The sequence below is a fragment of the Podarcis tiliguerta genome (genome assembly GCF_965153285.1).
Source record: "Podarcis tiliguerta genome assembly, chromosome: 3".
NCBI classification, from domain to species: Eukaryota; Metazoa; Chordata; class Lepidosauria; order Squamata; family Lacertidae; genus Podarcis; species Podarcis tiliguerta.
The window spans coordinates 13,186,145-13,258,233 of NC_139536.1; the positions used below are offsets into that span (position 1 = coordinate 13,186,145).

At 43.6% G+C, this 72,089-nt stretch overlaps 1 long non-coding RNA gene across 1 annotated transcript; it reads left to right on the plus strand.

The window, feature by feature from the left end:
• Positions 1 to 24,544: 24,544 nt before the first annotated feature.
• Positions 24,545 to 25,082, plus strand: LOC310673787. Its single transcript, XR_014509237.1, has 2 exons — positions 24,545 to 24,657; positions 24,941 to 25,082. It is a non-coding gene; the product is annotated as an uncharacterized lncRNA (long non-coding RNA).
• Positions 25,083 to 72,089: the final 47,007 nt, after the last annotated feature.

The following is a 72,089-nucleotide window of genomic DNA, read 5'->3' on the forward strand; positions in this document are numbered from 1 at the left end:
CTGCCCATACAAAAATTAGCATGCCAAGGAGAAATCTTGGATGAAACCATATCCTAGCATGCTAGATTTCAAAAAGCAGGGATTTTAAAATATATATATTAATAATAATAAACCTATGGTGCCCTGACTCCGAGGCTATAACTGTACTAGTCTTGAAGTTGTGTGTGTGTTTAATTGTTAATGTTTCTTATTGTTAAATGGCTTTGGGATTATAGAATTGTGGAGTTGGAAGGGACTGTTAGGATCCTCTAGTTCAACCCCCTGCAATGCTGGAATATGCAGTTGTCCTATACAAGGATCAAACCTGCAACCTTGGCATTATCAGTACCACAGTCTAACCAACTGAGTTATCTCGGCTGACAGAGGGACACAGGTGGTGCTGTGATCAAAACCACAGAGCCTCGTGGGCTTGCTGATTGTAAGGTCGGAAGTTTTAATCCCCGCGATGGGGTGAGCTCCCGTTGCTCTGTCCCAGTTCCTGCCAACCTAGCAGTTCGAAAGCACACCAGTGCAAGTAGATAAATAGGTACCACTGTGGCGGGAAGGTAAACGGCGTTTCTGTGCACTCTGGTTTCTGTCACAGTTTAGTCATACTGGCCACATGACCCAGAAAGCTGTTTGCAGACACCGACTCCCTTGGCCTGAAAGCGGGCATAAGAGTCGCACTCCATAGTCAAATTTGACTGGACTTAACCATACAGGAAGGGATGCGGGTGGCGCTGTGGGTTAAACCACAGAGCCTAGGACTTGCCGATCAGAAGGTCGGCGGTTTGAATCCCCGCAATGGGGTGAGCTCCCGTTGCTCGGTCCCTGCTCCTGCCAACCTAGCAGTTCGAAAGCACGTCAAAGTGCAAGTAGATAAATAGGTACCGCTCCGACGGGAAGGTAAACGGCGTTTCCGTGTGCTGCTCTGCTTCGCCAGAAGTGGCTTAGTCATGCTGGCCACATGACCTGGAAGCTGTACGCTGGCTCCCTCGGCCAATAAAGCGAGATGAGCACCGCAACCCCAGAGTCGGCCACGACTGGACCTAATGGTCAGGGGTCCCTTTACCTTTTAACCATCCAAGAGTCCTTTACCTTTTTCCTTCGCCCAGGTACCTTACCTTCGCCTAACACCTTAATAATAAATGAATAAATATAGCCTAAAGCAGAATAGTCGATTCTGTAGAATGCAGAAAATGAACTCGTTTTTAAAAGACTTTTTCAACTCTTAAAAGGGGGAGGAAGGAGAAAGCAAACAACTGTCTTTGAACTTTTGAATTCATAGTGTTTAAATGCACTCAGCACAGGTAAAGTAGCACAAATGCACACAAACACCCACAGCGACCTCAACGCTCCTTTCTTCAATGCTTGGGAAAGCAAGCCTCTGGCACTGCTGTGAACTGATAATTTTTACCTATGTATTCACATGTGCTGGCTCTATTCAGGATTAAATAATGCATAACTCAGAAATGTATTATTTACATCAGGGAACTTGAATTGACTAATAGAACCTGACATGATGTTCTGTATCAGATAATACATTTGTCAAAAAATCATTTTTTTATATATAATTAGAGCTGAGCCAGAAACAGTGATGTGATGTTTCATGCACATCCCACCATCCCCATGAAATAAACCACGCCGAAGAGAGGCTGAAAACAAGGGGTTGGGGAAAATGTTGGCAGTTTCTGTTAGGATATTTCCGTTCCACCTTAAAAGGGAGCAGGATGTTTGTGTCACAGCCTGCGTATTTCCTGTTTCACAGGATGTTTCTGTTGTGTCTTTGTTTTTGTCTCTCTCTGCCGGAACACTGAAGCAGGCAGTCATGTTTTTCTTTGTTCTGATCAACGCAGAAATAAACTTGTAAATAATGCTCTCCTGAGTGCATTATCTGCTGATAGAGCGTGCACGGCTCTGGAATGTGGTAAGCTATTTCTGGAGCTCGTGTCGCTAATTGCTGATACTGCGTGTCTACGGGAGATCGATGGACGTCCGGAGACGACGTGGAGTCATGATGGACTTTGTCTCCCTGGCAGTATCCCAACAGTTTCATCCTTGACACCCATTCTGAGTGATGGCAGTCATTCCTTCCCTCAGTCTGAATGGACTTCGTTCAATTTAACACTCCTTTTTTTATTTAACACCTTGAATAAAGTTACGTGTCATGTTTTGATATTGTATTTTACATTTTTTTTGTAACATTCTGAAAAGCGCAAATGAAATGGGTTGCATCCAAGGCTGCACAAAGGAAGGGGTTTTGGTTTTTTGCAAGCTACCTGGTTGGTGAAATCTGGCTTGCAGCCTAAGTCATTCTGTTGTGTTTTTGCTTTTTTCTTCTCTCGCCAAAGCCTAGTAGAAGCCATTCAAATGGTTCAGAGCCCATTCTGCCATATGAGGGTCATATAAATTTAAGAACAATTGGGTTAATGCTTGCATCCAGCTGTCTCTGCCTACTCTCTGGATTACTGTACACTATCTCATTGTTGCCTAAATGTGTGGACAGAACAGAGTGCTGCTTCCACTCTGCCCCTTGTATGAGGTTGCTTGTTTGTTTCAAACCCCCTGCTGCCATCAATGGTGTAGCCTGTGTGGGGAGGAGGGTCACACAGGGGCAGTTGCCCTGGTCGCAAAATTGTTAGGCACAAAATTTCAACACCTGGTGCTGCCTCAATACAGCTGTGTACTTCCATGCCTGGGCTCCTGAAAAATACTCAGAGTCTCTGCTGTGGCCTCATCCACCGGCAACTGCTGATAGGCTTGGGCCAAGTCCAGCTTGCCAAAATTTTATGACCCAGCCGGGGTGGCAAGGACATGGCTGACCACTGGCACTGGGTATGCATGGGTCGTGAGGGCCTTGTTTATGGTACATTTGTAGTATACATTATTTACACAATGGGCCCCGTGAGATTGGCTAATTCCGGGCTGCTCCTGTAGGCCAATCAGGTTGCAGATTCACCTCCCCAGAAGCCTGATTGGCTGCTCCTGCAGGCCAATCAGGTCGCTGATTCACTTCATCTAAGAGCCTGATTGGCTGCTCCTGCAGGCCAATCAGGTCGCTGATTCACTTCCACCTGGCGCTGGATTGGGTGGCTCCTGCGGACCAATCAGACGGCTGCATTCTGGATCCTATTGTTCTAGGATTCAGCTCAGGACATAGCAACTCCATTGAAAATGGCTTCTCCATGAGAACCAGGAAGTGACCTCTCTAGTCCAGACAAAGGAGCAACACTTCTTTTCTTACCTCCCTGCTGGGTGACACAGACCCCGTTAGGCAGTTGAATGCACATGCATACTGCATCCATTTCCCCCCTCCCACCCCTTCTTCATGTGGCCCCAGCCTCTGGCAACCCATGCTACGCCACTGGCTGCCAGAAAATTCAGGAAGGGCACATAACTTTCTCAACAATGGCAATTCAGGTGGTGGGAGTGTATGCATGCGTGTATTTGTGTAGAGTAGATAATGATTTGGCATCTATTTGATAACCCCACACAACGCCACACAAACTTACTGTAAATGTTTAACTGGCAGATCTACCCACCCTCCTACTTTTGGAGCTACTGTGGAATCTCCTCTCTGCGCTCTCATTTGCCTCTACTGCCTACCAACACCTGTAACTCAATCCAGCTTTGCTGACCCGTGTATTTAAGGGGCCGTGCTGATCAAAAAGAGGGCTTATTTGTCACTTTTGAACTACGCTGCTTCAGTCTATTTATCTTAACTCGATTGTTCCTTTTTCACTCCCCTCTTCCCACATAAGATGCTTTTTTGATTTACTGTGCAATCCCTAATTTACTGTGTTTGACTGGCCGCCGGTAATTTCACTGTAAGCTTTCTGGGTATGATATACTGGGAGAGGAGACTGCCTTACAATTTAGTGAGGTTTTGCTCCTCATAAATATCCCAAACAAACAGATAGACAAACCAATAAAGAAGATGTGAGGTTAACCTAACTCGGTAAATAGATTCACAAACACAAAACATCTTGTATTAAATCCTGAGAACTGGGCACTTAATGCATATCATGCAAATAGGAAATGTTTTTTTGGGGGGGTTTTTTAAACTACAAAGCAACCAACATTTTGTTTATGCCTTTTTTAAAAAAAAAAAAGCAATTGGAATTTGTTACATTTTGGAGGAGTGGGAAGACATTTAGAAAACCCACAAACCCCTAGATATGTCTTTTTATGGCATTTGCATCAAAGCGGTTCCAATCTTTCTGAATGGATGGCTGGATGAATCAATACATTCTGGGTCAAGCTAGCCTGTTAACTGATCAGAAATAATTTATGGGATGGATTTTCTGTTGGCCTCTTGCTTCAGCTGCAACAAGTCTGGGAGAGAGACATCATTTACTCTCTTTTGTTGGACATTTGGAATAAAACATCCCTGCGAGAAACAGAGGAAGTGGCAATAGACCATGGGCCCATCAAACTCAGTAATGTATCCACTGACTGGGAGTGGACCTCCAGGATTTCTGGTTACCCAGGGCTTTCTGCATGCAAAGCAGATGATTTTCCACTGAGCTGCAGCCCTTCTCATGTACCAATGTAGACCATTGATTCATCTAGCTCAGTTGTGTTCAAACTGGCTAGCAGATTGTGTCCTCCTCCCAGAGAGCATGTGTTGTGGTGAGATCATCAGGACTGACCTCACTGCTTGTGTGGGTGGGAGCGATTGGATAGCCACAACAACCCACTTGCTATTCCCTCGGTTGCTGGGCTATTTCTGGCCATTGGGCCATTGGGCTTGTTCATTGTACATTGGCTCCCAGTACGTTTCCGAGTACAATTCAAAGTGTTGGTGTTGACCTTTAAAGCCCTAAACGGCCTCGGCCCAGTATACCTGAAGGAGCGTCTCTGCCCCCATCATTCTGCCTGGATGCTGAGGTCCAGCGCTGAGGGCCTTCTGTTGGTTCCCTCATTGTGAGAAGCAAAGTTACAGGGAACCAGGCAGAGGGTCTTCTCGGTAGTGGCACCCGCCCTGTGGAATGCCCTCCCTTCAGATGTCAAAGAGATAAACAACTACCTGACATTTAGAAGACATCTGAAGGCAGCCCTGTTCAGGGAAGTTTTTAATGTGTGATATATTAATGTATTTTTAATCTTTGTTGTAAGTCACCCAGAACATGCCAGTCGGGCATGTGTCTCTGCCAGGGTCCTACTCGAGTGTAGGCTGAACTCCTGACAAAGACATGTAATGATGGCACCATGTGAGCTGCTCTGGGGAGCCACCACAGAAAAGGCCTCATCTCATGTTGTCACCCTCCGAACCTCTTGGAGAGGGAAGGACACATTGAGAAGGGCCTCAGATGACAAGCACAGGGTCTGAGTTGGTTTATATGGGGAGAGGCAATCCTTAAGGTACTGAGGTACTGAGCTGTGTGAGGCTCTATAAGTCAACACCAGCACTTTGGATTGGGCCCAGAAACTAACTGGCAGCTGGCGCAGTCCGTATGAAAGAGCTTCCTACCAAACCTACTGTTTCAGTTTTCTCAGTGCCCCTGTTGCACTGATGCCCCTGAGACATTTGGAGTAATTCAAATGGCAGATAGATCCACAGGTTTGACAGAATTTGGAATGCTGTGCCAGATGTTTCATTTAATGCCCCCCTCAATAGTCCAGGTTAGGTATTTGTGGTGGGGTCCTCTCAGCTGCCCAAGGATTCCATTCACTGGTTCTGACCCCACAGCTAGCTGGAAACGCTTTTCAGACCCTTGTGCTTTTGCCTCCATGCAAGTATTTGGAAAACTTGTTTTGAATGAAGATGAAGCAGCCGACAGATGTCACTGGCATTTATTTTTGGTATCCCCCTAGCCAGAAGATGAAAAGCAACAGCTGCAAACTAGAAAAGTGCTAAGCCTCTGTAACACCAGCCAACAATATTTCACCTTTTTAGATATATCACAGGTGAAAGGGCAAAAAAAAATAAAAATCTGTTTTCACCTGCAGCTTCAGAGACATCAGGGGATACTGAAGGCAATGCCACTTCTTTCAATTAGGTGTGATTTATTTCACCTTGCAGAATAAATTCAGGGATCTTTCTATGTGTAGAACCTATACAGACCTGATCCATATGTTACAAATTCAGTGAGACTGTCACCTCCCCAAAACAAACACATACAGGTCCACAAAACAAAACCTGTCACCAAGGTTGTCTTTTACATTAGTCCTAACTTGCTCTTCATCGATGCGAATAAGCTCCTGTGAAGTGAGACTGAGATGATCCCATTGTCTCCCTCTGTTCCACTGCACCTGCTCACTTCTCTCTGCTGTCTTGTCCTTGGGGCTGGCCCTGCTATTAGGCAGAGTGAGGCAAGCACCTCACACGGCTGATGCGGTACTTTCTTCTATCTGCCTTGAACCTCCCAACATTCATGGAGGTTCATGATTCCTAGTGAAAGAGGGAGAAGTCCCTTTCTCTATGCCATCCATCATTTTATACACCTCTATCTTGTCACCTCTTGCATGCCCCTTTCTCTAAACTCAAAAGCCCCCAACGCTGCAACTTTTCTTTATAGGGGAGTCACTCCACTCCTTGATAATTTCAGTTGTCCTCTTCCCAACTACCATATCCTTTTGGTGACACCCCCAGGCCACATATGCTTTCTCCAGACTATATGTGGCCTCAGCCCAGTATACCTGAAGGAGCGTCTCCACCCCCATTGTTCTGCCCGGATACTGAGATCCAGCGCCCCGGCCTTCTGTTGGTTCCCTCACTGCGAGAAGCGAAGCTACAGGGAACCAGGCAGAGGGCCTTCTCGGTGGTGGCACCCGCCCTGTGGAATGCCCTCCCATCAGTTGTCAAAGAAATAAACAACTATCTGACGTTTAGAAGACATCTGAAGGGAGCCCTGTTTAGGGAAGTTTTTAATGACTGATGTTTTAATGTATTTTTAATCTTTTGTTGGAAGCTGCCCAGAGTGGCCAGATTGGCAAAACCTATTGGTGTTTTGCAACTTTCTGACTAGTTGCAGGACCTTAGCCAGACCTAGCAGAGTAAATGCAGAATCCATGGAAGCAATTGGTGACTTGGCTGCAGACAGGATAGACGAAGCAGGAACCAGGAACCTGTAGTTAGGTGTTTATTATATGCAGTGGACTATTTAAAGGAATAGAACACGGATCTTTTGCTAGCTCTCTCTGATACGACTCACAACTCCTATACTGACACAGAACTCTAAACCTCCTGAACTCTGAACTAACACATTCCAGTTAGTAGGCCATTAATTATCACTCCCTTGAGAGAGCTTGATCAATCAGGGAGCAGTCTCCATGTCTCTGTTATCACCAGGCAGACTTACTCCTTCAGATTGCCTTCTGGCTGGCTGCCAAACCTTAAGTGACTCTGTGTGAGTAGCTGTACGTACACAGTTTCCCAACAGGGCAGGGTATAAAATTGTTGTTGCTGCTGTTGTTGCTGCTGCTGCTGTTATTACAAAATGGCCCTGCTCTGCAAATCAAATCAAATTTTATTAAACGGTCACAGACCAGATTAACTCGTACAGCTAGTGAGCGAAACATAACACCAGAAAAAAAAAAACAAAAAAACAAAAACAAAGGACAATTTCAATGCAGATGCCCTGCTCTGCAATCTTCAAGTGATTTCCCCAGGCTAGAATGTCTTCTTGAACTGCGACAGGCCCTCTTTCTTGCGTGAAGTGGAGGGAGAAACCTTTGACTTTGGTGTGTGCTTACTTCACCAATGTGGTTAGTGTCGCATTCATCATCACAGCCACTTTTTGACTCTTGTCCCACTCTCCGTTGACATGTGGCCCCTGGGAGGTCACTCAGATGTATATGTGGTCCCCAGGCTGTTAAAAAAAGGTATCCCCATGCATTTTAAGCCTCTGTTTTCTGAGTCACGCATTCCCCCCCCCCATACACACATCTTCCTCTGCCTTTTTTCCCCTCCCCTGGCAGCTGGCTTCGCTTGCCTGTCTCACTGCACTCCAGGGATGTCCTTGGGCTTCTCAGGAATGGGTTCAGCCAGGTAAGAAAGCAGGAACATTATTTATTTGACAGAAAAAGAGAGCGACTCCAGAATATTCTGGCCTATCTCATCCGTCTCACACCAACAAATTACCCATCATTGTAACAGGAAAAGGGTGGTGGTGGAAAGGATGCAAAGATTCCTGGGGGAGTACAGGAATATATACAGAATATAGCAAGGCTTAAACCCCCTGGACAGGATACTCAATAAGTGATAGCTAGGCCCATCCACAATATCAGGCGTAGAATCAGCTCTACTGCAATGCAAATACTGCGGTTTTGTGTGTTTCCTCTTACAACTTTTGTACTTGTCCGGGAGGAATGATCAAGCAGACATACTGATGTAGAATAGACTGTCCCTATTTTCACCTGAGGAATGTTGGAAGGGATGCTGTCAGCTTCTTCCCCCTGCACCTCAGTTTTGCCCTTGCAGACCTCAGCAAGGAGGTGAATTGGGACAAAGCTAGAATTAGATGGTTTCGCTGGTCATTGGCTGTTGCTCCACTTACTGTTGTCTTCTCGGTCCTCTACCCTACCTGTCTGAATGAGCACCAGCTGCCACTGATTGCAACTGATGGCTAAATACAGAGAATCGTATAATTGTACAGTTGGAAGGGACCACGAGGGTCATCTAGTCCAACCCCCTGCAATGCAGGAAGCATTCACCCAACATAAAACTCGGAGGTTAAGACTCTCATGCTCTACCAACTGAGCTAAGATGATCACAGCTCTTTTCTATTCAGGCACAGTGAATTTAACTGACCACTAAGGACAACCAAGACTCCAACCATTGCCTTTCTCTATTCCCTCAATGAATGAGAATCCCTGCTGCAGGCCTGTGTTGGGAGCACTGTCAGAGGAATGTGTATATTACACAATATATGATATGTTAGCCTACCCACCTGGTTCCAACCTTAGTATCTTTTTGTTGCCAGCTTAAAACTTTACTCTCAGGCATTTGATGGCATGTGATGTGCTGCTTTTACTGAGCATTGGTTTTTATTCATTTGCGTGTTCAGACCCAGCCCCCCCCCCCCCCAAATAAATTCACACACTTCAAATTTTAGTTTTGCTTTTTGGCAGATTTTAGGCCACAACTTTATTGATTACAGAAAGTGAATGGTTGCATAGGCTCTGGTTCGACTAGCTCCCTGGCATGCAGGTAGCTCTGACCCAGGGTTCCAGCATAGGTCAGCCAAGGGTGAACACAAGGATAAGCGGAAAGCCGGGCACGGGCTAACTCTGCCACCCAGTTGTCCCCCTGGACTCTGGCACGGGCACAACCCCCTCTCAGGGGTTGACCAAACCATTGAGTCCCTGGATTCCTTTAACAGAATACCTTTCACATAGGGATGGTGAGATCGTTCTCCCATCCCTATCACCTGAACCAGAGCCTATCCACAACCTTACAAGTTGTGACGATTTGCTACGCAGCAGGCGAAACCCAAAATGGCAACAGCCAATCCACCAAGTGGGGAAATTCCTGCCGTGCCCCTGTCCCAATGACAGACGACACACGACGGCATAGCAAGGTCAAGTGCAAAGCCCTAAAAATAGGGAGAGGTGGGCAGGTGTTCTGAATGCACACGCTGAAAGAGGAAGCTCTGGGTCACGTGCATGGGTATAAATAGGTTCCTCGATCCCTTTGGACTCTGCTCCATTGGCCCAATTGAACCTAGCATTGAGGGACCTCCAATCAAGTGTTGTGGCTGACCAATCGTACCCACCCACAACACAGGAGGTCGGTTTCCAGGTCTCACCGCAATACGTCTTTAAGGGAGGACCCGATTTGTTAACTGTATATTTTGCCTACCTTGATCTTGTTATTTTTTGTTAATTTTTACATACTTTTACTGTTATAGGCATTCATTACTGCTTTGTTGCTTTGTACAATCTATATATTTTTATATTTCCGTAAGTTACCTTGTGTCATTTTTGAGAAAGGCGGCCCAGGCTGCAATCCTAAATCCCTTACTCAAGAATAAGCCCCATTGCATTCAATAGGACTTGCTTCCAAGTAGGTATGGCTAGGCATGTGCTGTAAGATGTTTAATAAACAATAATAGATGATACGTTAAGTTACCAACACCTGAATCCAGTTGTCAAGGCTCAGCAGAGAACCCATCAAAAAGCTGTTAACACAAACTGTGTGAGTTGCCGGGGGTTTCATAGCTCTGTGATGGCCATGAAATTCTTGCCTTTCCCCCCTTCTCAGTGACCAGGTATGCAGCTGAAAGTGCCTGAGCCATTCGTATAACAAGACTCCTTTCGCACCAAGCTATTTGACACTCTGTTATGAAGAGGTAAGCACAAGAAGGAGACGGCTGGAAGCTATGTGCCACCTTTTTTCACACACAACTTCCCACCTCCGAATACAACAAAAGGTGGCAGACACAGAAGAACACCTGAGTACCATAATTTGCCGTCTTTGGTTATTCTTTTTTCGGAGCTGACAATATTTTGATCTGAGAAAAACTATTACGGTTGGTGACAAATTGTCGGGGCTTTGTCAGGGCACACCAGTCGACATCCATGGACCTGCCCCTCATGTTTTTTCCGCAGCCTGGAGTACCATATAGTAAAGGTAAAGGTAAAGGGACCCCTGACCATTAGGTCCAGTCGTGGCCGACTCTGGGGTTGTGGCGCTCATCTCACTTTATTGGCTGAGGGAGCCAGCATACAGCTTCCGCATCATGTGGCCAGCATGACTAAGCTGCTTCTGGCAAACCAGAGCAGCACACGGAAATGCCGTTTACCTTCCTACCGGAGCGGTACCTATTTATTTACTTGCACTTTGACATGCTTTCAAACTGCTAGGTTGGCAGGAGCAGGGACCAAGCAACGGGAACTCACCCCGTCGTGGGGATTTGAACCGCTGACCTTCTGATCGGCAAGTCCTAGGCTCTGTGGTTTAACCCACAGCGCCACCCACATACCTGAAACATATTCAGTTGTAGTACTTTGTGCCATGTGGTTTGGATGGCCAAATATGAGAATGAGGAGAAGCCAGATACTTGCCTGCCCAGAAGAATCCCACTCAATGGAGACATTGGATTCCTTCCCTTTCTTCTTCCACTTAATCAAATATCTGAAGGGCTGTCCCATGGATGATGGAGCAAACTTGTTTTCTCCTGCTCTGGGAGGTAGGACTCAAACCAATGGCTTCAAGTTGCAGGAAAAGAGATTCCGACTAGACATATGAGAAAAAATTCTGATAGTGAGAGCTGTTTGACAGTGGAACAATCTCCCCTGGGAGGTTGTGGACTCTCCCAGCTCAGAGGCTTTTAAGCTGAGGTTGGATGGCCATCTGTCATGGATGCTTTAGCCGAGATTCCTGCAATGCTAGGGGTTGGACTAGATGACCCTTGTGGTCCCTTCCAAGTCTAAGATTCTATGATTCTAAGTCCTCCAAATATAGGTAATTGATATTATGGATCATCTCTCTGAAGATTTTGCAGCCTGTGGACTTACCAACCCTGAAGAGTTGATGTTTTCACTTCTTCTTTTTTTTTCTTTTTATGCTGTTATTGTTTGGTTTTATGTTTTTATATTCTTTTTTTTGTTAATATTCTTTATTTATTGAAAATATGAATGTCTATACAAACATTATGTACTATGTCTTAACAGGTAGAAAAAAGAAAATTATATAAAATAGAAAATTTATGAAGAAAGTAACAAAGATAAGAAACAAAGAAATAAAAAAAGGACAAAGTTATTTACATAGTAAAAGTACTTATCAACATGATCCTTCCCATCCTTCTCATTATACTGTTTGATATAATTTGATATAATTCTTTTTACACAGGTTAACATTCTTTTTTACACAGGTATGTTTTTATATTGTTCTGAACCACAGTGATATATTTTTATAAGACAGCTGTATAGAAATCTTGAATAAATAAATAAATAAATAAATAAATAAATAAAGATTGATTGATTAATTGATTGATTGACTTTAGAGACTGCGAAAGGACCCATGGCAAACTGACTCCGCTCAGCCCACGCAAATTCATATTCCCGGCGAGGTTTCCATTCATTCTCAGGAAGTAAATATTTGTTGTTTCCCTCAGAAGCGCATGTTGCAATGATCTCTGCAGAGAAACATCACTAAGCTTCAAATTGCTCTGCTCAAATTCCCAGCTGGCCGCTTAAAACGCAGATAAGACTTAATGGTTGAGATTTAAGCAATGGAAGATATTTTTAATGCTTTTGTACATAATGACATCTCAAGAGTCTTGCCTAATGCCTAGGGAGGAGCAGATTCTTCCCACACCCCATTCATGCCTTTATTTATCTATTTATTTCCCTATGGTTTGTTCTGCCTTGTCTTCCATGCCTCCTGAGTCCTGCCTCAGCTAGAAGAACATCTAAATTGAGGCATGCTCAGTTTGCCACAGCTTTTGTAATTCACACGTATCAACAGCTTTCCCTCCTCTGCCATGGACACACACCTTTTGCTATCAATGAACATGTGCGCATTGATAGCTTTCATTCACTGCACTAGATTTTGATTTTGCATTACTTGGTTGCAGGGGTGCCAACCAGAATAAAATATTAGGGGAACCCAGGTAAGCCCTGACCTGCATATTTGATCATGTGATGTAGCATTTGATCATGTGATGTAGCATCCTATTTGAATGGAAATGCCCATTAACTTTTGGGGGCCCTGGGCTCCTCAAATATTTTATTGTGGGGGAGGCAAAGGGACCTCAGTCCCTAGAAGTTGGGTCCTATGCTTGGTTGTTACTGTGGGAACACTTCAGGAAATAAACTGGTGAAAGAAAACCAGTGTTGATGTGTTCATAGGGGTGGTGGTGATCTCTCTTTCCACAAATATATCTCAAGGTGATGTACAAAATGTAACAAGCAAACAAATAAAAGCAGTTAAGAACAGTAAAAGAGAAAGAACACACAAGATTTTTTTAAAAAATAAATAAATAAATACAAAATGGATTTCCACAGGAGAGACCCAGGACAGGTTATTTGAACATAAATGTATTCGATTGATTCTGGAAAACACAGATACAGTGGTACCTCAGGTTACATACACTTCAGGTTACATACGCTTCAGGTTACAGACTCCGCTAACCCAGAAATACTACCTCAGGTTAAGAACTTTGCTTCAGGATGAGAACAGAAATCGTGCAGTGGCGGTGAGGCAGCAGTGGGAGGCCCCATTAGCTAAAGTGGTGTCTCAGGTTAAGAACAGTTTCAGATTAAGAACGGACCTCCGGAACGAATTAAGTACATAACCAGAGGTACCACTGTACTAGGTTCCTATAGCTCAGCAGGAATACTGTTCCACAAAACAGGGTCATTGAATGCTTTGCTCTGAGTGAAGTGGGCTCCTAATAACTTTGGAAATTACAGGAGAAGCTCTCCTGTAGACCCCAGTGACCTACTGAGTTTATAAGGTAGTATTTCACGTACAGGGGTATATAGCTGTATAGGGGCTTACACATTAAAAACTTCCCGTAGTTCTAGTTGCAGGTAGGTAGCCGTGTTGGTCTGCCATAGTTGAAACAAAATAAAAAAATAAAATCCTTCCAGTAGCACCTTAGAGACCAACTAAGTTTGTTATTGGTATGAGATTTCGTGTGCTATCTGAAGAAATGTGCATGCACACGAAAGCTCATACCAATAGCAAACTTAGTTGGTCTCTAAGGCAGCATTTCGCAACCTTGGGCCTCCAGCTGTTTTTGGACTACAACTCCCATAATCCTCAGCTAGCAAGACCAGTGGTCAGGGATGATGGGAATTGTAGTTCGAAAACAGCTGGAGGCCCAAGGTTGGGAAACACTGCTCTAAGGTGCTACTGGAAGGAATTTTTTTATTAAAAACTTTGACATTGGGCCAGTAGCAGATTGGCAGCCCATGCAAATCAAGTGAGCAAGGTGTTATATGGTGGTTGCACTTTTCCCCCTCAAACAACCTGCACTAGTGGCCAGAAACCTTTCGGGAAAAGTGTATTTCCAAGGTCTGATGGCTCATAAGAGCTGATAGGCTCTCTAAACACTCATGCTCATTGGCTACATTCAAATGAAGGAAAGCTACTGCATATCAACTTAAGCAAATTATGCTTCCTTTTCTTGGTTATTTGGCTATAACTTGATAGAATGCAGATAATTGAACAAACTTTGTTGCATTACATTCTTCATTATATTTCCATTGATATATAATTTTATGGTATTACTCCAAAAAATAGTGGTGTTATGAGCCATCAAACCTCAGAAATACACTTTACCCTAAAGGTTTCCACTATTTTGGCCGCTAGTGTAGTTGCCATGTGTTCTGCACTAGTTGCATCCTCTAGAACAACCTCAAGGGTAGGCCCACATGGAGCACACAACATACCCTCAAACATTTCTCCGGCGAAAATAGGGACATCTTATTCCATTATAACAATAACAATAATATTTCTACCCCACCCATCTGACTGGGTTGCTCCAGCCACCCTGGGTGGCTTCCAACATATATAAAAACATAATTAAACATTAAACATTTTAACATTCCCCTATACAGGGCTGCCTTCAGATGTCTTCTAAAGGTTGTACAGTTACTTATTTTTTTGGCTTTAGGGTCACATAACTCCACACTCTTCAACATTTCTCCCATGAAAATAGGGACGTTCTACCACAGCTTCCAATATTTCTCCAATGAAAATAGGGATGTCTAAAATAGGAAAAGTGGGACATTCCAGGATTGAATCAGAAACCAGGATGGCTTCTGTAAATCTGGGACTGTCCCTGGAAAATAGGGACACTTGGAGGGTCTGGTCTCAGCTTTCGTAGCTGGAGTCAGCCAGGGCCCTGTCAGGAGTTCAGCCTACACTCAAGTAGGACCCTGGCAGAGACACATGCCTGACTGGCATGTTCTTTCCCTCCTGGTCGATCGTTCGGGAGCTTCAAAAGCTTTCTTCAGCCCAAACATCACAGCGACCGATCCCAACAGACACCGGCACACTTAGGGATCCGCAGAGTTTGTGCAACTTGCGTAACAGACCTCAGCAACTCAGCATTTTGGCTAATCTACTTTATTTGCATATAAACACACACGGAGCACTGCAACATGGTTCCCTCTCTCTCTAGCATCAGACAGCAAAAGAAGAAAAAAACAAAGGACAATAATCCCACTTCACGGAACACAGTAACACAAACATCCTGTCTCTGTCACTTCCCACTTTGTGGAGTCCAAACATACACCGTCATGGGTTAGAAAAAAATCTCATGACTGCAACCATGGAGCAGGAATTCTAACAGGCCCCACTCTCCCATGACAGGTGGAAAAAGGCAAACCAAGCAGGAAGCAGGTCTTCTAAGTCTCACAGCCAAGATGGCTTCTGGCCTCTTCAGCAGCCTTGGTCTTTGTAGCTGGAATCGGTCAGGGCCCCACCCATTCCCTGGAAAATAGGGATACTTGGAGGGTTTGACAAAGAAGAAGAAGAAGAAGAAGAAGAAGAAGAAGAAGAAGAAGAAGAAAAAGAAGAAGAGTTTGGATTTGATATCCCGCCTTTCACTCCCCTTCAGGAGTCTCAAAGCGGCTAACATTCTCCTTTCCCTTCCTCCCCCACAACAAACACTCTGTGAGGTGAGTGGGGCTGAGAGACTTCAAGGAAGTGTGACTGGCCCAAGGTCACCCAGCAGCTGCATGTGGAGGAGCGGGGAATCGAACCCGGTTCCCCAGATTACGAGACTACCGCTCTTAACCACTACACCACACTGGCTCCGGTATCCAGACTTGAGGTTACCAATGCATAGACAGTTGAGGTCAAGCCAGGAATGGTCATAGCTGTCTTACCAGCAAAGGTGGCACTCCAAGCCACAAAGGACATCTGTGCCTGCAGCAGCACCCCCAAAACACTCACCTGTTCCCACACGGAAGAGTCTTTCAGCCATATCATTAGCCGTGCTCTTTTGCCATTTCACCTCCCTCAATTCTTTCCTGACACATGAGCTATCCTGGGCATCTTCTCCAGGAATGTTCAACGCTTTATAAGGTGCCAGGAAAAAAATGAACCTTTTTATTTCCTGCGGTTTTGTAACCCTGACCCAGCAGCTGTTCTCTAACAGATGACAATGTAAATTTAGCAAGCTTCCTTATAAATAAATATCTCTGGAGTGTTTCTACCGGATTTAATTGTATGCATCCTACTTCTGTCCACAAAATTAAAACATTAATAACAGTCACTGATTGTTTAGCCACATGAACTCTGTGGCGTGTGTGTGCGCGTTTTAAATTAGGCAGTTCATTAAGCCAAGTTATCTGCATATTCAGCTACAGACTTGCTGCTCTATGAAACAGACTTTTGATTCATGTGTTATATAGTGATGTGCTCACCCTAGTATGCCTAAGACTTGTGTGTCAGCACTTCAATTATAAAGCCAGCTTTTATTGGCTTATAGCTCAGCTGTAAAATCTTGCTATCGGCTCCAGATATGACAGGCAATGTCTCTGTTCTCTAATTCATTATTTCCTGCCAAAATCCAAAGATTAAGCCCTAATCCGATGGGCCCACTCTGTACCAATTAGGGCCACTTCACGACATTGCTCTCACTTCAAGGGTGCACACAAATGTCACATGCCATGTGTGCATTGAAACACACATTGGTGAAAATAATGCACAAAAGCAGACCATAATAGGGGAAATTGCTTGAAAAGGGTATCCCTTCCAACTCTACAATTCTATGATTCTAGTTGACAGTGGAACAGTCTCCCTTGGGAGGTTGAGGACTCTCCTTCCTTGGAGGTTTTCAAGCAGAGGTTGGATGGCCATCTGTCAGGGATGCTGAGATTCTTGCATTGCAGAGGGGTGGACTAGATGACCCTTGGGGTCCCTTCCAACTCAGCGTGGTGTAGTGGTTAAATACACCAGAGCCAGCGTGGTGTAGTGGTTAAGAGCAGTGGACTCATAATCTGGTGAACTGGGTTCGCTTCCCCGCTCCTCCACATGCAGCTGCTGGGTGACCTTGGGCCAGTCACACTTCTCTGAAGTCTCTCAGCCTCACTCACCTCACAGAGTGTTTGTTGTGGGGGAGGAAGCGAAAGGAGGATGTTAGCCGCTTTGAGACTCCTTCGGGTAGTGATAAAGCGGGATATCAATTCCAAACTCCTCCTCTTAATATTTTATGATTCTGTATTACTCAAAACTGCATACAAAAACGTTACTAGAGGAAATTCATACTAAAATGCTGAATTTCCATGGGAATTTTTTTTTAAGAAGATCACAAATTGCTGTGGAAATGTGGAGAACATTACTTAGGATTTGAAGTATAAGAAACTTAGAGAACTGAACTTAAAAGATTCACCCAAGAACTAGCACTGTTCTGGTGCCTTGCCATCAAATGGCAAAATTGAGGAAATTATTTAGACATCTTTCAACAAAGGTGCCTTCCTTTTATTGGGTGATAAGAAAAATAAAAATCTCACACTTCTAAAATGTATCTTAAACACATATTCTGTATTTTTTCAGCTCAGTTTGCCTTTGATTGCATCACAAATTGGTTCTTTAAATGCTTTAGATGCAGCTGTGATTATACAATGCAGGGCAGCTATCTTAAATCCCATCTGTCCCCCCCCAAAAAAAATGTCATTCCATTCCTCAAAAGCTCGTAATTTTGACTGATTGCCACTTGCTGCAGAGTTTGGGCATGGTTTTTCTTTTAAAAATCATTTGATCAGTTAGCATTAAATCTAAATGTAACATCACATTAATTTCTTTACCTCCCCACCCCTCCTGGATCTCAATATTCTCCACACACATTTATCATTAATTGTGTGAAGGTGATAGCTGTTCCTAGAGCCACACATTTTGGGATGATGACATCCTTTCTTTTACAGGCAACCATCATGCAAGCGATGGAACACTGTTTGCAAGTGGCTGATACAACGTGGCGCTTGCACAAGCTATTTGAGACATCTCCAGTGCTTTCCACACCTTGCTGCAATGGCGCCAGCCAAAGGCATTTTGCCGTTCAAGGCAAAGGACAAGATGGTGCCCGTGTGCTGATGTCTGCACAAATTGTGGCTGAAACTCAATTCCACACTGGTGAGAGCACAGTTAGGAGACCCCATTCCCACCCCCCAACAGAACTACAATTCACAGAATTTCCTGGGTAGAAGGGTTTATTGTTAAACTGCTCTGGAAATGGTAGGTCTGTGTGAGTAACAGAGGTCGCCTAGAAATGCTTTGTTGTTGTTTAGTCGTTTAGTCGTGTCTGACTCTTCGTGACTCCATGGACCAGAGCACGTGTCCGACTCTTCGTGACTCCATGGACCAGAGCATGCCAAGCACTCCTGTTTTCTACTGCCTCCCACAGTTTGGTCAAACTCATGCTGGTAGCTTCGAGAACACTGTCCAACCATCTTGTCCTCTGTCGTCCCCTTCTCCGTGTGCCCTCCATCTTTCCAAACATCAGGGTCTTATCCAGGAAGTCTTCTCATGAGGTGGCCAAAGTATTGGAGCCTCAGCTTCACGATCTGTCCTTCCAGTGAGCACTCAGGGCTGCTTTCCTCCAGAATGGATAGGTTTGATCTTCTTGCAGTCCATGGGACTCTCAAGAGTCTCCTCCAGCACCATAATTCAAAAGCATCAATTCTTCGGTGATCAGCCTTCTTTATGGTCCAGCTCTCACTTCCATACATCACTACTGGGAAAACCATAGCTTTAACTATATGGACCTTTGTCGGCTAATCATCACTCTTAATAAGCTTTCGTTTCCCAGGATTCTTTGGGGCAATCTGTGACTTATAAAAATGGTCTCTAATATAGGTGGCTGTTAAGGTCTTAGATCTATCAAAAAACACACACCAACAACAACAAACCCTGTGAACACAGCCTTTGTCCCATGTGTTCATATTTACCGAACCTGTCACGGTTTTTATACACCTCTGTCATATTCATGATGTCTTTCTATTTAAATATGTTTTTGCTGGTAGCCTTGCCAGCCATCCTAGCTGTCACCCTTCTTTTCACCTCTCGTCTTTCCTCAGGTCACGCTGACTTTTGGTTTCATGATGTGTCAAAAGAGCTATTTGCACATGCTGGGCTAGCTGTCAGTCACCCCCATGAAGCTGTGAACTATGTAAAGAATGTTATTGTGCACTAAGCAGCCTGGCAGGGCATGGGCCAGCTTTCCCATTAAAGAGAAATAAAGGGAGCTGCTTAGTAAGAATGGAAATTTTATATATATATTCCCATTGGTCTTGTTAAAAAAATTAATTGTGACATCTTTTCCACTGTTGGCTTCGGAACACCACTATGCAATACAGGTCCCTCTAGGATTCCTCTTGCAAATATATTCTTATGCCTGTGGCTGGCAATTCCATCCTTTTAAGCTTTGGCAGAATTCCATCCCAGGTACATATATAGAAAATATCTACCTTTAGTCCAACTTACACATGGTTTTGCTTTAATAACCAGCTGCACAAATATAATATGGGCTTGCCAGTAGTACATGTGAAAAGGTTCTAGGGGTCTTGGTGGACCACAAGCTTAACATAAGTCAACAGTATGATGCGGCAGCAAAAATATATATGCTAATGCTATTCTAGCTGCATCAACAGAAGTGTAATGTCCAGATCAAGGGAAGTCAAAGTACAGTGGTACCTCAGGTTAAGAACTTAATTCATTCTGGAGGTACGTTCTTAACCTGAAACTGTTCTTAACCTGAGGTACCACTTTAGCTAATGGGGCCTCCTGCTGCCACCACACTGCACGATTTCTGTTCTCATCCTGAAGCAAAGTTCTCAACCCAAGGTACTATACTGGGTCTGTAACCTGAAGCGTCTGTAACCTGAGGTACCACTGTACTGCTCTATTCTGCCTTGGTCAGACCACATCTGGAGTACTGTGCCCTGTTCTGGGCCCCACAATCTAAGCAGGATATTGACAAGCTAGAACATGTGCAGAGGAAGGCAACCAAGATGATCAGGAGTCTGGAAGCCAAGCCTTGTAAGGAATGGTTGAGGGAGCTGAGTATGCTTAGCCTGGAAAAGAGGAGACTGAGAGGAAATACGATAGCCATCTGCAAATATTTCAAGGGCTGACACATGGAAGAGGGAGCAAGGTTGTTTTCTCCTGCTTTGGAGGCTAGGACCTGAACCAATGGATTCAAGTTACAAGAAAGGAGGTTCCAACTAAACATCAGGGAGAGCTTTCTGACAGTAAGAGCTGTTTGACTGTGGAACAGACTCCACCGGGAGGTTACGGACTCTCCTTCCTTGGAGGTTTTTTAAGCAGAGGTTGGATGGCCATCTGTCATGGATGCTTTAGCTAAGATTTCTGCATTGAAGGGGGTTAGACTATATGACTCTCGGGGTCCCTTTCAACTCTACAATTCTATCATTCAAGGCTTGTCATCACCTTCATCATTACTATTAGCATTTATATCCCACTTTCTCCTCAAAGAGCTGAAGGTGGCATACAGTACATCATTCTCCCCTCATTATTATTATTTTTAAATAATAATTTCCATTTGTTTTCAATTACACTCCAACAATAGCCTTATTATAACAATGCCAAAGTAAGATAAAGGTAAAGGGGACCCCTGACCATTAGGTCGTCATGACCGACTCTGGGGTTGCGCTGCTCATCTCGCTTTATTGGCCGAGGGAGCCGGTGTACAGCTTCCGGGTCATGTGGCCAGCATAACTAAGCCGCTCCTGGCAAACCAGAGCAGCACACGGAAATGCCGTTTACCTTCCCGCCGGAGCGGTACCTATTTATCTACTTGCACTTTGATGTGCTTTTGAACTGCTAGGTTGGCAGGAGCTGGGACTGAGCAACGGGAGCTCACCCCGTTGCGGGGATTTGAACCACCGACCTTCTGATCAGCAAGTCCTAGGCTCTGTGGTTTAACCCACAGTGCCACCCGCGTCCCTATTTAAGTACCCAAAGTAAGATGCATGGGGTATAAATAGTAAAATTATCATTATGGAATTGGACGTCCCTATTTTCAATGGAGAAATGTTGGAGGCTATGTAAGATCAGAGACAAAAACTGTGATATGAAAAGTTACCTAAATCAGAGCTGTTCTTGGAACTCTCTACTTAAAAAGAGGGGAGGGGGAGGAATCTAAGGGAACCAAAAAGGAAGGAAGGAAAGAAGGAAGAAAAGAAAGAAAGAAAGAAAGAAAGAAAGAAAGAAAGAAAGAAATTGAAAAAGACTAGCAAAAATATATTTATAAGGGAGTGAGGCATTCTGCACATTCAGATTTGGTATTCAAACATGTGCTTCTGAGATCATGGATGTTGCCTTTGCTGACATCCCTGAATATCAATCTGTGTTGCTGAGGGGAATGCGAATGATGTCCAGTGTAGCATAAGAACAGGTCCTAGAACAGCTTCTTCTCTCAGATGCTCAGATTTGGCACCAGCCCAAGACCACAGTTCTGCTAACACAGCCGGAACATTAATATTCACACCATGTTCAATGCCTCTCAGCTAGAATGTGGTTTTTTTTTTTGTTTTTGAGTCTCTAGAATGCCAGAGAACGAAGGAGGCCTGGGAGGCTTCCAAGACGGTGCTATTTCCTCTTCTGAAATAAGTGGAATCTCTCTTACTCGCTCGTGGATTAATGGTGACCTCTGCAGATGACTGTGTAATGACGGTAAATGCCCACCGAGAAAGGTACACCTGGAGGAATAATTAGAGGCACCATCGCTGCGGAAGGACTTATGCAAGTATCTGCAATGAGCAGGGGCTATATTGGGAGCTATACTGTTTGTGCACACTTTTCGTGTTGCGTTTATTCATTTCTGCACCTAAAAAAAGGGGGGGGGGGATAAAATATGAATAACTGGCATTTGAATCCAGGCAGATTTTGACTCTACACTGGCAAAGCATAACGAGAGGCAAAAGGTCACTTGGGGGTCTTCCTTATCCCATCTCTAAAGCTATGTGCAATCGATGGATAGGGGTGGTGGACACAAGTTGGTTCACACATACAGATGCCTCGCTTGATTTTTCAGTGTGTTGACCTCAGTAAATGGATGATGATTACAATGAGCACACATCAAAGGAAGACAGGCTGTGCCCATGCCTATGTTCCCATATTAGGACTTCTGCCCGTATAGCCGTGTGCGTGGGATATTTACATGGTAGGGACATGGGAGGCGCTGTGGTCTAAACCACTGAGCCTCTTGGGCTTGCTGATTGGAAGGCCGGCGGTTCGAATCCCTGTGACAGGGTGAACTCTGCCCCAGTTCCGGCCAAACTAGCAGTTTGAAAGCATGCCCGTGCAAGTAGATAAATAGGGACCGCTATTGCAGGAAGGCAAACGGCATTTCCGTGCGCTCTAGCACTCATCACAGTCCTCCGTGTGCCAGTAGCGGTTTAGTCCTGCTGGCCACGTGACCCAGAAAACTGTCTGTGGACAAAGGCTGGCTCCCTCGGCCTGAGAGCGAGATGAGCGCCGCAACCCTATAGTCGCCTTTGACTGGACTTTATCCAGGGGTCCTTTCACGGTCTATTTTTGTCTTCCAAAGCAACTACTCTCTTCTGAACTTAAAAATGGAAAGCGTAATACTGGTGGTCAACAAAAGAGGTTCAAAGACTCTCTCAAGGCAAATCTTAAAAAATGTAGTACAAACACTGACAACTGGGAAACACTGGCCTGCGAGCACTCCAATTGGAGAACAGCCTTTACCAAAGGTGTCATGGGCTTTGAAGACACTCGAACTCAGGACTCAAGGGAGAAATGTGCTAAGAGGAAGGCACGTTTGGCAAATCCACACCATGATCAACTCCTGCCTGGAAACCAATGTCCCCACTGTGGAAGGACGTGTGGATCCAGAATTGGCCTCCACAGTCACTTACGGACTCACTGTTAAAACCGTGTTTATGGAAGACAATCTTACTCAGCTATGAGTGATTGCCAAAGAAGAAGGTGATATTTTCATGAATATTGACCCTCTCTCCTCCCGAGTAAATGCCTGAAGAGGAACCACGTGGGCAGGATTTGTTGGAAAATCAAGTGATGGACATGCATTGAACCAGCTCCTCATTTTCTTTCTAAGTCCTAATGACTCTGAGATGATACCTTTTGTTAAAAAAATATCAGTTCAGTTCATTATGTACATGTTAAGATTTGCAGCTCACTCCAGCCTTAATGTTCAAAACGGGTAATATATCACACATTCTCCTTATCTGATTCCTCTTCAGAGATCCCTGGTAACTTATGCCACAATTACTCATGTTTTTTACTGATGAGAAAAGGCTGGTAAAGAGTAGCTGTAAGTAAGGTGGATTTTTTTAAAAAAAATAAAATTTGGGGGAAATTCTTTGAAACTTTCATGAGGAGAGCACTATTGTAGTGAAAGGGGCAGTTTTTTCCTTTTACTTATGTCTTACTGTCACCAACCACGCTTGCGCAGGGGCAGGGTGCGTTTGAAGCCCAACATTTTCCCCAGATTACCCTGACTGTAATATTGTTCCCTGGCATTATGTGGCACGGCTGGCCCTACCATTAGGCAAAGGGAAACAACTGCCTCAGGTTGCAGAAGCTCCTAGCTATTGGAAAACAGATCCCCGTGGCCTCTCCTGGCCCCTCGTAAACTAACTTCAGGTACAGTGGAGCATGCTATTCCATTGCCAGTGTTGATGTCATATCCAACTACAAGTCAGTGTCAGCACATGGAATGGGAAGGAGCTCCATCTTGTCCTTTGCCTTGGGCAGCAATCTGGCTCACATTGTTTCCTTTCAGGGGCATGGTGGACACTGGAGAGAGGTTCCACTGCTACCTCCTGCAACAGTGGTGCTAAAAATATGTTTTAAGGGACACCACTGCCGCCATAATGGCAAACCTCCCATGAACCTTTTGCACCCTTTCTCTCCTTCCCCTCAAATTGCCCCTGGTTTCACAGGCCCCAAATTTCATGCACACACACAAAAATCTCCATAGGATGGCAATGGGATAGAGTCTAAGATACTATTACAACAGAAAAAAGTAAATCACATTATTCCTGAGCAGAGGAAGCCTGCCAGTTTATTTTGAGAGCCAAGCCCTTTTTATATATGAACTACCCTGAGACCTCTGGGTATAGGGCATGGGTAGGCAAACTAAGGCCCGGGGGCCAGATCTGGCCCAATCGCCTTCTCAGTCCGGCCTGCAGACGGTCCAGGAATCAGCGTGTTTTCACATGAGTAGAATGTGCCCTTTTATTTAAAATGCATCTCTGGGTTATTTGTGGGACCTGCCTGGTGTTTTTACATGAGTAGAATGTGTGCTTTTATTTAAAATGCATCTCTGGGTTATTTGTAGGGCATAGGAATTTGTTCATTATTTTTTTCAAAATATAGTCTGGCCTCCCACAAGGTCTGAGGGACAGTGGACCAGCCCCCTGCTGAAAAAGTCTGCTGACCCTGGTATAGGGCATTTTAAATTTTTAATAATAATAATAATAATAATAATAATAATAATAATAATAGTGTGACCCATTCGTACAACGAACACATTGAGGAAGCGGGCTGTACACCCCCTGCAAGACTTCACAATGTATGTGCAATGCTGCCTGTTAAGTATATGCAACTTAACAGACAGAGGACTGTTCTCTATGTGTTCTGGAACTCTGGGAAATCAGAGTTCCAGAATACACAGAGAAACATCCTCTGCAGCAGAATAATGAGTGTATACACAAGATGAAGAGAGTCTGCCATTGTGATGGTGGCTCCCTAAGTGTGTGGATAAGGTATGAAAAAGCCTGGGGCAGGGTTTTGCAACTCCTCTAAGTCCGAAAGCCATATTCCCTTCTGGATGTGAGGCAGCACCAGTGTGGGGCGTGCCTGGAGGATAAAGGGTGTGGCCTAGGGAGAGTTCTGGTGGGCTGATAGAGCAGAGGGTTACTCATCGCTACAATTTGCTAAGAAGCAAGACCATTCTCTGCAGCCTTCATTAACATTCAGATCTGTGCAGACCAATTAGAGGGTTATGATCTAAACATTGATTATTCCCTCCTTTCTTTTTCTCACCAGCAATTCCAACAATGGATATGTGTCACCGGATGAACACCACCTAATGATATGATTTGTCACATAATGATCTGTGATTGATGTTATAGGGATATCCTGCCCGCCACCTCGAATAAATAAATCTGACATTAGGCTCTTAGCGTAAGTCATGGATTTGCTTTCTTCATTTATTTTAAGAAATATTGAGTTGTGTTATATATAGAGGGGGGGGGGAGAGAGAAACTAACCAAAACAAATACTCTTAAAGTACGCAGATTTGAAAATTAATTTTGGATATATATAAAAGATGGAGATGGAATACCCCCTCAACTGTCCTGATTAAATTGGGACATCCCATTTTGGGTGGGGGGCGCTCTCACATGAGAGCATGGTGCCCCAAAACGCAAGAGATCGCAGCACCCAAAAAGGTGCAATGGATCTTGTACCTCCTAAATGTTGTCAGAAGATTCTGGAGGCAACAAGTGTCAAAATTCATTGAAGATGCATATTCTGAGAGAAAAAACCTCTAGAAATCTGCAGTTTTTAGAGAAGATATGATACAGTGGTACCTTAGTTCTCAAATTTAATCCATTCCAGAAGTCTGTTCCAAAACCAAAGTGTTCCAAAACCAAGGCACACTTTCCCATAGAAAGCAATGCAAAATGGATTCATCCATTCCAGACTTTTAAAAACAACCCCTAAAACAGCAATATAACATGAATTTTACTATCTAGCGAGACCATTGGTCCATAAAATGAAAGCAATAAACAATGTACTACGGTCACACAATCAATCAATTTGTAGCTCAACTGGGTTCCACACAGTTACAAAAACAAAACAAAAAGAGCCGCAAAAACAAAAACGCAAAATAAATAGCAAAAACAGACAGACCTCGGTGTAACACTCAAAACGGAAGCATGGCACTCAAAACGGAGCACGCTCAGCTTCCGAAAAAAGTTCGCAAACCAGAACACTTCTGTGTTTGCAGTGTTTGAGTTCCAAGTTGTTTGAGAACCAAGTTGTTTGAGAACCAAAGTACCACTGTATATCAAAAAAATGCACATTTTAACATGCATATAAATGTGAACTGTCACACACATAGCAGTCACGGCAGACTAATGTGGAACTGATGCAGAACAGACATTATGGGTAATTGCTCAAATACATGACACATACTGTATATAGATTGACTCACCCACCCCTGCTCTAAGCACTGCTATTGGGCCACCAAACCACAGTTTCTATTTTCTGTCAGCCAATGTCATCGCAGGAATTGAACTTCTACAGAGAACCACCCTCTCCCTAGTCTCCTGGCTAATGGCCGATCTATCTAAAGCTTCCTAAAGGGGTTTTCACAAGGTGTTCAATGGTTTTGCAACAGCCTTGGAGGTCAATGAGTAGCTCTCCGCACAAACGTCTGCTTGTTTATCAGGTGATACATTTTGTTGGTTATTGATTTGACTCAGCTGCTTTTTATCACCCGGCAGAAATGCTGCACTGACATCAATAAGAGAAGAAGATGGGGGGGGGGGGATGAAAAAAAAATAAACACACATTATTGACTTCTACAGAAACAGGGTTTAGCCTTTGCATTAGCACTGCAGCATTTGATAATTGTGAATGAAGACGTCTCACTTTTGTGTGTCTGGATAACAGGAACGGAATTCTTCTGACCTGATGCCCTGAAACTACCAAAGAGAGCAAAATTCATTGCTTGTGAAAGTGGGTTGCTCCAGAACATTAAGACAAAAATTAGGCTGCACCAAAATGCTGTGATTACTCCTGCTGTAAAGAGGAATAGCCAGAACTGGTCAATGAAAGATAACAGCTCCCATTGTTGTTGCTGTTCCATCAAAGGATAATTAGGCAACGTACCAGAAACAATGAGAAGGAGACACCCTGCCCACAACCTGGAAATCTAATGAATGAATAGCTTTACAAATCTCAGGATGCACCTGTAGGACTATTTGTGGCAAAGCAGAAGATTGCAGCAATAACAGAGTCTCTTCTATTTCCAGTGTGGTGTAGTGGTTAAGAGCGGTAGTCTCGTAATCTGGGGAATCGGGTTCGCTTCTCCACTCCTCCACATGCAGCTGCTGAGTGACCTTGGGCTAATCACACTTCCTTGAAGTCTCTCGGCCTCACTCACCTCACAGAGTGTTTGTTGTGGGGGAGGAAGGGAAAGGAGAATGTTAGCCGCTTTGAGACTCCTTCGGGTAGTGATAAAGTGGGATATCAAATCCAAACTACTACTACTACTACTACTACTACTCCTCCTCCTCCTCCTCCTCCTCTTCTTCTTCTTCTTCTTCTTCTTCTTCTTCTTCTTTTTCCTCTTCCTCTTCCTGCTGTCTTTGCCCTCAGTCCTCTGAACCAGTTTGAGTTATGCTGAGATGAGTACAGTGGTACCTCGGGTTACATATGCTTCAGGTTACATATGCTTCAGGTTACTGAAATACTACCTCGGGTTAAGAACTTTGTTTCAGGATGAGAACAGAAATCGTGCTCTGGCGACACGGCAGCAGCAAGAGGCCCCATTAGCTAAAGTGGTGGTTCAGGTTAAGAACAGTTTCAGGTTAAGAACGGACCTCCAGAAAGAATTAAGTTCATAACCAGAGGTACCACTGTAGTATGATAAGGCACCACTTTACACTGAAGCATCACCCTCCATTGGCACCTCTTCAGCTCAGCACATGTTGCAACTCAATGCCTTGACAGCCATCAAGGAGGTCTTTTTGCCAGAGTCTGTGATGAGCACCCCTGTGGTTGGAAAGAATCAACCAAATACCAAGCTATGCCTCTGCTCAAATGAAAGCAGGGAGCACTTGGGCAGCTCAAACAGGGGAATTGAAGAAAGACATGGAGGAGAAGGCTAATAATAATAATAATTTATATGCCACCCACCTGACTAGGTTACCCCAGGCACTCTGGGCGACTCCCAACAAAATATAGTAAAAACACAATACAACATCATACACTAAAACTTCTCTGAACAGGGATGCCTTCAGATGTCTTTTAAAAGTCAGGTAGTTGTTTATTCCCCCGACATCTGATGGGAGGGCATTCCACAGGGCAGGCGCCACTACTGAGAAGGCCCTCTGCCTGGTTCCCTGTAACTTCACTTCTCACAGTGAGGGAACCACTAGAAGGCCCTCAGAGCTGGACCTCAGTGTCTGGGCAGAACGATGGGGGTGGAGATGCTCCTTCAGGCATACAGGGCCGGAGCTGTTTAGGGCTTTAAAGGTCAGCTGGGGGCCACTGTAGTTCTTTTACGACTGGTGATCTATGGTCCCAGTGGTTGCTTCCAGTCACCAGTCTAGCTGCCACATTCTGGATTAGCTGTAGGTTCCAAGTCACCTGCAAAGGTAACCCCACATAGAGCGCATTGCTGTAGTCCAAGTGGGAGATTACTAGAGCATGCACCACCCTGGTGAGACAGTCCACAGGCAGGTAGGGTCTTAGCCTGCGTACCAGGTGGAGCTGGTAGACAGCTGCCCTGGACACAGAATTAACCTGTGAGTCCAAAATGGACAGCTGTGAGTCCAAAATGACTCCCAGGCTGCGCACCTGGTCCTTCAGGGGCACAGTTACCCCATTCAGGACCAGGGAATCTCCCCCACCCGCCCGCCCCCTATCCCCCAAAAGCAGCACTTCTGTCTTGTCAGGATTCAACCTCAATCTGTTAGCCACCATCCATCCTCCAACCATCTCCAGGCACTCACACAGGACCTTCACCGCCTTTGCTGGTTCTGATTTAAAGGAGAGGTAGAGCTGGGTGTCATCTGTATACTGATGAACACCCAGCCCAAACCCCCTGATGATCTCTCCCAGCGGCTTCATATAGATATTAAAAAGCATGGGGGAGAGGACGGAACCCTGAGGCACCCCACAAGTGAGAGCCCAGGGGTCTGAACACTCATCCCCCAACACCACTTTCTGGACACAGCCCAGGAGAAAGGAGCGGAACCACCGTATAACAGTGCCTCCGGCTCCCAGCCCCTCTAGACAGTCCAGAAGGATGTTATGGTCGATGGTGTCAAAGGCCGCTGAGAGATCCAGCAGAACTAGGAAACAGCTCTCAACTTTGTCCCTAGCTCGCCGGAGATACAGAACTGACCTCGTAGCCATATGCCATGACCAGGATCTGAGGCAGCAGGCTTCTGAAGCCCAGTCCCATAAGCAGCTGGTTGGCCACTGCAGAAAACAGGATGCTGGACTACAGATGGGCCTTTGGTCTCATCCAGCAGGGATTTCTCTATGTTCTTATGACAGCAAACAGATCAGATCAGATGTCTTTTCACATGGGTTGTCTGCGTGATTTGATCCAGCGCAGGATCTCAAGTGGCGAGCGACATTCAGGATGAGGGAGGAGTGGGAGAAAAAATCAAAACATAAATAAACTAAAGTCCTTGCTTTTAATCAAAGCAGCAGGAAGAATCATTGTAGGTTTCAATCTACCACCTCATCGTGGTTAAAAGCTCCCCTCCTTTTTTTTTTTTCCTTTTACCCTCCGCTCCCAGTTGTACAGTGTTTCAATTTCTCACCAATCTGCTTTCCAAAAACCTTTGACACAAAAGTTCAATTTAGATTCCATGCACAGAAAACAAGCTGTTGCAAGAAATCTCCCCAGGTGGGCAAAGCTGAATAAGGACTTTCTCGCCATCCTCTGATGCCCCCCCCCAATACACCCACAGACCTAAAGGTTTTTTTCCCCTTCTTCATCTGAATGCCAGGCTGTCTTGAAAGATTCTTACTTAAACTGCATCCCAGTGAGTTCCACAGGACCTGCGTAAAAGTAAAATCACTTAGGCTGCAGCCTAAAGATTTTGTTTTATTCTCACTGTAAAAGTCTGAGCCTTATTTTTTAATAAATAATAATAATAATAATAATAATAATAAGGCACATTAACTGGGTTGAATGGTTTTCCCAGTAGTGATGTATGGAAGTGAGAGCTGGACCATAAAGAAGGCTGATCGCTGAAGAATTGATGCTTTTGAATTATGGTGCTGGAGAACACTCTTGAGAGTCCCATGGACTGCAAGAAGATCAAACCTATCCATTACTAAGGAAATCAGCCCTGAGTGCTCACTGGAAGGACAGATCCTGAAGCTGAGACTCCAATACTTTGGCCAACTCATGAGAAGAGAAGACTCCCTGGAAAAGACCCTGATGTTGGGAAAGATGGAGGGCACAAGGAGAAGGGGACGACAGAGGACGAGATGGTTGGACGGTGTTCTCGAAGCTACCAGCATGAGTTTGACCAAACTGCGGGAGGCAGTGGAAGACAGGAGTGCCTGGCGTGCTCTGGTCCATGGGGTCACAAAGAGTCAGACACGACTAAACAACAACAAGGAGTTGAATTACCAGTTGCACTCAGAAGTATAAAACTGCAATCTTCAGTCACCTGGTCTAAATCAGGTGTGGAGAACTCCTTTGACCCAGGAGCTGAATGTTCACGTGCCCTCAGATGCCACATGCCAACCTTTTCATTGAAACTGCTGGTAAAATGGAGTGTTCCCCCTGCAAAGTGCTTCATGCTCTCAGAGCAAAACATGCTCCCACTGTCCATCAGATGATATCTGATGGGAGTGTGCTTTGAGACAGCAAAGGAGCCTTCAGAACTCAAGCTCCCAGTTGTTACTCTGTAACCCTGTGAGAACCTGCCTCACACCTGATATTACAGATGGCATCAGGTATAGGGCAGGTGAGCATGGCTTGTGAGGAACGGCCTTGCAAGCCAAATTGGAACTCCCAATGGGCCAAATTGGCCCACAGGCCAAAGGTTCCTCATCCTGGTAATGAATGGGTCTTGATAATATGGCACATTTTGCAATGCTGTCCTTGCCATACTGTCCTTGCTCTGTCTTCCCAAAGGTACATCACACAAAAGCATGTATTTTGGGGTGCCAGACAAGTTCTTAGTCCTTAAAAACAGCTTTTTCAGGGTGAGATCTCAGTCAAAAATCACGTGAGAACAAAGCACCCAAAATGGCTGCGTTTGGTCTTGCTGGATATCTCATTTTTTCCCCAGGGCAGTGAATAGATATGGCTGATTTGACCTGACTCATCTAAGGCCTTCAACATATGTCCAGTTTGGCTTGGCCCTCAGTGCACAGCCCTACTAAATAGAAGAGAAGTAGAAAGCACCTTAGTATTTGTCACACTGCTTTCTTGGAAACTAAATCAGCATCAGCCCAAGTGGCCTGGCTTCACTCGCCTGGAGAGCACCCATCAGCTGGTCTGCATCAACATTTCCCTTTGTGTTGGCAGATGCAGGTTGAAACACTGTGTGAATCTTCTGCATTTCCAAAGAGTTACAGTCCTGGAGGGACTTTTAATTGTGCCATTATTCACTTTGAGTATGCTCTCAGTTGTAGCTTTTTATCCCTGGTATCATATATTGTTTAGTGAGTCAGATGTTTTGTTGCTCGGAGATTGTGTGCTTGCTTGCTTCCATTTGGCTCACCAGCCACATTCCATAACCATAGGTAATTAGAACAGTGAAGGATAACCCAATGTTACACACACATGGATCCCTTTAAGCGTAATAGTGCTATCCTAACTGATCTAGTTGAGATTCCTGCATTGCACAGGGGTTTGATTAGATCTCCCAATTCTACAGTTCTATTATTCTATAACCATGTCTACTTAAAATATACTCAGAGTCAAGGGTGGATTTCATGCTCTTTATTCAGCTCATAGTGGTGAGGAGGAATGGAAGTTCCCCCAGAATGTCTGCTTTATATACATTATTTACACAATGGGCCCCACGTGATTGGCTAATTCCAGGATTCACCTGTAGGCCAATCAGCTCCTCACACACAATAATACAACAACCAGACTTAACATGGACACTGGCACAAGAGCCTGCCATAAAACTAGATGCCAACTTTGCTGCCACATACACCCGGACAACATCATTATTGGCCCCCACAACTTCAAACATACCATCTTTGGCCTATTTAACTGTTCATCTTCCAACATTATATATGCTATCAAATGTCAACAGTGCCCTTCCTCTTTCTATATTGGACAAACAGGACAAACTTTACACCAAAGGATAAATGGGCATAAATCTGACATCAGGAATCATAAAACAGAGAAACCAATAGGAGAACACTTCAATCTCCCAGGACATTCTATACAAGATCTTAAAGTAGCTGTCCTATTGCAAAAGAATTTGAGAAATACATTTGAAAGAGAAGTTGCTGAATTGCAGCTCATTACCAAACTAAAAACTATGGAGAGACCTGGTCTGAATAGAGACATTGGATTCATGTCTATACATACTAAAGCTGATTTTGGTCATCCATCCCTTTATAAATTCCTTGCCCTTCCCTGTTGAACCAACTGCCATAACAGTCATCAACAGTTATAAGGTTGAAGCGACCTCTGCTTCAGAGTGTATTACACACGAAAGCTCATACCTAGAAAGCTTATATTTAGTTGATCTTAAAGGTGCCACTGGAATTATTAAAAAAGGTTTTTTTCATCTTTCATCCTGTTATTTATTATGACTACGACAGATCAACTCTCCAATCCTCACTTTCCAAACAATACAGCAATGGGGGAGGGGGAGGCATCCTTCAAAATTCAAATTACTTTTTTTTTAATGAGAAGATCAGTCATTTCACATTTGAGTTCAGAAATCATACGCATGAAGAGATGCTCACACAATTTCCAGGGATCACTTGAAGTTCCCCAGCCTCATAGCCCTGGGGCTTCTCCAACATCCACAATTTTTTTTAATTGTTTGTTGATTATTTGTACTTATAGCCTGCCCTTTACTTTCAGGGTGGCTTACAAAAAAACGTCACTGATAAACAAGTACAGATTGCCAAAATCATAAAATATAACCACAAATTAGGTAATAAATATCAAAGTCCACAAGACAGCAGGGCAGTAGTGCAAGAGGAGAGAAGATACTCACTCAGTCAGAGGCATGGGGTAAAGGTTGCATCCTGAACAATTGTCAAAGAGCATGATGGCAAAAGATGCACCTTGTAGGGAAGTCATTCCACAAACGGGGCCATCCCCTATAAGGCCATGTCACATGCCCTCTTGGTACTTCCTCCACTGGGATGGGGGGTAGCAGCCATTGGGAGGACATTTTCTCCGACGGTTTCGAAGCTGTGGAACTCCCTCTTCACAGAGGTAAGTCATAGAATAGAAGTCATAGAATCATAGAGTTGGAAGAGACCACAAGGGCCATCGAGTCCAACCCCCTGCCAAGCAGGAACCACCATCAGATGTGCCTTCATTATACAGCTTTGGGGGAATGTTGAAGATTCACCACTCTACCCTGGCTTTTCACACTAGTGGTGCAACTGTTTAAGGCCCACCTAATGGCTGCAGGTTGTTTCGAACTGTTTTTAATGCTGTGTTTCAATGTTGTAACCCACCCTGGGAACTTGAGATTGAAGGGCGGGTATTAAATAGATAAATAATGCCACCAGTCCTTGAACCACAGACCACAGTCGTAGATGCTGTCAGGAGCAATGCCTAAGGGTCGAATTAAATGTAGTGCTAAGGAGATTGCTCCATCAGCAAAACATTTCTGCTTGCCTGATAGAACGTTCTCACAATCTTTTCGCTGCCCATGCTGTTCTGGCCATCCCCCTAGTCCTTCTGTGCAGATTTGGGGAGGGGGTGGGAAGTGTGGGCAGAAGAGCAGGGAGTCCGGTTATGCTAGTGGAAACTGTTGCACCTTCTCCTGCTAGCACAACGATTTAATTGAACACGACCCCAAGTGTGTAGAATTGTGGAACAATAGAATCTTAGAGCTGCATTGAACATAAGATTTAGTTTGGATTTCATTCGGGGTTTCAGAAAACAACTCACCTTGGTCCCGGGCGCTATATATGCTTCCCAATTCAATTTGGCATCCATCTTGAGCCCACTTCATTTCTATTTCCTGCCCTGCTCCCATTCACTATTGGGAAATATAAAAATGGCTATAACATTTCCCCCCTTTTGACAGAAGTAGGTGAAATTTGCAGGCATATTATCCCCTATAGAATAGATAAAGGCTGCCGAGCTGCAGGAAAATAGATACAATGTCTCCCGGGCTCGACACCTTTAAAGTTTTTGGTTTCCCCCCCAAGTTTGTGACTATATAATATATAGTGGTCTATGCTCAGCTAAACTTTCTGCAGTACATTACTTTGCCTGATTGCTCCCCATCTCAAACAAACATCGTTGACAACAAAATATTGCTCTAGAAAGGAAAAGCGCTATGGGAAGTGTGCAAGAAATGAGGTGAACTATGTCAGAGCAGGTCTCCTTTTTTAAACAGAAAGAAAGAAGAAAAATCAGTAGTGCAACAACTTTCACTAGATAATGCATGGTTAGATTACACCAAGAATAGAAATGTAGGTTAAAAATACAGTGGTGCCCCGCAAGACAAATGCCTCGTAAGACGGAAAACCCGCTAGACGAAAGGGTTTTCCGTTTTTCAATGCGCTTTGCAGGACGAATTTCCCTATGGGCTTGCTTCTTGCGAGTTTTGAGATTTTTTTTCGCTCCCCACCCCCTTTTTCTAAGCCGCTAAACCGCTAATAGCCTTTTAGCAGCTAATCCGCTAATCCCTTAAGCCTTTAATAGCCGCTAATAGCCGCTAAACCGCTAATAGCGCTAATCCGCTAAGCCGCTAATAGGGTTGCTTCGCAAGACAAAAAAACAACTAGATGAAGAGACTCGTGGAACGAATTAATTTCGTCTTGCGAGGCACCACTGTAGTGTTATATTCATTATTTTTTAAATTAAAGTTATATCTCCTTTTTAATTTTTTGAAGTTGTGTCCATTTTGTTACATTGATTTGTCACATTCACTTCAGTGCTTGCATACATTAATTGATTTATTTTCCTATCTTGGTGTGGTTTGTTTCCTGGGTTATAAAACATATTTTTAAAATTGTTGCTTACCTGCAGCTTTGGTGGCTGGAGAACCAATTCCTGTATCCACCCCCAGAAGCTGCCACTTTATTTTCCCAGAATGTTCCAGGGGTTCCGATGTTCTAGGCATTAAAAAGTGGCAGCTACCACAAAAAAGTGTGGGCCCCATGGGTGCAGCCATTAGTTTGTAGTTGTAGTAGTAGAAGAAAAAGGTATATTCACATCCCACCTTTTTTCCAGGCCAGGACTCAAGGTGGCTTTTAAAAATAGAGATACACTGGCAAAATACAGAAAACTAAAAACATATAAAAGATAACAGTTACAAAGGGATTAAACTATAATATAATTAATGCAACATGAAAACAAATATAGCATTAAAAGCTATTTAAAAAGCACTATTGTTTGCCTCTGGATTACCCCGGAATAGCACAACAATTGGGATATTTTGAGAAAACAAAATGGCGGACACCAGGAGCAGCTGCCAGTTATCTTACTTGCACCTGACAGAGAATGTAAGTGCCTAAATTAACAATGAAATTAAGAGGAAGAGACAGCAATGAATTTCAGGAAGGTTGGAAAGACTTTATTGCATATATACAGAAGCAATGTACTCAGGTTAATACATTAGCAGGATTTTAGAACTACTTGCAATGATATTATGAATGGACAATAAGTACGGTAATTTTAAAGGTTTTTAATTTACAATGGACATGTGGTATGATGATAAATTATGAAACCAGGGAAGGGACTGGGGGAAGTAAATTTTTTCTATATTCAGATATGAATTTGTATTTTTAATTTTTTTTGTTATTTTTTGAAAACTAATAAAATATTATATGTATAAAAAGAGAATGTAAGTGCCTAACCCCCGAATGGTATGAATACAGAATGAATGGGTACAAATGTAAGTAAAACATACCCATTCATGTTTGTGAGTTCCTCAATGCAATCCGTTCAGAGCTGAATGGACCACATTTTGGTTCTTTCCTTCCACCACAAATGTGTACCCTTTGTTGGAAAGTATGTGGGACTATGTGAAAATATAAAGCCATTAAGGAATAGAGGGTGGAGATATACAAACATCTCTGGGGGCACACACACCCCAACGGCTCCTGCTTCAACATCTGTCAGGTAAGAGAGGATTGCAGATGGGACCTGGCAATTATAAGTCAGTTGAGAACTCTAGGTGGGGGGAAAGAACTGCCATGGGGTGTTTGGAGGAGCTTGTCAGGAAGTCAAACAAGATCTTTATTGTGTCTCTCAAACACGAAAGGAACAGTAACAGGAAACTCCTGATTCCTCTGAAAAGTAACCAAGTGCAGTGTCATCTACTGACTAAATTGCATAATGACACTACCCACTTGGGAACTGCCTATGTATATATATATTTACTGTTTCTGTTTTTATTGTCAAAGCTATTGAACATTTTATGATTTCAGGCCCATCAGTGTCAGTGGAAACATACATATAGGTTGAGAAAGTTGAGGATTTTCCTGTTTTGCTGCAATGAATGTTACCCATCTTTCATTCCAGCTCCTCCTCTTCCTATCAATTCTGTCTTTAAAACACACACACAACTTTTTCCTCATTCAAACCTTTATTCCAATCCTGGGCATAATGTTTTGATAAGTCACTGAAGGGAGAAGATTGCATTTACTTTGCTCATCATAAAATCTTATTGTTGATTTGATCATTTTCTCTCTCTCAGCGTTTACTCTCAGGTGTCATTCTTTATGATGCTCCAGGATTGTTGATAGTGTTATTAGGAGACATCCCACCCCCTGCTAGATGCTTGACAAGACATCTCTGTAGCATCTTCATGACACACAAAAATAAGCTAGTATTTTTCTTATTGAAAAAATGAGAACTGGAACAACTTTAAAGCTATCTAATGCTACAGAGCTGCATTTCCCCCATAATCTCAGTAGTCTGAGCTCTGTGCTGCTAGATAAGCAGTTGTACCTCCTCCTGTGGTTTCTCTGTTTCAAAGTCCCCATCTCCACTATTCATTTAAAGCAATGGCATTCAACCTCAAACAGTCCTGGCTCCCCGCAAAGAATCCTGGGAACTGTAGTTTGTTGAGTGTGCTAGAAGTTGATATAAGAGCCCTGTTCCTCACACTGAGCTACAATGATCAAGAGTTTATTGGGAAGATGGATTTACTGCTAAACCACTCTGAGAACTGTAGATCTGTAAGAGGAATGGGGGTCATGTAATAACTCTCAGCACCCTTAAAGAATTAGGGAAGATTACAGTGGTACCTTGGGTCACATATGCTTCTTGCAGGCCAATCAGGTCGCTGATTCACTTCCACCTGGAGCTGGATTGTGTGGCTCCTGCGGACCAATCAGACTGCCGCATTCTGGACCCTATTGTTCTAGGATTCAGCTCAGTACATAACAGTGATAAAGAGAGAGAAAGAGAGAGGAAAGGAAGGGGAACACACATAATGAAAATGAAAGTAAATATGGAAACAAATATGTTGTTCATGAATAAGTAACGAAATAAATGTGATTGTAACAAACAAATTATGAAACAAACAGTAATGAAAACAATAAGGAAACAAAGGAAGTCTTTAATAACTAAAGCAAATGGGATATCGAAACTATTGTTTTTCTTGCAGACCCGTAACTCTCACATTCCCTCCTACCAGCCAAGTCTTGTGTACTGTAGCCTGGGCAGCAGGCTGAAGTAGAGACTGTTACTCAACTCAACTATCACAGCTTCCTTTTTGAAAATATAAAACTTAAGCATGTTTAATAGGATGCTTAATTTCCCAGAGGGTCTGGTTGTATTTATTGTAGAATAGCTGAAAGCCAAAACATATTCTGCAATGTTTACCACCAGCATAGCAGATATTAGGATAGGTAGAAAAGCAGCTATACTGGTGTGGTTTTTTATGTTCATCTTTACGTATCTGGGTCACAAATCCTGCCCGCTCAGAGTTTTAACTTCTAGGAGGCTGGAATCTGGACATTTCCCTCCTGCGACAACAAAGTTTAATGTTTGAAATCATTTGAAAACGGTTATTTAAAACACCTTCTCCCAAATCACTTCAGGGAGAGTGGCCTATCATGGACAGAAAGCAGGGGGGAAATCGGACAACAGTCTAGGCTACTGCAAAGATGGAGATGGCTTGGGAACATTTCAGGATTTGGGCCTCTGCCATTGGCCCTTAAACTCTGACTTATGATTCGCAGCTTGGAAATTTAGACAGCCAATCCCATTGGGAGTGGGAGTGGCCCAGGCCTCCAGAGATGTATTTAAGCAGTTGCTTTGCCCCTGTTGTCCAGTTCTGTAGTTCAATAAAGGTTCTTGCTGTTATCACTCTGTCTTGCCTCATGGGAACCCACCTACACTTCACTGCACATAGGCTGCTACTGAATAACACACAATACACAACTGCGTATACAGTGGTACCTCTGGTTACGTACTTAATTCATTCCGGAGGTCCATTCTTTACCTGAAACTGTTCTTAACCTGAAGCACCACTTTAGCTAATGGGGCCTCCTGCTGCTGCCGCCCTGCCGGAGCACGATTTCTGTTCTCATCCTGAAGCAAAGTTCTTAACCCGAGGTACTATTTCTGGGTTAGCGGAGTCTGTAACCTGAAGCGTATGTAACCCGAGGTACCACTGTAAATGCAAAAACTTTCTGACAGTCAGAGCTGTTTGGCAGTGGAACTATCTCCCTTGGGAGGTTGTGGACTCTCCTTCCTTGGAAGTTTTTAAGCAGTTTGTAGGGCCATCTATCATGGATGCTTTAGTTGAGATTCATGTATCACAGGGGGTTGGACTAGATGATCCTTGGGTTCCCTTCCACCTCTGTGATTCTATGACTTAGGTGGGCCACTGGTCCACTGATCCAGAGGAGCTCTTCTCATATTCTTATTAGAGATGCATCGGGTCACCTTGGCTTAGGAGCTTGGTTTTTGCCCCTCCTAGTTCGATCCTTCTTGGATGGCTCACCACACACTTTGCGGGCCACAAGTCTCAAATGCCGCATTTACGGTTAAAACTGTGCAGGAATCTCCTGCGGAAACATGGCCCTTTCCGCCTTTATTCCTCTGCAGCTTTAGTCAAATCCTTGCCAAATCCTTTCTCACTTTAACAATATGCCAGTATCAAAGTAGACCCTGCTCCTCTTTGCAAAAACAAGTATCCTTCTACTAACGACAGAGCTGTTCTTGTTTTAAAACTCCCTCGGACTGATAAAAAGCTGTTTAATCGGTTCGGGGTTAAACAGGGTTCAGGCTCAATAAGTACAGGAGGCGAGAGAAACTAAAAACTGCTTAACGAGCAAACACGCTGTACATTTTGTAGAAAAAGAAACAAAAGGCTATCAAAGCCCGTGAGTTTACAATATTTCCATTAAAGCAATTTGCTATTAATTTGAAACATACCCTGGATGCTCAAATGTTGAAAGAACCATACTGCGGAAATGTCCCCCCTCCCCCATCTCTTCAAATTATTATTATTTCACAAGGATTCATTGTCACTGCATGTCCATGTTAAGATCCGCTCTACATGAGGATGCATTTTTTAAAAATAAGAATGCTAGAATCATATTGCTGGAAGGATCCAGCATCATGAAGCTTGAATGACTGAACAAATCCTCTTTTCATAAAACCAGGTACAACTGTATGCCCACATTCAGAGAGGCAGAACTGAAACTGAACACATGAGAACTTATTTCAGCACCATAGCTCAGGTATACAATGACAGAGAACCATTTATGTGAAAGTTACGTTCTGAGGCAAGGTATATCAGGAACACCATTGAAAATGCCTGTAAGCACCCTCTAAACCTCTGGAAACCCTGGAAAAACCCTTTAAAAAACAAAGATCCACCAACTTCACCACAATTGCTCCCTCCAAACCTCCATCATCATCATCATCATCATCATTATTATTTATAACCCACAGCTCTGGGCGGCTTCCAGCAGAATATTAAAAACATGACAAAACATCAAACATTAAAAACTTCCCTAAACAGGGCTGCCTTCAGATGTCTTCTAAAAGTCAGATAGTTGTTTATTTCCCTACCTTCTGATGGAAGGGCATTCAACAGGGCAGGCACAACTACTGAGAAGGCCCTCTGCCTGGTTCCCTGTAGCTTCACTTCTCACAGTGAGGAAACCATCAGAAGGCCCTCAGTGCTGGATCTCAGTGTCCAAGCTGAACTATGGGGTGGAGATGCTTCATCAGGTATATAGGGCCAAAGCTTTTTAGGGCTTTAAACGTCAACACCAGCACTTTGTATTGTGCCTGGAAACATACTGTGTGCCAATGGAGGTCTTTCAGGACCATTGTTGTATGGTCCCAGCAGCTGCTCCCAGTCACCAGTCTAGCAGCCACATTCTGGATTAGTTGTAGTTTCCAGGTCACCTTCAAAGGTAGCCCCACATAGAGCTCATTGCAGTAGTCCAAGCAGGAGATAACCAGAGCATGCACCACTCTGGCGAGACAGTCTTCAATTCTCCATGGGCCTCAGAGGCTCTTGTGACTGTCCAATGGGATTGCTAGATGTTATTTTTGCACCCCTTTTGCCACTTCCGTGCTCCTTTAGGCTCTGTGTTGACTCTTTTCGTGCCACTTGTGGCGATGCACGCAGTTTCAACCGTGGGTTCCTCAAACGTGCGTAAATGAGGAGTTGCCTGTATTTATTTAGGATTTCCAGAAACTGATATTCAGGTGCATACAGCCTCTGACAGTGAAGGGAGAATATCCCTGTGGATATTGCCCAATTCTCTTTCAAAGCCAGGGGTGAGCAAACTTTTTCAGCAGGGGGCCTGTCCACTGCCCCTCAGACCTTGTGGGGGGCTGGGCTATTTTTTTTTTTGGTGGGGGGGATGAACGAATTCCTATGCCCCACAAATAACCCAGAGATGCATTTTAAATAAAAAGACACATTCTACTCATGTAAAAACACACTGATTCCCATCAACGGGTCAGATTAAGAAGGTGATTGGGCCGGATCCAGCCCCCAGACCTTAGTTTGCCTACCCGTGTTCAAAGCCATCCAAGTTGGTCACTGTCACTGTCACTGCCTCCTGTTGGAGCCAGTTCTATAGGTTGACTTCCTGCAACAGTACAGAACCGAAAAAATATGAACTCTGACCTATCTCTCCATATTTATTTCATACAGAAGATCTCATAAAACCACCTCTGTACTTCATTCTGTCACAATTACAGCTATGGGTGTTATTCTCTTTTTATTGATCTGTACATCCAGTTGACTTTGTACATATTTTCAAAAAAAATGAATAAAAATATATCAACAAAGCAAATAGCAATTCTGTTCTTCAAGGGGGAAAAAAATCTAGAAAAAATGTGAAAAAAATAGGGTGGGAGTATTCCAAAAAATACAGTACATATATTTCTGAAAATAACATAATGGATCACGGTGGGGAGGGAACTGCTTGCAAAAATGTCTACATCCGAAGTATTCCCCCTTAATTATTATTTTTTGATGAGCTGTTGCTGTTTTTATTTTTTAAAAAATAGATAGATAAATTACAAATTGATGCAGAAATGTTGCAATCTGAACAACTGGAAAAACGAAAAACAGAGAGAAACCTAAAGGGACAGATTTTTCCACCCCTTTTTGTGAACAGATGCTTGGCTCAACAGTATGCCTCTTTGACTTCTTGATAAAGTTGAAACAGGCTTAAAATGAAGTAAAATATATTCTTGGAACTCAGGAATTTCTGGTGTGTGTGTGAGAGAGAGTTCAGGATCTGAACTTCATTTCTTTTTTCCTTTCTGATCTCTGAGAACGTTCGGCATTTTCAATGATTCATTAATAGGTAATTCTAAAGATCGCCAATGTTTTATCTCCCTTCCTTGTGTTCTTTTCATCCAGCCATCTCTACTGAATGCCATCTGTTCTTGGTACATCCTGAGAGACTTGAGAATGTCTGTGTCAGATCAGGGCTGAGCAGAGATAAATAAATAAATAAAACAAATTGCAGCTCAAAAGCAAAAGATCTAAGGCAGGTGAGAAGCAAAATTAAGACCATTTTCATGCTGAAGGTTCTTTAGTTCCATTTCTCACCAAATTCATCAAAGAGGGCTCCATTTTAAACTAGCTGCTTCATATATAGATAGATATAGATGATGATATAGATATAGATGATAGATATAGATATACATATAGATATAGATGATATAGATATAGATATATATAGATATATAGATATAGATATAGATGATATAGATATAGATATAGATATAGATATAGATATAGATATAGATATAGATATAGATGTAATTAGCTCAGTTTAACCTTGAAGCAGAGGGACGCGGATGGCACTGTGGGTAAAACCTCAGCACCTAGGGCTTGCCGATCGTATGGTCGGCAGTTCGAATCTCCGTGGTGGGGTGAGCTCCCGTCTTTCGGTCCCAACTCCTGCCTACCTAGCAGTTCGAAAGCACCCCTAAGTGCAAGTAGATAAATAGGTACCGCTGTATAGCGGGAAGATAAACGGCGTTTCCGTGTGCTGCGCTGGTGCTGGCTCGCCAGAGCAGCTTCGTCACGCTGGCCACGTGACCCGGAAGTGTCTCTGGACAGCGCTGGCCCCTGGCCTCTTAAGTGAGATGGGCGCACAACCCCAGAGTCGGTCACGACTGGCCCGTAGGGGCAGGGGTACCTTTACCTTTACCTAACCTTGAAGCATAATAGTCAAGTTCACAAAATCTGCAATAAATGTTTTCTTTAATTTGCTTTTAGACATGGTGGACAAGGCATGCTAGAGCAGGCCTTGAAATTTTGTGTAGCAAGCTGCTCAGTTTCTTGTTCATCCCACCTATTTCTCGATTTATGTTTGTACAAGTGGTAGGCAATGAAAAGAGATGAGGAAAACCTCCCATCAGTAAGAGCTGTTCGACAGTGGAATTTGCTGCCAAGGAGTGTGGTGGAGTCTCCTTCTTTGGAGGTCTTTAAGCAGAGGCTTGACAACCATATGTCAGGAGTGCTCTGATGGTGTTTCCTGCTTGGCAGGGGGTTGGACTCGATGGCCCTTGTAGTCTCTTCCAACTCTATGATTCTATGATACTTTTTTTTTAGGGATGTGTATATGAGCCCCCCCCCCCCCCCCGTTACCATTTCAATGGTTGTATATCTTTGAAGAATATTTGGCTTCAGGTGTACTCAAATTATCCATCCAGCTGGGATAATTTCAACTTCCTCAAAAAACGCTTTCAAGTAAGAGTTAAGATTGTTGGTGCTGGTGGTGGTCTTTGATGGTTCCACCACAGTGTGAAGAAAGGCAACATGGCGGACAGCTTCCTCAGTGGCAAACTTAAGAGTTGTGCAGCTCCTTCCCCATAGAGGACCATGTAGCACCATCACCATAGAGCTTCTGCTGCTCACAGAAGAGGCACCTCTTTACTCTAGGCTTTACGTATCTTCAACCCCATCGTTCAGCCCGGACACTGAGATCTAGCACCAAGGGCCTTCTGACGGTTCCCTCACTGCGAGAGGTGAAGCTACAGGGAACCAGGCAGAGGGCCTTCTCAGTAGTGGCGCCCTCCCTGTGGAATGTCCTTCCATCAGATGTCAAGGAGATGAGTAACTATATAATCTTTAGATGACATCTGAAGGCAGCCCTGTATAGGGAAGTTTTTAATGTTTGATGTTTTACTATGTTTTTATATACAGTGGTACCTCGGGTTAAGAACTTAATTTGTTCTGGAGGTCCGTTCTTAACCTGAAACTGTTCTTAACCCAAAGCACCACTTTAGCTAATGGGGCCTCCCACTGCCGCTGCACTGCCGCTGCACGATTTCTGTTCTCATCCTGAAGCAAAGTTCTTAACCCGAGGTAATATTTCTGGGTTAGCGGAGTCTGTAACCTGAAGCGTATGTAACCCGAGGTACCACTGTATGCTGTAAGCTACCCAGAGTGGCTGGGGAAACCCAGTCAGATGGGCAGGGTACAAAAATAAATAAATAAATAAATTTTAAAATTCCACAAAATATATACCGGAAATATCTCTCTCTCTCTCTCTCTCTCTCTCTCTCTCTCTCTCTCTCTCTCTTTGTGTGTGTGTTAGGATCCACCCTATTCTTCTGACTGTAAATTATTTCAACTTATTTTAGTATTATATTTTTATATGGTAACGTGCTTTTCAAATGTGCCTGGGTCCTCGTAGTGAGAAATGACTACAGTGAGAAATTACTATGTGCCTGCACCCTTACAGTAAGAAATTCAAATAACCACCACCACCATCATAATTTTAAAAACGCAGTCGCCCTTCCCACCTTAATGGATCCTTGGGCTTTAAAAGTATACTTTCTTAGGACAAAGATCCCGTGTCCTTGGGATCCTTTCAAATGTGAATGGAGAAGAAAGTCCCCCTTTGCTACTGAAAAGATAGAGGGGAGAAATGGACCCTCAGACATTACACACAACTCCCCTCGGAAAAACAGACCCCCTTCTTCCTGGATCAGTTTGACACATAAAAGGCAGCCCCTGCCATCCCTTTAATCTCTAGGATACTCATTCTAGAGGGTTCAAGCAAGTCAGAGAAGGCATTTTGCTTTCTTGCTCCCCCCCCCCCCCCCGTGTACCATAAAGCAACCATCTTTATTCATGCCTGCCTGAAAGTAAAAATGTTGAAATGACATCCCTGGATGTAAGTACAGATATGCCATTAGTAAACTGACAAAACGTAAGCCCGAGGGGGAAGTGATGAATTTGGGTATATCTGCACTACAAAAATGGCATGCAACTTTCATTGCTTCCTGCAGACCTGGGAATTGTAGTCTGATGAGTGCTGGAAAAAGCTTCTTTCTGAGCTCAGCCTCCTCACAGAAAAAACAGCTCCAGTCCTTTGGGGGAGAGGAAATAGTTGAAGCCAGCTTAACAAAGGCATCTTATGTGCAAGTAAACAGGAGCACGTCCCAATGAAATCACCAGGACTTTATTCTGAATAAAGATGCGTGGAATCAGCTCGAGATGCACATATGCCCCCCTTTTTAAAAGTGTCCTTGTTCTACGGTTGTTCCGCCGTTCCAGTTCTTAATAAAACACACAGGGTAATAACGGGAAAAAAGCTCTTTGGCTAAGCACACTTGCCATTCATCGCGAAACGAGGCTGTGTAATGTATGCATGAGTGGCGTTCGGCTGGCTGTATGACTGGAATACCTGGCAGCTGTTCTGCAAGCTGAAGGGAGGGGGGAAATTGGCCGCTTTTCAAGAATGATGCTTACACTGTGTTCCACAGATCCACTGGAGTCAGCACGTATAAACAACAGGGAGGTAGTTCATCATGCTGAGCAGGTCGTGGCTAGCTGGAAAGATTAAATGGAAAGAAAACATTAACAAATGCTGCGGTGACCAGGCCACGTATGCAAAAAACAGGTAACAAGACCACAAGAAGACATCTGAATGTGCTTCCTGAAGGGGAGAACTCCCCACCCTGGTCAGTGATGGCATGGATCTTTCTTGTTCTGCTGCTGGACGGCAGCTCAGTCTGGTGTAAGGAGGATCAAATCTCAGCTGTCACTTATGGAAGCCAGTGGCCGGTACTGCTGCTGACCACATTTGCACCGTGCATTTAAAGCACTATGGTGCCACTTTAAGCAGTCACGGCTTCCTCCTGAAGAACCCTGGGAGCTGTTTTTGGTAAAGGGTGCTGAAAGTTGGTAGGAGACCTGTACCCCTCTCTCTGAGCTACAATTTCCAGGGTGCTTTAACAATCAATACCTCTTCCTAGGGAATTGCAGCACTGGGGTCTCTCATAGGCCAGTATGAGAAAAGAGGAATAGACTAAATGGGACTTTTATCTGAGCCAGCAAGGTTCTTCTTATATTCTTACAATATTTGTGTCTGCATGCACACATAGAGAATGTGGGTTATCTTTCTCTCTCCCTCCCTCTCTCTCTTTCTCTTTCTCTCTGGTTCTAGGAGTCCTCAGAACCCAGGTAATATCTTGTTCACAGGGAACGCCCTGGTGAGGACCTGTTTTACTTTCCCCCCATACAGCATTTTCTTTCCTGTCCATGTCCTTCCTTCTTCTGCTTGCCCAGTCTCTTCTCCTGTCCACCCTTCCCCCCATCTCTCCCTTTGTACACTTTCCTCTCCTTCCTGTCTTTCTTCAGGCATTCTCACTTTGTCATCTCCAGCAACTGGTATTCAGAGGTTCATTCAGGTTCGATCCTCAGCATCTGCAGGTGGTTGTTGTTTAGTCATTTAGTTGTGTCTGACTCTTCGTGACCCCATGGACCAGAGCATGCCAGGCACTTCTGTCTTCCACTGCCTCCCACAGTTTAGTCAAACTCATGTTGGTAGCTTCAAGAACACCATCCATCCATCTCATCCTCTGTCGTCCCCTTCTCCTTGTGCCCTCCATCTTTCCCAACATCAGGGTCTTTTCCAGGGAGTCTTCTCTTCTCATGAGGTGGCCAAAGTATTGGAGCCTCAGCTTCAGGATCTGTCCTTCAAGCTCTGTCCTCAGGGCTGATTTCCTTCAGAATGGAGAGGTTTGATCTTCTTGCAGTCCATGGGACTCTCAAGAGTCTCCTCCAGCACCATAATTCAAAAGCATCAATTCTTCGATGATAAGTCTTCTTTATGGTCCAGCTCTCACTTCCATAGCTTTAACTATATGGACCTTTGTTGGCAAGGTGATGTCTCTGCTTTTTAAGATGCTGTCTAGGTTTGTCATTGTGCTTTTCTCCCAAGAAGCAGGCGTCTTTTAATATCCAGGTAGGGATGGGAAAATACTCTCGCCTGAAGCTCTGGAGAGCCACTGCCAGCCACGGTTCTCCAATTTGAGCCCATTGGCATCTTCCATTCTCACAAAGCCAGAGGACCCTCAGCTTCTATGCACTCTCATCAGATGCCAAACACAAACACACACACACACACACACACACACACACACACACACCTGCTGCCTTATTTCACCAGAGCAGAGCAGACTATATACTCCATCTTCCAAACACATTTCTCCCCTTTTGCAGTTCTTCTATCAGCTAGTCTATAAATAATGAATAACACAATTAAGTCTTTTCTAGCTTGGACCACGAAAACCATGTTTAAACAAGGTGACAGTTTCTGTAGGAAAGCTAACAGAGTTGACATCCACCATCCCTCCCCCTAAAAAAAAAAAGTTTAAGCAAAGGGGGGGGGATGTCTCCCAAATGGATTAAAATAACACAAAAGATTTAACGTGTGAGACTGAATACAGAATCAGTATCTAGATAGATGGGGAGAAGCACTCTGAATACATATCTTGCTGTTTGAAAGGCGTGCACCGTCAGAGCTGGAAGAGAGCCTGATCAGAATTGCATTTATTGTAGAGATGCAAAGTTTATTGGATCGAAACAGCAATCAGTTAGCAGCACAATCTCATAAATGTCTTGAATCATGGAATCATAGAGAAGGGACCCTCAAGTTTAATCTAGTCCAACCCCCTGAAAGAAGAAGAAGAAGAAGAAGAAGAAGAAGAAGAAGAAGAAGAAGAAGAGGAGGAGGAGGAGTTTGGATTTGATATCCCGCCTTTCACTCCCTTTAAGGAGTCTCAAAGCGGCTAACATTCTCTTTTCCCTTCCTCCCCCACAACAAACACTCTGTGAGGTGAGTGGGGCTGAGAGACTTCCAAGAAGTGTGACTGGCCCAAGGTCACCCAGAAGCTGCATGTGGAGGAGCAGGGATACAAACCCGGTTCACCAGATTACGAGACTACCGCTCTTAACCACTACACCACACTGGCTCTCGAAATGCAGGGATCCCAGCTAAGGAATGTGCAGGTTCTCAATCTTCCAGCACCATTTAGTCAGCTGTTTTCCTCCATGTTGGGCTTCCCTTCTGTACTTCCTGGCTGCACTTAACCCATAAGTAAGTGAGTTACACTTTAATTCTTCGTAAGAAGCCTTCTTTCCTTGCCCCAACCTCATCCTTTATCTTCACAACCGTCGTCTGAAGTAGGCTGAGAGAGAGCGACTGGTTCTATCACATGGGCCTCATGGATATGATGCAGTTCTAACACTCTAACCCAGGGATGAGGAGCTCTTCCCATCCCAAGGGCCACATTGTCTACTGGGTGAACTTCTGACAGCCACGTGTCAATGGTGAGTGGGACAGAAGCAAAAGTGGTCAAAGCCAGGAATGTGAATTTTATTTTTGTAGGTTAGCTCCTTCATATGCATCCCTTTCTCTCTTCCATTCAGGCAAGCAAGAAGCGTTAGGTGTTCAAAGTCACCTTTCTGTCAGCCAAATACACTCAATGAAGATGCAAAGCAGGACTGGAGGGGGTAGGCCTGAACTCCGACAGAGAGACCTAGAGGGCTGAATTTGGTCCCCAAGCCTGATATTCCCTATCTATGCTTTAACCCAGCACCCTTAACGAACTAAAATTCCCAAGATTCCCGGGAGGAGAGGATGTATTTTCTGGTTCACCTCAGGCAGCAAAATGTCTGCCATATTCATCAAAAATAGCCTGAACCAATATCTAGCTATCTATAAATACAGTGGTACCTCAGGTTACATACACTTCAGGTTACATATGCTTCAGGTTACAGACTCCGCTAACCCAGAAATAGTGCTTCAGGATGAGAACAGAAATCTTGCTCTGGCGGCATGGCAGCAGCAGGAGGCCCCATTAGCTAACATGGTGCTTCAGGTTAAGAACAGTTTCAGGTTAAGTATGTACCTCCAGAACAAATTAAGTACTTAACTCAAGGTACCACTGTATAGCTATATTATCACTATTTTACTTTTTCTCAAGAGAGTAGCCTGATTCCTTTATCTTTGTTTGCTTGTTTGCATCTGATGAGTTGGGCTCTAGTCCACTAAAGCTCATGACATCATAAAATTGGTTCGTCTTTAAGGTACCACAAGACTCTCGGTGGGTTTTATTTGTTTTGATACTGAGCCCACATTCGTTTTGCCAACTCCCTATATTAGAAGCATAAGGAAAACTCGGTCTGTTTCCTCCGTGACATGCTAGACTGGGCCATTTCTTCTTTGCAATGTGAAAAGTGCATTTTCCCCAAACTTAACAAGTCATTTATTTTCTCAGCATTCATCTTGTTTTCCTAAATAAGTGTCAATGCCCGGGATATTAATTTCTTTGCCATTGAGCTCTATCTGGGCAGTGGAGAGGCTCATTTGTAAAATCTGTCAGTGAAAAAGTGGCCTTTGGAATGCATAGCATTATGTCCCTGCAATATATACAAAATCTCCTCCCGGTGCAATGGACGCTTTGGATGACATGCTCTGACAAATCTGCTTCTAACTCGGCATGGAAATCACAATTCTTCTCCCTTGGCCCCGTGTTGTCTTTTAAGAACTGCACGAAATAATCAATTATTTTCAATAGGGAGGCTTGCCGTGATTTGATTAGAAGGAGACCGTAAATGATTTGGTGGTAATAATAATAGAGGCCCTTTCTGCATTCCGTTGCATTCATCAAAACATTATGCTTTTAAGACACATTTCAGATAATTTGCTCGGTTGCTGGGGGGTGCACCTGTTACAGCTATATTTGTATACCAAATAAATATGCTTTTAATAAATGACCGTTAATGGGAGTCAGGTTCGTGACAAAATGGATTCAGTAGTTATAACAATTAGCGTGAACTTTCCCCTATCCCTCAGATGGCCTGCATCGCTCTCACGTGTTGTTCAAATCCTTTGAAAATACCACAGCCCTGGATTCACCACAGCTCATCAGCATAAGCACAGCCAGGGACAAGCTGTGTGGCCTTGGCAAGCTCTCCGTCTCACAGCGACAATGTGATTGCTCATGCATCAAAATAGAATCTTGCAGGCAATCTTGCAGAGCCGAATATATACAAGTTGCCTTAAGCCCTCCTTCAGCTATTTCCTCTCTCTATTTTAAAAATAATTTTTATTAAGGTTTTCAAGTTTTACATTCCCACATTAACATCTTTCATTATACCCATACATTCAGTGACTTCCCTCCTTCCCCTTCCAAGGTTCTTTTAATTTACCCATAATTCCCGCATATTCTTGTATATCCATCTAAATCCGTTTTCCCCCATTTTACACCCTCTTAAATGCATTGTACTGTTGAATTTGCCTTAATACTGACAGTGTTTTCAACTGTGTCACCATCCCTACTGGTTCCACCCTCCCAAATCTTCCATGTTCCATGGTTTGTTTCACCCTGCAATTGCCACTTGAGGCCTTTCTCCATGTGACCTGTCCACAGGAGGTTTGGGAGATGACAATGCCAGAACAAGCCATTTCAGTGGTGGCTCTCCACTGGTGTGCTCTCCCCAAAGAGACTTCCCTGGCACCCTCTTTTTGCCTAGTTTTTGGCACCACTAGGCAAAAACAACAGTAACCCTTTTTACTCTGGCTTTTGGCTCTTAGTTTGAAAGTTTAATAAGTATTTTTGGCCTCTTTTGGTAGGGCAGGATCTGCTAGACCTGTCTTTTATTTGTATGCATGCCTTTGCTTGCTTTCTAGGTTCCATTGGTTATGTTTATTGCAATCGATTTTAGCATATCTATGTACAGTGGTACCTCGGGTTACATATGCTTCAGGTTACAGATGCGTCAGGTTACAGACTCCGCTAACCCAGAAATAGTACCTCAGGTTAAGAACTTTGCTTCAGGATGAGAACAGAAATCATGTTCCGGCAGCGCGGCAGCAGCGGGAGGCCCCATTAGCTAAAGGGGTGCTTCAGGTTAAGAACAGTTTCAGGTTAAGAATGGACCTCCGGAACGAATCAAGTACTTAACCCGAGGTACCACTGTATTTGTAAGTCGCTTTGAGTCGTTTCCATGAGTAAAGTGGAAGGAGGAGGAGATTGAAAGGGTGTGTTGTTCATGTAAAAGTTAAAGGTAAAGGACCCCTGGACAGTTAAGTCCAGATGAATTTGACTATGGGGTGTGGGGCTCATCTCCATTTTCAGGCCAAGGAGATGGCGTTTGTCTGCAGACAACTTTCCAGGTCATGTGGCAAGCATGACTAAACTGCTTCTGGTGCAATGGAGCACCATGATGGAAGCCGGAGAACACAGATTTGCCATTTACCTTCCCACTGCAGCGGTACCTATTTATCTACTTGCACTGGTATGCTTTCAAACTGCTTGGTTGACAGGAGCTGGGACAAAGTGATGGGAACTCTCTTGAGAGAGTCACAATTTGATCTGATGCACATGAAAACAAACTGTGAAACTTATTAAACGGCAAAATAATAATAATCAGTGTCTAAATTTGAGATCCCCTCTGAGCTTGAATCCCTGGGCCAAACTGCCTTCCTGCCCACCCACCACCAAAATTAGGAAACCTAAGGCAGAAAGCAACCAGATCGAGATCCAATTATGCTTCAGCAAGGTAGCTGCATCTGATGTCCTCAGACCAAGCCCTAAAGCAGGTGTAGAAAACTGACCCATATCCAACTGTGAGATCAATTGCCATTGACCCCTGCAGGTAAATTTCAAGGTGGCATCTCAATGACCATTTTAGGTAGGAAGCATAATGCTGAACTAGATGGACAGTTTGTCTGATCCAGCAAGGCTGTACTTATGCACAGTGAGAGAGACTTCATTGACTTACCCATCCCAAAGTTTGCCTTGACTCCTTCCATGAGTCACAACAGTTTATTAAAATCATTTTGTGACATTATGCACACCATTATTGTTCATCATGTTCCTCATCTTTGCATGGTTTAAAAACCAATGGCCATTTGGGTGTTTGGGATTGAGCGAAGAAAGGTACTGAGTAAGAAGAAGGTGTGACAGAGATTTGGAAATCGACTGACATGAGTCAAATGAGAGGTTGATGAAGAATGTGGTCTTTAGGTGGCATTGCAACATATAACTTCATTGGAAGTCCTTAATTCAGGTAGGCCAAATAATCCAATATTTTTATTCCAGTTCCCCCTCCTTCTCTGTATGTTGTGTGAGTAATTTGCTTCAGATTTTAAAGAAAGGGATCCACTGAAACAACTGAGTACAAAATTATTTCGCACAGTGAGAGAGGGAGAATGGGAGCCTGTACATCCAGTGTAAGACAACACTCATTTAATAAAACATAATACATGGCATGAAAGGGAAAAGAAGATCAAAGTTCCATCTGCAGAGTCTAAGGTGGCCAACTCTTGCCGATTTATCCTCCAGCTGTCTAATAGGGCCCATCTGTAGACCCTGAAAAAGAAACAGGAAAATGCATTATTACAAGAAAATGTGAACATGTCAGATGTCTTCCATTGTAGAAGCCTCAATCCCTCCCACCTTGACTTTCTGCCGGGGACAGTCCCCTAAGAACCAGAACCAGAACCAGATCCTGGTTACTGATGTGATGACTCACACTCTGAATCAGCACCTCATAATGCTTTTACACTCGTGTTATGACCCTGAGAGAAACCACCTTCCGAAAGGAAGGGGAAGTCAAACATACACATGGGTATACAAAGCACCCAAGAAAGTCAGAGGCTGTATGAGACAAAACTCTCAGTCTCCATGCCTCCAGGGCCAGCCCTATTATTAGACATGTGCAATATGTGCAGATGTAGCCCCCCTGTGGCTGAGGGCCCCCAAGTTCTTAGTATGAATTGTTAATTGAAATAATACCTTTGACACATCACTAAGATTCTTCAACATCAACTTTGTTGGACTGGTCGTGTTGTGGTGATGCCTGATTATTGTCTTCCAAAGCAACTACCCTATTCTGAACTTAAAAATGGAAAGCATAATGCTGGTGGTCAACAAAAAAGGTTTAAAGACTCTCTCAAGGCAAGTCTTTAAAAATGCAGGATAAACACCGACAACTGGGAAACATTGGCCTGCGAGTGCTCCAATTGGAGAACAGCCTTTACCAAAGGTGTCATGGGCTTTGAAAATTCTCAAACTCAGGATGAAAGAGAGAAATGTGCTAAGAGGAAGGCAAACCCTAACCATGATCAACTCCTACTTGCAAACTAATGTCCCCACTGTGGAAGGACGTGTGGATCCAGAATTGTCCTCCACAGTCACTTACGTACTCACTGTTAAGACCATGTTAATGGAAGACAATCTTACGCGGCTATGAGTGATCGCCAAAGATGAAGAAGATGGGGCCCATCAGGGATGCAAGGGTGGGGGTGGGGCTGCACACATGGTTCAAATATCCTGATCCTTCAAGTCTAATCATGTGGTCCAGAACACCCGAACAGGACTTATATTAATCTATTACTTGCAGATGGCTTGTCTTTATCACTCAGGATGCAAGGAAGTAAATATCATATTGCACATTCAACAAACACTGTGTACACCAGGGCAGTTTACAGGGTGTTTTTTTTATTATTATTTAAAAAATGCTGTTTTGGTTACATAAGTGTTCAGGAAGCATTCTAAGCCTTCACTTTTCCTAAGCAGATCTTGCAGTTCCTTCCGCTGTACTCAATCAACAAAGCCTTATTTTCTGTGAGATGCACAGATTTAAGCAGCGGCGCAGGAGCATGACCACAAATACTGCCATGTTCATTTCGGCTCCTTTTGAAATAAACTGAGGGAAATAAGAGAGGCATCAGGACAGAACAGCCTCCTCACTGCTTCCTGCAGGCACATTTCTTTTTTTCCTGTTTGCATTGCCTCTTCTCCAAAATTGCTTTTCCAGTGCCCTTTTGCTAGTTGCAAACAAGCTTCTGCTCTTCTCGGAGAGCCAGCCAGAAAGGATGCTTACCGTATATAAAAAAAGAGGTCTGCTAGTTGCACTCACCACCTCCAGTACATAATGCAACAGGCTCCTTCCCTTTCTCACGCTGCTAAGGTGTATGTTGCAATGTCTTTTGGACTGGGATTCCTCCATCAAGTCTCTTTGCAGTGGCTTTAGCTTTGGGGCTTATTATCTGTACACCGTTTCAGGAACAAAGAGGTCTTCTTGCTTCCTGCTTCAGAAACATAATTCCCTTATTCAGATGAGTTTCCCCAAGAGGATGGGCAAGAAATTTGTTTTTGTTTGCGTGTTAATGAGAAACTACTTAATTTGCACTTCTTCTTTTTTTTAAAAAAAAATCATTTTTATTGATTTTCCAATAAAAAACATCCAATTAATATATCCAGTCATAATACTCCAATTAAAATAAAAAAACTAAAATAAAAAGACCAAATTTTAGTCCAAATTATAATTATTATTTTTGGGGGGCTCCCCATGGTCTGGATCTCTGAAGCATATCTCCACATCCCAGTCCTGCCTCTTCTCATTGTTTCCATATTTTCCACATCTCGATTTTATAATTCCCGTCCCTGAGTCCACGATTCTCAGTCTCAATGCACTTCTTGAACAGATGAATGAATCAAAGCTGTTATCCTTTGAAATTCACACATCTGTGAATTTTGTGGTGCATTGTGCATAATAATAATAATAATAATTTTTATTTATACCCCAGCCAAAACTGGGTTCAGCGTGGCTAACATGAAATGTATAACACATTAACATAAACTTAGACAATCAATTAAAATACATCCTAAAATCAAATCAAGATCAGAACAAAATCCATTCAGATGGCAACTCGCAGATTAGGGTTGGGGACCTTAGATGCTCACCAGGCCCAACAGTTTGTGCTGAACTTATATGGGCCTGTGAGAAAAATTGGGAGGCCACTTTCATGCAAGTTCTTATGAAAGGGGAGAGGGAGTCAGACTGAACCCCGACCAAAGGCCTGGCGGAACAGCTCCATCTTGCAGACCCTGCAGAAAGATGTCAAATCCCGCAGGGCCCTGGTCTCTTGTGACAGAGCATTCCATCAGGCCAGGGCCATGTGCATGCATATGTTAGGGAAAATGTGTATAAAAATGCATAAATCAGTGAAACTAACTTACAAAAATGTGCTGTTTTAAGGAGAAACTGCTTCCAAAAGAATTCTGATGAGGATGAGTGTAAATTGCTGGGGAAATGTAGAAAACTGAATTTAGGACTGGGAAAATGAGAACCTGATATTGGCAGATCTGTACCCACAAGCCTGTATTTCAGAAGCACTGGGAAACCCTATCCATTTCATCTGGTTTTTAATAGTGCCAAGGCCAAGGCTGGTTCATTTATTTCATTCATCTTAATGGGTTGAATCTGCACTGGGTTGCTGTTGGTTGTTTTTAACGTCTCGTTGGATGCTCTGAGCCTCCAGGATGGGTTGAGTAAGAAAATGTAAATAAGCAACGGAATCATCACACCCATTAATCTTTTAGCAATACAATCAATTCTAATACAACAGCGAGGGTGGAAATGTCAGCTCTAATTAAAAAATAGTCAAGCTTAAATTTGACTGTGCCGATTATTCATCATGAAATGTGCTCATTAGACGTTGGTTTCCATACAGAACGAGCGAGTGCTACCTTCTGTAAAATGAAAAAAAATAATGCTCGTGTGTTCATTTATTCGATCCCAGCTCCTTTGTGCCTTTAATCCCATTGTTGTTGTTTTTAATACATGGTGAGTGGGGGAAAGAGTCTGCTCCCATTATTGTAGGATAACAACAAAACATCAGTCTTCAGTCCCTTGGTCCCAAATGACATAGTTTCCCTACCGTTTGCCAGGGCATATGCAATCAAGGAATCAGTCAATGGCTGCCAATTAGCTAATTCCGAGACGCTGGCACTGGTGCTCAAACTCCTATAGAGCTGGGGACCATTATATCTAAAAGATTGTGTCAATCCTCAGATGCCCAACTGATCACTGGGATCTGAGGACGACTTCTTGTTTAAACCAACTCATAAAGAGGTCTAGCCTAAAGGACTGGTCCTAAACACTGTCTCCCAGCACGTTTCCAAGCACAACTCAAATTGTTGGTGTTGACCTTTAAAGCACTAAATGGCCTTGGCCCTGTATAGCTGAAGGAGTGTCTCCACCTCCATCATCCAGCCTGGATACTGAGGTCCAGCTCTGAGGGCTTTCTGGTGGTTCCCTCACTGCAAGATGTGAAGCCTCAGGGAACCAGGCAAAAGGCCTTCTCGGTAGTGGCACCCACCATGTAGAACACCCTCCCATCAGATATCAAACAGATAAACAACTAGTTGACTTTTAGAAGACATCTAAAGGCAGCCCTGTTCAAGGAAGTTTTTAATGTTTGATGTTTTATCATGTTTTTAATATTCTGTTGGGAGCCACCCAGAGTGGCTAGGGCAACTCAGTCAGATGGACAGCATATAGAGAAGAAGAAGAAGAAGAAGAAGAAGAAGAAGAAGAAGAAGAAGAAGAAGAAGAACTATCATCACCATCATCCTGAATGATGTAGGAATCAGGTCTCTAGTGTGGCAGCAGCTACCATCTGCAATATTGCCCTGTTATGTATCATCCTCTGAAGACCTTTCTCTTTCAGAAAGAAGAAGAAGAAGAAGAAGAAGAAGAAGAAGAAGAAGAAGAAGAAGAAGAAGAAGAAGAAGAAGAAAAGAGTTTGGATTTGATATCCCGCCTTTCACTCCCCTTCCGGAGTCTCAAAGCAGCTAACAATCTCCTTTCCCTTTCTCCCCCACAACAAACACTCTGTGAGGTGAATGGGGCTGAGAGACTTCAAAGAAGTGTGACTAGCCCAAGGTCACCCAGTAGCTGCATGTGGAGGAGCGGGGAAGTGAACCCGGTTCACCAGATTACGTGACTACCGCTCTTAACCACTACACCACACTGGCTCTCTAAGCCTTCTAAGTGGAGATTATTATCCTATTACTGTACATATCGGTATTGGATTTGAAATTGTTTTTGTCTATGAATTTATATATATACGTTTTATTATGGATGTTTTTTATTGCCCTTATTCTGTTGTGAAATCGCTTTGAGATATTCCATAGGAGGCCATTCATAAATGAAACCTATTAAAATAAGAATTAAACAACTTTCTAGAGGTTAAGGCTGTCATTGACTCCTAACACTGATGGCTATATTCTGTCTCCACTGTCAGAGGCAGTAAAGGGACCCCTGACCATTAGATCCAATCGTGACTGACTCTGGGGTTGCGGCGCTCATCTCGCTTTATTGGCCTTGGGAGCCGGCGTACAGCTTCCAGGTCATGTGGCCAGCATGACTAAGCCACTTTTGGCAAACCAGAGCAGTGCACGGAAACGCCGTTTACCTTCCCGCCGGAGCGCTACCAATTTATCTACTTGCACTTTGAGGTGCTTTCAAACTGCTAGGTTGGCAGGATCAGGGACCAAGCAACGGGAGCTCACCCCATCATGGGGATTCGAACCGCCGACCTTCTGATCAGCAAGCCCTAGGCTCTGTGGTTTAACCCACAGTGCCACCCGAGTCCCTTATAGCTCTGAATAGCATCTGCTGGGAAATGCAAGAGGGGACTACTGTTGCACTCCGCTTCTGCTTGTGGGTTTTCTGTAGACAAGCTGGTCAGTCACTGTGAGAAAGGGATTCTGGACTAGATGCGCCACTGGCCTGATCCAGGAAGCTCTTTGGTGTTTATTCTGTTCTGCTTTGGATGCCTCTGAAGATATTGTTGCCCAAGTTCACATAATGGAGGGTTGGGATTTTGTCTGTGGTTGGATACAACAGGATGCCATTTTGAGTCAAGTTCCAAACCATTCCAAAATGCACTGATTTCAGCTAAACTTGCAATAGGGCTGTGTACGGTATTCAATCCAAATTGGGCTTTCTTCAATGCTTGTTATCCTTCTCATTCTTAAAACTAAGGGGAATGGAGATGTTTGTTTGTTTGTTTTTGTTTGTTTGTTTGCTTGCTTGCTTGCTTGCTTGCTTAGTAAAGGGGTGAAGAGATTAGCTAGTAGCAGGATCAACAGTGAATCTCATTTCAAACCAAATCCAAGATTTCAATGTGCACCCCCACAGTCTCTACAGGTTATTATCCTCTAAATATTGAAAGTTCTTACTTTCTCACATCCTAAACATAAATGCATCTTTGTGTAAAAGTGTAGGATTTCAGTTATTGGAGATTTGGCAGACATAACCCCTGTGATACTTACATCAGAGAGTACTGCTCTCTTTTTCAAATGAAGCTAGATAAATACATCTTATGGCTTCTTTCTCCTCTTCATGTTGAATCATGGAGATAATTAGAAAGGGTCTCCTAGCTTCTCATTTTCAAGATTTCATTATGATCTCCCTAATCTCCTTGTGTAGGTGGCAGCAGATGATTACTCAAAGTTCAGTAAAGTTTCTCTTCCCTGACTCAGTAATTATGAGCCCTTGAATTATTATTATTATTTTTTTTAAAAAAAGATTATTTGCCCTCTCTTTTCATACCATCTTTTCTTCAACTTTCCTTCCATTTTATTAATTTTTCAGTATTTATATTTTTATTTAACTATCATATCTTCAACGACCTTTGAAAGTCATCCGTATAAAACAATTCCCCTTTCAAAGCAGCATGATAAAGATTCTGACACATGTTTATAACGTGTAATATATGCACACTATGATTTACATGAGCAATTTTTAAGCACTTAATGGAAAAGACTGGATTTTAGCCAAGTCACTTAAATAACAGAGAGTCCAGACAGAAAATAAATCCTGATAATGCTTTACTGAACAAAGAAAGAACTGTGTATAATGTGAGGAGAAAGGAACAGAGAGGTTTTGCCTTTCTTACTTCAGGCCTTGTACATAACAGAGGGACATTCACTAAGCATACAGAGGAAAAACTCCCTCAGAACTACACAGCCAATCAGAGCATGTGCTACCTCACTAGATACCATGTCATTCTGATTGGCTGTTAGGCAACACCTTCACGTGCCCCCTTGGCTAGTTGTCTAAAACACTGACAGAACTGAAACTTAAGTTAGAAACTGAATTATTCCTGCTGCTGCACTTCCATCACTGGGCACCCTATGGCATCAATGAACTGTATACTACAGCTAGGCATTACACAAAGCAATGCATTCTACTCATAGAACAGAATAATAGAATTATAGACTTTGAAAGGAACCCAAGGGTCATCTAGTCAAGCCCCAGCAATGTAGGAATCACAACCATTATTATTAATTCTTAGATTTATATACAGTGGTGCCCCGCAAGACGAATGCCTCGCAAGACGGAAAACCCGCTAGACAAAAGGGTTTTCCGTTTTTCAATGCGCTTCGCAGGACAAATTTCTCTATGGGCTTGCTTTGCAAGATGAAAATGTCTTGCGATTCTTATGATTTTTTTTTGCTCTCCACCCCCTTTTTCTAAGGCACTAAGCTGCTAATAGCCTTTTAGCAGCTAATCCCTTAAGCCTTTAATAGCTGCTAATAGCCGCTAAACCGCTAATAGCGCTAATCCGCTAATCCGCTAATAGGGTTGCTTCGCAAGACGAAAAAACCGCTAGACGAAGAGACTCGCGGAACAGATTCTTTTCGTCTTGCGAGGCACCACTGTACCACCCTTCATCAAAATATCTCAGGGTGGTTCACAAGATAAAATTACAAGATAAAAACAGAAATAAATAAATTTTTAAAAAACCAAAACAACAACAATAATAATTTATTATTTATACCCCGCCCATCTGGCTGGGTTTCCCCAGCCACCCTGGGTGGTTTCCAAAAGAATATTAAAATACAGTAACCTATTAAACATTAAAAGCTTCCCTAAACAGGGCTGCCTTCAGATGTCTTCTTAAAGTCTGGTAGTGGTTCTTCTCTTTGACATCTGGTGGGAGGGCGTTCCACAGGGAGGGCGCCACTACCGAGAAGGCCCTCTGCCTGTAACTTGGCTTCTTGCAGCGAGGGAAGTGCCAGAAGGCCCTCGGTGCTGGACCTCAGTGTCTGGGCAGAACGATGGGGGTGGAGACGCTCCTTCAGGTATTCTGGACCAAGGCCGTTTAGGGCTTTGAAGGTCAGCACCAACACTTTGAATTGTGCTCGGAAACATACTGGGAGTCCTCGTTCCACAAACGCATTTAAACACAAACACTAAAGCATCCATGGCAGATGACCATCTAACCTTTGCTCACAAACCTCCAAGGAAGGAGAGTCCACCACCTCCTGAGGGAATCTGTTCCACTACCGAACAGCTCTTACTGTCAGAAAGTTCTTCCTGATGTTGAGTTGGAATCTCCTTTCTTGTAACTTGAAGCCAATGGTTGAAGCCAAGCTTGTTCCCTCTTCCATGTCTCAGCTCTTGAGATATTTGAAGATGGCTATCATATCTCCTCTCAGTCTCCTCTTTTCCAGGCTAAACATACCCAGCTCCTTCAACCAGCTCCTTCAACACTTCAATAATTAAGCTAGCAATTAAGCACCATACAATTTGGCGTGTACAGTGGTACCTCTGGTTGTGAACGGGATCCATTCCGGAGGCCCATTCGCAATATGAAAATAGCGCAACCCGCAGCGGCACATCTGCACACGTGCAGGTTGCAATTCGCCGCTTCTGTGCATGTGCGTGACTTCATTTTGCGCTTCTGCGCATGCGTGAGCGGCGAAACCCGGAAGTAACCCTTTCCGGTACTTCCGGGTCACCGCAGGACATAACCTGAAAGAACATAACATGAGATATGTATTTCTTCGGCTGCTGTTAATAACAGCAGTTACATTTTTACTTGCAAGTAGAAAACTCCACGTTTCTTTTCGGTGCTTTTCGGGGGGCGTTTTTTGTTTGGTTTTTTAGAAGCTTGAGCTTCTGTGAAGGAAGAAATGAGTAAGCCCAGCCTTGCCCCTAGAACTATGGCCCCAATCCAATCCAAAATCTGACCTCCCTGCGGCTGTTTTTCACCAGCTGATCAGTTCACAGAAATAAAAACTTGCGGTTTCTCATCCCCCCCCCCCATATCAATCAAGTCAGCTTCGCTGCTCCAGCCAAATCCTCTTTGCCCCATGGAAAGCCGTTTCCTTCCTAAGCGTTTGTCTGGGAAACTAATTTTTTTTCTTCTGAAGGGTAATATGTATGACTCTTCGCAACACTGCAAGTAAATCTACAAAAATGCAAATCCCTCTCTCTGCCTCCATCTCCCACCCCCTTGTATGTTGAGGATATCTTGCCCAACTAAATAATGGCTAGGCACTGGATGGGGAAAGAGGGTATTTTATAATCTATATTGATGGCAGCATCCGTTCCAATCCTAAAGGAGATTTTTCCTTCCTATATAGTGCTATCATCCAGAATAAACGGGAACACACAAAAGGAAAGGAGTTCAGATTTGATCACAGAGCAAATGCCTCACAATCTGGGCCTCATTTTGATGCATGCCGAACCGCCGTGATTTTTATTTCTGATTTTTTGTTGTTGCTGTTGAGGCAGACAGACAAGCCAAGGTATCCCGTTGGGGTTGAGCTGTGGAGAAACTACCAAGCATTTTTGCCCCTGTCCACTGCATTACATTCAAATCTTATGCTTGCATTCAAAATGAGAGTTGATGTTGGATCGGGAGGAATAATGTGTTCCTCAACTGCATCCTAATGTTTCACTTCAAGTGATTTCATGTCACAGGCTGCCACTCGCAAGCTATAGCTTCTGGAGATTGCATTTCACCTAACCCAAAGCAGTGTCCTCTTACCAGTGCGCTTGGATTTAAACTGGATGCAATCCCATGGCAGATTACTTATTTAGGAATTAAAATATTTATATCCTGCTTTTCCATCCTAAAAATAGGACCTTCCCAGTGCCCAGTAACAAATTGGCTGATGTGGGAGCCCGAGACCATGAATATTAAACTTGTGTTGCAGAACTCTCTTCTGGTATGGTGGTTCTTTGCAGAAGATTACATTTTCTGACATTGCCAGGGATAATGCATGAACAGCATTTGAATTAGGGGAATAAGATGATTCTGTTTCCACAATCCAGTGCTGTTTGTTAGTACAGTGGTCCCTTGGTTCTCAAACTTAATCTGTTCTGGAAGTCCGTTCCAAAACCTAAGCGTTGCAAAACCAAGCTGAGCTTTCCCATAGAAAACAATGCAAAACAGATTAATCCATTCCATTCCAAAGCAACCCCTAAAACAGCAATTGAACATGAATTTTACTATCGAACAAGACCAATGATCCATAAAATGAAAGCAATAATCAATGTGCTGTATTATAAAATAATATAAAATGTACTATAAAATATATTTTATTGATAATTTTAATCTTTTTTTTTGGTCAACTGCTTTGAGTTTTTATGAAATCAAGCAGTATAGAAACGTTGCGAAATGAATATATGCACCATACGAATGAAGGGACCTTGATGCCCACAGTAGCGCAAGAGCCTTTGATCATCTCTCTTAGTACAGCTGGAGGTGAAAATGTGGCAGCTGGTCCCCAATGGACCAGGTCTTCTCTGTGCTGCTTCCATTCCTCGAGGAGAGGGCTGTCAATGGCTGCTAGCCTTCACAGTCAGAGGCAGTAATGCTTCTGAACATCAGTTGCTGGAAACCACAGGTGGAGAGAGCGCTCTTGTACTCAGGTCCTGCAGACAGGCTCCCCACAGGCAGCAGGTTGGCCACTGTGAGGACAGGATTCTGAACTAGATGGGCCATTGGCCTTTTCCAGCAGACTCTTCTTATACTCTTAAGTGTCTCCCCAGGGAGATTGGTCCAGCACCTCCTCTCAAGTGTCTCTTAATGCTAGTTTTATTGACCCAGACTTTATGCAAACAATAAATCTGCTTCTCTCCCTGCCTCCCCCCCCCCCCACACTTCATAGAATCATAGAATCATAGAGCTGGAAGAGACCACAAGGGCCATCGAGTCCAACCCCCTGCCAAGCAGGAAACACCATCAGAGCACTCCTGACATATGGTTGTCAAGCCTCTGCTTAAAGACCTCCAAAGAAGGAGACTCCACCACACTCCTTGGCAGCAAATTCCACTGTCGAACAGCTCTTACTGTCAGGAAGTTCTTCCTAATGTTTAGGTGAACATGTTAATGTTCATTTTTGTATGTTTTGCAATGCTGCTTGATTTACCATGTTATAGATCAGGTTTTTATTACCGCGTACTGGGTCTTTTTTATGATTTTATCTTTGAGAGTTTTTAGGGGTTTTTGAATGTTTTATGTGGTTTTGTAGTAGTTTTATGCAGTTTTTATGTAGTTTTATGTAGTTTTGTGGTAGTTTTATGTAGTTTTTCAATTTCATTGTTCTACAAGGGACAATGGCAATAAAGATATTGTAATCGTAATAATAATAATTTATTATTTATACCCCGCCCATCTGGCTGAGTTTCCCCAGCCACTCTGGGCGGCTCCCAATCAAGTATTAAAAACAATACAGCGTTAAATATTAAAAACTTCCCTGATATTTGTTTTGGAATTGTTATCTGAAGAAGTGTGCATGCACACAAAAGCTTATACCCAGAACAAACTTATTTGGTCTCTAAGGTGCTACTGGACAATGTTTTATTTGTTTTGGAAGCTACCATAGAAATTCAATGAGTTAAAAAGGCTCAAAGTAAACTAATAAACAATAAAGGGGACATGGAAATGGTGTCATTCCTGAACTGTGCTTAGCCATTCTGTCCTTCCATTGCCAACTGTCCCCATAAACACCCTTAGTGATGATTTGCCACTCACCAGCTCCTTCTGTTTCTGTATCCCACATCTCTTCCTCCTGTTCATTTAATTATAATATGAATGATGGATAGAGACAGAGACACACAAGCATATCTGGGCGACTGCTCTTGTGTTCATGAAAAGCCACCACAGATGGATCCTGTGAGTAGGACATAGTGCAGTTATGATAGAGAGCAACCCAACATTATCTCCTCATCAAAGTCCTCCAGCAGAAGATGGCCAGTTTTCCATCTGCTCAGGAAGCTCTCTACATTGGCAAGAAAAGGGATCCAGTTTTGCAAATTCCCTTTTAATAACCCTGGCAAGGATTGGGGTCCACCTTGACACTGCATAAAATAGCAGGCATGCCTTTTTGTTTCTTAAAAGAAATATAGGTCCAGCTTTTCTCCCAAAGTAACCCCTAACTATAAAAGGCTTTAGCATCCCACCATCATGCAACAGAATTGCAGATCCCTATTTTTTTCCTTTACTCGTTATATATTGGCAGAAATGCTATATATTGGCAAAAGGCTCTAATGGTCTAATTGGACAGCCCATCTAAGTTGTCGCATCTTATTATCAGTTGTTTTTTGTCTTCTTTTTGTTGCTTTCTGAAGGCAAGTGCCATATAATCAACATACGATCTAGGTGAGCTAGGACAGCTTTGTTCTGCTCTGAATAGTTTGAACAGAGCACAGCATGGATTCATTCTGCTGTGCCCGAAGTCCGGAATGATGTGTGCAATTCAGAATGGATTCCAAAATCCATTTGGCCACATGCCAAATTCTCAAGAATGTCGACCCCACTGCAGATGTCCTGAGACCTCCAGGGACAACTTTGCTGGCTACATTCCTAAAGGTTGTATCCGGTGCTGCAATTTTGCCCATGCAACAAATTTCCCTATGCGTGGCAGAACTTCCCCTTCCTCTCCAGCCATCTTCAACACCCCTTCTGTATACCCTAAAGCAGGGGTCAGCAAAGTTTTTCAGCAAGGGGCCAGTCCACTGTCCCACAGACCTTGTGGGGGACCGGACTATATTCTGGGGAAAAAATATATGAATGAATTCCTATGCCCTACAAATAACCCAGAGATGCATTTTAAATAAAAGCACACATTCTACTCATGTAAAAAATACCAGGCAGGCTCCACAAATAACCCAGAGATGCATTTTAAATAAAAGGGCACATTCTACTCATGTAAAAACACGCTGATTCCCGGACCGTCCATGGGCTGGATTTAGAAGGTGATTGGGCCGGATCCAGCCCCTGGGCTTTAGTTTGCCCACCCACGCCCTAAAGACCTGCTCCATAAGGCTAAGGGGCAATCTGGAGCAGTTTGGGGGGGGGATGCACATAAAGAGGAGAGGAAGTCTCATTTCACAAGCAGAAAACCACTTGCACAGCATTGGATGCCATACATAATACTAATATAATAAATAGCTAACAATTGCAGCCATAGGCACCATCTTGCAAGGGCGATTAGGTGGGCTGATGTCACATGTGTGATGCCGTGCATGATATAGCACTTGCATGATGTCAGGACATCGGGAAGAGCCTGGGGCAGAATCGAACACTGCAGCAGAGTAGCTTCAATAGCTGCTGCCAGCAGGGGGCTGCTTTGACCCTGCAGCAGCAGCAGCAGGGCACTGAAGCCATAATAATAATAATAATAATAATAATAATAATAATAATAATAACAATAATATATTTATACCCCGTCCATCTGGCTGAGTTTCCCAAGCCACCCTGGGCGAGTTCCAACAAAGTATTAAAATACAGTAGTCTGTTAAACATTAAAAGCATCCCTAAAGAGGGCTGCCTTCAGATGTCTTCTAAAAGTCTGGTAGTCATTTTTCTCTTTAACATCTGGTGGGAGGGCGTTCCACCGGGTGGGTGCCACTACCGAGAAGGCCCTCTGCCTGGTTCTCTGTAATTTGGCTTCTCACAGTGAGGGAACCACCAGAAGGCCCTCGGTGCTGGACCTCAGTGCGGAACAATGGGGGTGGAGATGCTCCTTTAGGTATACTGGGCCGAGGCCGCTTAGGGATTTAAAGGTCAGCACCAACACTTTGAATTGTGCTCGGAAACATACTGGGAGCCAATGTAGGTCTTTCACGACCTGTGTTATGTGATCTCGGCGGCCGCCCCCAGTCACCAGTCTAGCTGTTGCATTCTGGATTAGTTGTAATTTCCGGGTCACCTTCAAAGGTAGCCCCACGTACAGCGCATACCACTCTCAGCTCCATGCTTGGCCTCCACTGCCCCCTGATATTCTGGACATTGCCCTCTGCTCCAAAAAATATTGTGTGGGCTCTAATTACTGCCCTTTCATGACACCTAAAATCAGCTTCCTGGGGGCACTATCTCCCTCTGCTGAACAGTAGAGCCAACCCTGAAGAACAGCAATGTGCTAGCAATGTAATTAATAGTTCTGAGGTCCCACTGCAATAAAATGATTTGGAAATCATTGGAATTATCTGCAGTGTTCCACTAATTCATTTTTATTTTTTTAAAAAGGAGGCAATGTGCACTTGACACCAACATTCAGCGGATATCCATCTCCTTTTCAGTGGACCTGAGCAGACAACATTTCTTACTGAGCATTGCTGGCAGAGGAAGGTGGGTGCGGGGGGTACGGTGCGCACCGGGTGTCAGCCGTGAGGGTGGGTGACATCACCGTGCCACCCCCAACCCCACCTCACGCTCACTGCACAGGTGGCACCCCTGGAGGCTCGCTGCATGGGCGGCGAGCCACTAGGGACGATGCTGCAGTGGGCAGCAAGCTGTGAGCATGTGAACATGGAGACAAGGCAAGAACATTGAAATTTCCATCTTGCTGGTTTACAAGGAGATAATCAGGCACCTTCAAGCAATTTCTAAGAAATCTATTCTTTGCCAACAAGCACTCATATCATTTCCGTAAGAAATGACAGCACAAAATGTTTCAGCACAGGACATAAAGTGCTCTGGATCTGAATGTGAAAGGTCAGTTTTTGTATAATGACAATTTCAGAAGAGTACACACAGTTACTGCTTCACGTCGTGGGCAAAAGCATTAATGGCTTTCTGACTTTTTCTGATCAGCCAGAGCAACTATAAAGGCAGCTGCTTACTTACGCACTGCAATCAAGCGAAACAGTCAAGATCGCGTGTGGTTAATTTTTCTGGGAATATTTGTCCCATGTGCAGGAAAGAATTACCTGCCTCCATAGAGACACACACAGAAAAACCCTCAGAGCATATGATATGCAAACAGCCTGATAATGCAGAACACAAAGTAAAGAAACTGAAATAAATAGACTGGCAGAAAGTGCAGCCTTTGTACTGAAGTAAACCCAAGTAAACCCACATATGGTGTGGACTGCAAGAAGATCAAATCTCTCCATTCTTAAGGAAATCAGCCCTGAGTGCTCACTGGAAGGACAGATCCTGAAGCTGAAGCTCCAATACTTTGGCCACCTCAAAGAAGAGAAGATTCCCTGGAACAGACCCTGATGTTGGGAAAGATGGAGGGCACAAGGAGAAGGGGACGACAGAGGATGAGATAGTAGACAGTGTTCTCGAAGCTACGAAGATGAGTTTGACCTAACTGCGGGAGGCAGTGGATGATAGGAGTTCCTGGCGTGCTCTGGTCCATGGGGTCATGAAGAGTCGGACACGACTAAATGACTAAACAACAAACCCATTAACACACATGTCTGGCAACATGCTGTAGTAGAATACCTGGTTTGCATGCAGAATGGTCCAGGGACCAGCAGGTAGGGCTGGGAGAGACGGCTGTATGGAACCCTGCATAGCCACTGTGAGTCAGTGCAGACAGCAATGAGCTTGATGCCCCAGGCTTTGCTACTGCTTCCACAGTTGCTCTCAAAGCAATCTGGGTTAGGGATAGGCAGAAATTTGTTTCAGCACACATTTTAATACGGAACTGCCAGTTTGAAGTTCCTGAAGCAATACATGAACCGAAGCACAGCTATCCTTCAAATCCTGCACTTCTTTGGATCAAGGACCACACTAAGCCAGCCAGTGGGTAGCAGCAATTATCTAACCAAAAATTTGGTATTTAGGGAAAGTGTGCATTAAAATGTATATATTCCTGGAAATAACACACACAAAATGCATTATTAGGAAACTGTGCTTGCATAACCAAAATGTGTATATTAGGAGAACCATGTGCTAAAATGCTGACTAATTCTGGTGAGGGCTTTTCTTTTTAAAAATGAGAATAATAATAATTGCAAACTGATGGAGAAATGTGAAGAACTGATGAATGGAAAAATGAGAAGCTGTTAGAAGCTAAATCAGGCAGATTCATCTATCCCTAGTCTATTTATATTACATAAAACTAATAATTAATTAATTAATTAAATTAATTAATAAAACTAATAATAATTATTGCAAACTAATGGAGAAATGTGAAGAACTGATGAATGGAAAAATGAGAAGCTGATAGAAGCTAAAACAGGCAGATTCATATATCCCTAGTCTATTTATATTACAGCGAAGTAATGCTTCTTTGCTGTAATATAAAGCTACTGACTCACACTTGTATGCGCGAAAGGGTTAATGAGCCCTGAGCTTAGGTTGCAAGTGGGTGTGGCTTAATAGGCTCTCAGCAGCCCCTGCTCCTCCCTTCTCAGTTTTTAATAATAATAATAATAATAATAATAATAATAATAATAATAATAATAATAATTTATTTATACCCCGCCCATCTGGCTGGGTTTCCCCAGCCACTCTGGGCGGCTTCCAAAAGAATATTAAAATACTGTAATACATCAAACATTAAAAACTTCCCTAAACAGGGCTGCCTTCAGATGTCTTCTAAAAGTCTGGTAGTTGTTGTTCTCTTTGACATCTGGTGGGAGGGCGTTCCACAGGGTGGGCGCCACTACCAAGAAGGCCCTCTGTCTGGTTTCCTGTAACTTGGCTTCTAGCAGTGAGGGAACTGCCAGAAGGCTCTCAGTGCTGGACCTCAGTGTCCGGGTAGAGCGATGGGGGTGGAGACGCTCCTTCAGGTATACTGGACCGAGGGCGTTTAGGGCTTTTCTTTCTTTATGCTTCCTTGAACAAACACAGGAGTCATGGCTCCTTGCAAGTGAACTGACTCTCTCTAAGAAAGAGGATTTTCAACGTTGCATCTTAACCTCAAGATTATATGGTCCTTTTTGTAAGGAAACCCAAGTACTTTTCTTTTTAAGTCACTTTGGAACCTTTTCCTTCTTCACTTTACTGCCAATGGATGGGGGCTGTAACATCTGGAAACTCTGTGAGTAAAATATCCAGTTATTTGCAAAGTTAAGTGTCTGTGATTTATCCTGGCTTCTGGCATGTGCAGCATCTGAGATATGAATCAAAATGTACAGGCAATATTGTTCTCAGTTTTTGCATGTGGAGGAAAATGGCCTCCCTCCCTCCCTCAAATGCTTTTCATCACTTTCTCCTTGGGAAATGAAAAACTGCGGACACCAATGGTTGTTACTGCCATTTACTCGTCCTTTGGGACCAATCCACCATTCAGCTTCCCAGAAAGAGACAGCAGGGGGGCTGGAGGCTGCTGTGTCTTCCTCATGGCATGCCCTTCTCATGACTCACTCACTGAGCATGAACAAGTGAACAGGCATTGATAGCAAGAGGAGGTATAGGAGAGCCCAATGGTCTCCCCTCCTTGAATATGGGCCTCAACACATGCCCAGTGATACCAAATGCTAACACCAGGCCTAGTCGCTTGCAGCATTTCTGCTACTTTGACTTACCCGCTACTCATACGATATGATACAATACGATATGATAATCTTTTTTGTCATTGTCCCATACAGAACAACGAAATTGAAAAAAATCTACACCAGACATTCAAAAACCAACAAGCCTGCTATCCCAGCTATCCCAGCCTGGTTAGCCCCCTAAAATTTTTGATACCCCATAATTAAATACAATATACTCCCATAGAGACTACTTTACACTGTGTTTAAAACCAAAATCGCATTTGGATAGAAACTGTTTCTCAGGCGGCTAGTCCTAGTCTTTATAACCCTGTACCTTCTTCCAGAAGGCAGAAGCTGAAATAGATCATTTCCGGGGTGTGCACTATTCTGCCCAACTCTGCAGCTTTCTTTTGACACCTGGAAACGTAGGTTTGATCCAAGGTGGGAAGAGTTACTCTCTCCGCAGTCTTTACAACCCTGGACAGCATTGTTTTTTCCCTGACTGTGCAGATCCCAAACCACACACACAGACCGTAAGTTAATACAGTGGTACCTCGCAAGACGAATGCCTCGGAAGACGAAAAACTCGCAAGACGAAATAGTTTTTTGTTTTCTGAGTTGCTTTGCAAGACGGATTTCCCTATGGGCTTGCTTCGCAAGACAAAACGTCTTGCGCCTTTTTTAAGAAACCACCAATGCATTCCTATGGGAAACCGTCAATACGCAGCGGTGCTTCGCAAGACGAAAAAACTCGCAGAACGAATTAATTTCGTCTTGCGAGGCACCACTGTACACTCTCAACAGTACAATGGTAAAATGCCATCAACAGGTCCTGTTAGAGATTATTTTTCCAGAGGATCTCACCATGAGATCCCAACATTAAATCGGTTCTACATATATAGTCAAAGGTCAGGGTCAATGGATATGTCTTCAGCACAGTAGAGACTATATTATGAAGGTGCAAGACGTAGGAGGGAATTCCACAACTTAGGGGCTGGCCCAGATAATGTCCTTTCCTGGACCCCACAATATTTTGAGGGTGGTGAGACTCCCCTATGCTGATCTTAACACCCAAGAGAGTCCCTGGGAGAGGAGGTGGTCTTTCAGGAGGTAAGAGCAAAATGGTACTGCATCTGCTTCCCGGAAAAGTCCTTTAAAATAAAAATCAGAGGTCTTCCAGCAAATTACTGAAGTTGGTTTTAAATGGTGGTTTTTATTGACTACTGGGTTTTATCTTCGTGGTGGCATTGCTTCTGCCGTTTTAAGACCGTAATGTTGTGTTTTACTGTATTGTTTTGTATCTCTCCCCTCCCCCCCCCGCCCTCATTTTGTGAGCCACTTTGGGAATCTTTAACTGAAGCACAGCATATTTATTCGATTTACCAACCTGATTTACAGCAGGTTCCCGGGGTAGCTTTAGTTAAAATTACAGTAAAACAGATTAAAGCAAAATCATTAAAAGAGGAACATTAAAGAACCACTGTCTAAAAGAGGACATAAGCCTTAAATAAATACAATAGGGCTGCAGTCCTAATCCCACAGACCTGGGAGTAAGCCCAAAGGCATTAAGCAGGAATCACCTCTTGAGTTATATGACTAGGATTGCTCTGTAAGCATCCAGGTAAATGAGGGGTCTTAAAGGTAAAGGGACCCCTGACCATTAGGTCCAGTCGTGACTGACTCTGGGGTTGCGGCACTCATCTCGCTTTATTGGCCTTGGGAGCCGGCGTACAGCTTCCGGGTCATGTGGCCAGCATGACTAAGCCGCTTCTGGCGAACCAGAGCAGCGCACGGAAACACACAGAGCCTTAATACCTTTGGTTGCGAACAGGATCCATTCCGGAGGCCCGTTCGCAACATGAAAAGAGCACAACCTGAAGCGCCGTAGCTGTGCAGGTGCACGGCACGATTTGGCACTTCTGCGCATGCGCAATCGTTGAAACCTGGAAGTAACCCTTTCCGGTACTTCTGGGTTGCTGCGGGACGTAACTTGAAAGAACGTAACGTGAAGCAAACGTAACATCAGGTATGACTGTACTGCTGCCAATGACCTCCAGAACCAACTACTCACAGACATCTTCCCTAAGTTTCCACCCTAACATACCTCACTGCAACCAGAGACCACATGGCTATGATTGCATTCACGTTGGGACCTTGTTGCATTACTTAAACCAATTGTAAGGCTAGCATTATAAACTGGCAACCTCAGTTCATAGCAAATGTACCAGGATTGGAATGGCGTACATTGCCAAGTCAATGCACGTAACTGACAAGTTGCACTGGAAGTTCAGAGTTTCTGCACACCTAAGAGAAGGGAATCTGCATGGTGGGGAGAATACAAAACATGTTTTTTAATGTTACTTAATGCCAAAATGGTGCCAGGAGCAAATGTTTCTCTGCAATCAGGCCTTGGGCTGATTAACATTCTATGGAGTTTTAAATGCATTTGATGGAGGGGGGTGTGTTATTGGTTTATTTCTGTTCTTGTTTTATTATGTATTTTGTGTTCTCATTTTGTATTTTCATGTTGTGATGCGCCCTGCGATCTTCAGATGAAGGGCAATATAAAATAATAATAAATAATAACAACAACAAAGGTGTGTACAGAGATAGTCTTGAGACTACCACATAAGTGACTGTGGAACTCCAATGCTCATGATGCATCTAACAGTATATGATATTTGCCTTATGGAAGTCATCCCAAATGGCCTCCGTTTCACAACTGATTTCCCCTTTTTGAAGTATTTTGTGTAGTTTTTTATATTTCATGTAGTTTTTATATTTTGGAAAGAAATATTAATAATGATAATAATAATAATACAATTGGTAGGGAAGGTAAATGACCGCTGGATGGCTAAGCCCAGTCAAAGGGTGTGGCTCTCACCTTAGCTTCAGGCTGAGGGAGCTGGCATTTGTCTGCAGACAGCTTTCTGGGTCATGTGGCCAGCATGACTAAACCGCTTCCGGCGTAACAGAACACCATGACGAGTGCCAGAGTGCACAGAAACGCCGTTTACCTTCTCACCACAGTGATACCTATTTATCTACTTGTGCTGGTATGCTTTTGAACTGCTAGGTAATAATACAATACAGCAGGCAAGGGGGGAAAATTCCAAGCAATCTGTTATATCTCTTCCCAGCTCCCTTCTAAGTTCTTAAAAGTAGTACCTTGTTTCCAAAACATGGAACAATTAGGGAGCCATAAATAA